We start from the raw sequence: 72,089 nt of genomic DNA, 5'->3' as shown, positions 1-72,089 counted from the left end.
TCACTGGATCTGACATGACAAATACTTAGGGCTCTATTCAACCTGTATCGGTGAAGTGTTACAGATGTGTTTGTTTACAAGCATTGGAGTAAATCAAGCTTATATTTTGGGTTCTGATGGGGTACTACAGTTGAACTGAGCTCATGAGGCATTTAGAAGTTATATTATTCAAGAATCAATGGGTACATGTCATTATTTATAAGTCCAAAAATGGATGTAGCAACTGCAGATAGCCCCTTTAAGTCCAATGCAATGTGGGTCATACTCATGACCTGCAATCAGTATGACAATGCTTCTGGTGAGGACACAGTGCCAGGCATGACATCACCCTATAACCACAGGGCCATCTCTCAAATCAAAATCAAATCAAATTGTATTTGTCACATGCGCCGAAAACAACAGTTGTAGACCTTACAGTGAAATGCTTACTTACAAGCCCCTAACCAACAGTCCTTTAAGAAGTTAAGAAAAAAGTGTTATATATATATAAATAAAAGTAAAAAATAATTAAACAGCAGCAGTAAAATAACAATAGTGAGGCTATATACAGGGGGTACCGGTACAGAGTCAATGTGCGGGGGCACCGTTTAGTCGAGGTAATTGAGGTATTATGTACACCACCAAATTTTTTTTTTAGAACACCTACTCATTCAAGGGTCTTTCTTTCTTTCTTTTTACCACTTTCTACATTGTAGAATAATACCGAAGACGTCAAAACTATGAAATAACACATATGGAATCATGTAGTAACCAAAAAAGTGCTAAACAAATCAAAATATATTTGAGATTCTTTAAATAGACACCATTTGCCTTGATCACAGCTTTGCACACTCTTGGCATTCTCTCAACCAGCTTCATGAGGTAGTCATCTGGAATGCATTTCAATTAACAGGTGTTCCTTGTTAAAAGTTCATTTGTGGAATTTCCTTCTTTCCTTTCCTTCTTAATGCATTTGAGCCAATCAGTTGTGTCATGACAAGGTAGGGGGGTATACAGAAGATAGCCCTATTTGGTAAAAAAACAAGTCCATACTTTTCCAACAGTCTTGAAGGAGTTCCCACATATGCTGAGCACGTGTTGGCTGCTTTTCCTTCACTCTGCGGTCCGACTCATCCCAAACCATCTCAATTTGGTTGAGGTCGGGAGATTGTGGATGCCAGGTCATCTGATGCAGCACTCCATCACTCTCATTCTTGGTCAAATAGCCCGTACACAGCCTGGAGGTGTGTTGGGTCATTGTCCTGTTGAAAAACAAATAATAGTCCCACTAAGCCCAAACCAGATGGGATGGCGTATCACTGCAGAATGCTGTGGTAGCCATGCTGGTGAAGTGTGCCTTGAATTCTAAATAAATCACAGACAGTGTCACCAGAAAAGCACCCCCATACCATAACACCTCCTCCTCCATATTTTACGGTGGGAAATACACGTGGAGATCATCCGTTCACCTACACCGCGTCTCACAAAGACATGGTGGTTGGGACCAAAAATCTCAAATTTGGACTCCAGACCAAAGGACATATTTCTACCGGTCTAATTTCCATTGCCGTGTTTCTTGGCCCAAGCAAGTCTCTTCTTCTTATTGGTGTCCTTTAGTAGTGGTTTCTTTGTAGCAACTCAGCCATGAAGGCCTGATACACACAGTTTCCTCTGAACAGTTGATGTTGAGATGTGTCCTTTACTTGAACTCTGTGAAGCATTTATTTGGGCTGCAATTTCTGAGGCTGGTAACTCTAATGAATGTATCCTCTGCAGCAGAGGTAACTCTGGGTCTTCCATTCCTGTGGCGTTCCTCATGAGAGCCAGTTTCATCATAGCGCTTGATGGTTTTTGCGACTGCACTTAATTTTCCGTATTGACTGACCTTCATGTCTTAAAGTTATGATGAACTGTCGTTTCTCTTTGCTTATTTGAGCTTATTTGAAATTCCACAAAATAACTTTTTACAAGGCACACCTGTTAATTGAAATGCATTCCAGGTGACTACCTCATGAAGCTGGTTGAGAGAATGCCAAGAGTTTGCAAAACTATCATCAATGCAATGGGTGGCTATTTGAAGAATCTCAAATATAACATTTATTTTGATTTGTTTAACACTTTTTTGGTTACTACATGATTCCATTTGTGTTATGTCATAGTTTTGATGTCTTCACTACTATTCTACAATGTAGAAAATAGTAAAAATAAAGAAAAACCCTTGAATAAGTAGGTGTTCTAAAACTTTTGACCGGTAGTGTACGTGAATGTTATTAAAGTGACTATGCATGGATAATAAACAGAGAGTAGCAGCAGCTTAAAAGAGGGGTCTGAGTAGACCTTTGATTAGCTGTTCAGGAGTCTTATGACTTGGGGGTAGAAGCTGTCAAGAAGTCTTTTGGACCTAGACTTGGCGCTCCGGTACCGCTTGCCGTGTGGTAGCAGAGAGAACAGTCCATGACTAGGGTGGCTGGAGTCCTGAACAATGTTTAGGGCCTTCCTCTGACACCGCCTGGTATAGAGGTCCTGGATGGCAGGAAGCTTGGCCTCAGTGATGTACTGGGCCGTACGCACTCCCCTCTGTAGGCCACAGCTCAATCTTTCCCCCAGGTAACGTCCTCTCAGCATACACCGCTTCCTGCTGGTTCAACCTTTCTGCAATCTTCTCTCTGTGGATCTCAGGAAGCCGACCAGCCCCTCTCCCTTTGATGCCTCCTGCACGATCATGCCACCACTCTGCTCGTCGGGTTGTCTTTGAAAACTTTCTGGGAGAGAGAGTGGGAAGAATGGAGAAGGAGAGAGAGAGCGAGGCATAACTAACATGGACCCTGTTATTCTGCGGCAGAGTGGGGGCCATTATCTTGTCTTGACTAGACAGCCTCTGATGTATGATAGTGGGACTGGACCGCAGAGCCCGGGGGAGGGGGTTCCTCCATACATCCATCTGCATCAGGCCCCATCTCCTAACCCCCTGGCCCAGGCATCTCTCCAGCAGACGCCACGGAGCCGCTGCCAGGACACCAAGAGCTGCGCTTAAGTCATGGAAAATATGGAAGGCTTGTAATTGGACAGCCTCACTCTTCTATCTTTTCCATAGGCCCCGGGGTTCAAACACTAACCAGAAGGCTCTGTTTGGGTCTGTAGAGAATGGGCCTCGTGTCTCTCTGTGATTTGTGGTTGTCTGACTCAGGCCCTATTCTGGCCCTCTCTTGTCCCTAACCACAGGGTTGATGTGCAACACTGTTGGTCATGGAGGGTTTGGCCTGAGGGAGGTGATTTGTGTCTCGTCTCGAGTGAATCAGACACTGGGCACCTCCCTCTTGCTCTAGACGTCAAGTAGTTAAAGTGAAACATGGTTTGTGGTGAACACGATCAAGAAGACTCCTCAGCAACAGAGAATGGAATAATTGATAGCTTCATATGTTTATTAAGCATCATGTGATATGTCTGTGTGGTCAGCTATTACTGATAAAGCACTGAAAAAGTGACCAAAATATACATCAGTGTCCTTGTTTAAACAGCACTATTACCAATGCTGTACTATTCAGTGTTTTGCAGTATGTTTACAGATACAGTTGTTCACATCTGATATTTTCAGATTTTATTCCGTTTTCTGTAAGAGCATTGAAGGGCCAAATAAGATGTAATACACATTGGCATTGTAGAATGTTCACACACTTTCACAGTGGGGTACTGTGCTTTTATGTTACGGCCCTATTCATTGTTGTATGGCAGCTAGGCAATTCACAGCTCTCAGGGGCTTCTCTTACAGTAATCTGTACATCAGTGCACGCTTGGCCTGCAGAACACCCAGGTGAGTGAGTATAGCTTGTCGCTGGCCAAGTCATTATGCCAGTTGAGTGTTGAAGCACTATGAAACCCACCAGACCCTGCAGCCCTGGAGGACCAAGCGGGGCCACCCCCACACTCACAACAATGGAGGAGCTGAATAGAAAAGGGAGTCCATCAACTTTATTTCCTTATGGAAGTGCCATGGGATGGCTGCTTTTCAGAAGGAATTGTAATGGCTTGTGCAAGGTAGGCCAGTAAGTGCAGTTGAAAGGTTTTTCAATGCTTAGAGAACAATGGCTGTAGTTGTGGTCATATTGGCCTGTATATTTCTAGTTCTTGCTCTACTGTAATTCTTAACAGTATGAAACCTTGACAGATGACTGATCACTTAAGTTACTTTTTTAATTGATTAATGGTTGTCAAGTTGTCTAGGTGTTATAATTATTTCAGCTCTGCCCAAACTTGAAAACGGCTTGCTCAACACGTGAAGGATGTAAAGGGAAAACTCAATTCCTTTCCAGTGTTTTATTATGAGTTTGATGCCATTTCTTGAATATGTTGAAACAGTTGATTTGTTGAATAGAGTAGTTGAATGACAGAGGAATAAAGAATAGGGAATAGGAATAGGTTGATCACCTTAAACAGAGAATAAACATGCATTATTTTACCCAATAAACAATGCATGACACAGCAACAAAGCATGGCTTTGAATATAGTAAACGTTTAAACAATTTAATCTAGCACTTCAATCAATTACTTCTGCAGTCAGAAAATATCCACAACAAAAGAAGTCACCACTCCTACCAGAGTTAAACATGTAAATTGTGCTAAGCACTGGATGCAACATAACAAATAATTCCAAACATTACATACCAGTTGCATCTTTAGGGTTGAACAATGAGCTGTTTGTATGTTGAGGACCCAAGCAAAGCTAAGCCCAAACATTTTATACCCATGCTTATCTGCCAGGTGCGCATGTAAAAGTAGTCCCTCCAGAAATGCTGGCTCAATTTTTTAGTTCCACCCGTGTTTTTGGGTTATCTGCCCTCTTGAGGCCTGGAGTTCTTTAAAGGAAGAGCTGCCATTGTGCTCATGTTTGAGTGTTCTGTTTTTTGACGCAACAATGGTAGACTACCGTACATTCTATTTAGGTAACCATGACCTGAGCTCCAGTGAAAGCCAGCAGCCACAATAGCTCTCCTCTCCAGAATTACTACTAAGTCCTTGGCTGTCTGATGGCATAGCCAGTCACTTACTTATTCTCACTGGTCATAAACCTGTCACACTGCTGGTCGCCAAATACATATACTTCATGTTGTCCTATAGGGTATCACTGCTATACCCGTCTGTCTGTATAGATCAAAATTAGGACACATGTTGATATCATATCATTCCTGCTGTTACGATCTTAACAACAGACTGCAACACAAAAAATGCAGGAGTACGAACTGCCAAAGAAGTTACGACTTAATTTGAATTACATTGCTTAGAAAGCATTACGTATTTTAGTCTTTGATTTTGAGAAAAATTAAAGTCATACCCAAAACCACACGTTTTGACACATTTATATCCATTGTAAATGTCACAGGTTGTAAAATGGAATGTTTTGTTTCACACTAGAGATGACAGCATTGGTGGTGTGTAGAGTGTCACGTTGCAATCCCACATGTCCCATGTTTCTAGTTTTCCAATGTCAGCAGGCAGTCAAAGCATTTAGGTCATTTTAAGGAAGCAATACAACAATCAGGGCAGATGGAGTGAAAGGCATGAGGTACACTATATATACAAAAGTATGTGGACACTCCTTCAAATTAGTGGATTCGACTATTACAGCCACACCTGTTGCGGACAGGTGTATAAAATTGAGCACACAGCCATGCAATCGCCGTAAACAAACATTGGCAGTAGACTGGCCTTACTGAAGAGCTTAGTGACTTTCAATATGGCACCGTCATAGGATGCCACCTTTCCAACAAGTCAGTTTGTCAAATTTCTGCCCTGCTAGAGCTGCCCCAGTCAACTGTAAGTGCTGTTATTGTGAAGTGGAAATGTCTAGGAGCAACAACGGCTTAGGCGCGAAGTGGTAGGCCACACAAGCTCACAGAATGGGACTGCAAGTGCTGAAGCACATAGCGTGTAAAAATCACCTGTCCTCAATTGCAACACTCACTCCCAATTTCCAGACTGTATCTGGAAGCAACTTCGGCACAATAACTGTTCGTCAGGAGCTTCATGTAATGGGTTTTCATGGACGAGCAGGCACACACAAGCCTAAGATCACCATAGGTAATGCCAAGCGTCATCTAGAGTGGTGTAAATCTCGCCACCATTGGACTAGAAACGCGTTCTCTGGAGTGATGAATCACGCTTTACCATCTGGCAGTCCGACGGACTAATCTGGGTTTGGCGGATGCCAGGAGAACACTACCTGCCCCAATGCATAGTGGCAACTGTAAAGTTTGGTGGAGGAGGTATAATGGTCTGGGGATGTTTTTCATGGTTCAGGCTAGACCCCTTAGTTCCAGTGAAGGGAAATCTTAACGCTACAGCATACATTATAGACAATTCTGTGCTTCCAACTTTGTGGCAACAGTTTGGGGAAGGCCCTTTCCTGTTTCAGCATGACAATTCCCTGTCCACAAAGCAAGGCCCATACAGAAATGGTTTGTCGAGATCAGTGTGCAAGAATTTGACTGGCTTGCAGAGAGCCCTGACCTCAACCCCATCGAACACCGTTGGGATAAATTGGAATGCAGACTGTGAGCCAGGCCTAATCGCCCAGCATCAGTGCCCGACCTCACTAATGCTCTTGTTGCTGAATGGAAGCAAATCCCCGCAGCGTTGTTCCTACATGTAGTGGAAAGCCTTCCCAGAAGAGTGTATGCGGAGTTTGTTGTGATAGACTAATGGCATGGCCAGACCCGTTTAAGCAACAGACCATTTAACACAATAGCTCTAAGGACGTCTGTGAAAACGAATAAAGAGAAAGGTGCTTTTCACCTGACAAAAATGTTTTGACCTCATAATGCTCATGAACAGTTTTTGTTGCTAACACAGGCCTTTCATTGAGGAGATGATGTAACGCTCTAGATCTACAGTATGTACCATATGTTGCCTTGTGTTAGCTTTGAAATGGGGATATTTCCCCATCTGTGCCGTAGTATGGTGGTGAACCGAGTTGGATGGAACCCTGCAGAGTGTGGTCACCAGACCTCTCTCTATCACCCACACACTTATACACTCACGCCAGCATTAAGCTATTTCCTTCTGTGAGCACGTGCTGGAGACCCAGTATGAAAGAACACAGTGGTGTAGAATCAGAAACCCTACAGTCAGTGGTCACCGTCCTCCCCACCACAGACAGCATGGGGCTTTTCCATCCACCAATGGCCTTCCCGAATACTTTCCTAACCAACAATGCAAATATAGCTCCCAGGCCTTATTTTCCGCTTGTTAAAAAGAGCCCCAAACTCCCTCAAAGCAAATCCCCCGTCATCAGATTTCTCCCTAAAATAATATGGCGATGTGTGGACTCAGCACTACCCCTCACAGCAGCCTTCCTGTTCCTCTAGTTGCGTCATTTTATTGACTGTTAGGAGAGAAACTTCAGAGTGTGCATTGCTGAGGTTCTGATTCACACTGCGCCAAGCCAGCATGTTCCTCGCCCAGGAGGAGATGTGTTTCAGGAGGGCAGCAGGGTCACTGGCGGATATCAGTGGGAGTCTGTCTTTCGCTGCCAGATGTATTTCCCACCATTTAGTTTAGCAGGTTTTGATTGCTGTTTAGTAACGGTTTTATGTTTAATGTGAAAATGTGACTGACCAGCTCAAATTTTTACATTGGATAAAAGTAGAGACTCAGAGCTACAGAATGGTAAATCATACACTGCAACTGAGGAACAATGGGAAAGTCATTCTGCTTTTGAAAGTTGATCAGCTTGTAAACTCACTTTTGAGAAAAGGACCTTGAAAGTCTTGGTACTTACTGGAGTGCTCTCCTTTGTCTAAACCCATTCAGCATAGTTCACACCCTCTTAAGCCAGCCCCACCCATCTCTTTAAGGATTCACATGTGAGGTCATGTGCTGAACAGTGAGGAGTGTAGGAAAGATTAAGACTAAGTGGTAAAAGTAGTAGCCTACAATAAGGAACAATTCCAGGTAAACATAGTGTCCAGATAATTTTTTTAATAAATTTGAGACACTTACCCAGACACACTTGTCTAAATTGATGGGTCATGTGAAATAAATGCTATAATCCCCAGCCACATCGAGTGGTGGAAAAAGTACTACATTGTCATTCATTTCAAATTCCTTATATTAAACCAGACGGCACACTTACATTTTTTATTTTTATTGACGATAGCCAGGGTCACACTCCAACACTCAGACATAATTTACAAACGAAGCATTTGTGTTTAGTGAGTCGGCGAGATCAGAGGCAGTAGGGATGACCAGGGATGTTCTCTTGATAAGTGTGTGAATTGGACAATTTTCCTGTCAAAATGTAACAAGTACCTTTATGTGTCAAGGAAAATGTATTGAGTAAAAAGTAAATTTTCTCTACTAATGTAGTGAAGTAAAAGTAGCCAAAAATATAAAATAGTAAAGTAATGTACAGATACCACAAAAACATGACTTAAGTAGTATTTAAGTATTTTTGCTTAAGTACTTTACACCACTGCCCAAATGCCTTCACAACAGTATATTAGCACACTTTATATACTGTTACACATGCACTTATCACTGTCAGGACTTCTGCCGAAGTCGGTCCTCTCCTTGTTCGGGCGGCGCTTGGCGGCGCTCGCCGGTCTTCTAGCCATCATCGATCCACTTTTCATTTTCCTTTTGTTTTGTCTTGTCTTCCCACACACCTTGTCTCAATTCCCTCATTACATGTTGTATATTTAACCCTCTGTTCCCCCCATGTCTTTGTGCGGAAATGTTAATTGTAAGTGCATGTGCACGTTTTCTCTGGTGTGCGACGGGTTTTGTACCCATTCGTTTGTTGTTCTGGTTTCCGGTGGTTTTATGAATAAAACTGCTTCGTTGATTACCCAGTTTTGCTCTCCTGCGCCTGACTTCCCTGCCGCCAGTTACGCACTCCCTTACAATCACATAGTATTCCATACATAAGTTAAGGCCATGCAAACTGAGTTGAAACCTGAGTGAGGTGCACATGTACAGTACATAAACAGCTGCATGCACCATGTATTTGTGTGGTGGACACTTGATACAGTCACATGATATTGTTGTGGTATGTCACAAAATCATGTTACGACCACACATCAATATTCATTTATATCAATATTTTGCTAAGTGGATGGTCTCTACAGAAGGTGTAAACGGTACAGCAAAATGGTTACTTGGATAGTAGCAATATCAGAAAAAGATAGTGTCAATATAAATAACATGTACAGTATGTACAAGAACAATATCAATAACGATATCGGTGATAGACGAGGTAGTTATATGCATACAATCAGGGGTAATGTGGCTGAGCAGCAGGATAAAAAATAAATAGTAGCAGCAACGTGTTAGGAGAGAGTCATGTGACTAGAGGCACTGCAGGTAGTGCTGATGACTGGTCCGTCCAAACCACGCATGAACAAGGGAATCTATATTCGGAGAGCCTGTTTCTGTCCTGCCCTTGACTTTGGTGCAGGGCATGTGATGTCCATAACCTCTTCCTCGCAAAACTTCATCATCTTGTCAAAAAGATAGCTAGACAAACTGTGTCCACTCCAGGTGGTGCTTTTACAGGCAGACCATCTATGGAAGGAAGGAAGCGCAGCAGCTGAAACCTGGTCCCGACAGTCTGAAAGCTCCTTGGCGACAACACCAGGCTCCAGAACATCGAAGCTGTAAACAGGGAATAACAAAAAAATCTGAAGATATTACAACCCTGCACAACATCAATTCACCTCCCAAGTTTAGATAAGAATAACCTCATACAATGAACGTTATTTTTTACATGAAGTGCTGGTACTGCTTGATCTGTGGCAGCGGCCTGAAGTACGAGGTCAGGTGTTGTTGCCAGCCATAGCTTTCCACCAGCACCGTACCATCCTCCAAATCAAAGTTTATTTATCTGCGCCGAATACAACAGGTGTAGACCTTACAGTGAAATGCTTACTTACAGGCTCTAACCAATAGTGCAAAAAAAGGTATTAGGTGAACAATAGGTAAGTAAAGATTTAAAACAACAGTGAAAGACAGGCTTTATACAGTAGCGAGGCTACATACAGACACCGGTTAGTCAGGCTGATTGAGGTAGTATGTACATGTAGATATGGTTAAAGTTGTAGTGGTATTTATTAGAGAGGGGTAAAGATAAAGATTTTGTCGGGCGCCAGGCAGGTATTAACCATGCCGAAAGGAAAAGAGTAGAATAGAGAGAGTACCACTACCAGACCCACACACATCAGCAGAAGAGACTGCCTAGAGTGCAGCCTGTTTACCAGATAGCCAGTGGAGAGAAAAGATAATACACACCCTATAAAACCCACATCAGAGCACAGGGGTAACCCCAACAAGAATACCTCATACAATAATAATAATGGCAGAGCAATTGAACAGCAACTTCATACAAGAAAGAACCCAGTCATCAACAGAGGATTTGCAGTAATATGTATTATCTTCCAGTGGAGGAGTGCAGAGGGTATGAATGTGGGGGGCGTTCATAGACACAACAAAGGCCTTAAAAATGTCCACAATCTTCTCGGCCACAGGTCATTAGTACACCCCACCTCAATACAGTTCAAATAACAATACACAACTTGCAAGCAACCTGACTTTTAACTAAAATGTCCTCCCAAATACTTCTGGCAGGGAAATAATAGTCCAGCTCTAATGAACTTCAATGGGAAGTGGATTTGAAAAATAGAAAGTCTGTTGCAGGGTAAAGCACTGGAACGATAGAGGGAAGAGAAAGAGAGAAAGAGAACAAGAGAGATCTTAGCTGTGGTCTTCAGGCGTGCCGGTGTACTGTATGACCGTCCGATGGTTTGTTGGTTTGTATGTCAAAGCTTCGCAACAATGTTGCTACTAATCCATGCGATCCATAACCGGCGCGGTACCAAACGAAAACAACCACGACCTAGAGCGGTCACACCGATGATTAAATACTGTTAAATACTTTATAATCTACACACGCTGAAAACAAACAAAACTTCTGCAGCATAGGACACACAATCAAACTGTCGCGCCACCCAAGAGCTCCTCCCCAAAGAGCTGAACGAGCTGTCTTTATCTCCTCCTTCCTTACTGCTGATGCGCTCTTAAAGTGGCAGCGCACGGTGAAGGCTCCGTGCAGGATTTCGCCACAAAGTGACTAATCATCATCAGCCCGGTTAGCCAATGTGCGGGAGCACTTGTTGGTCGGCCCAATTGAGGTAGTATGTACCAGTCCAGTCCAACCAGCTGTGGGATGTTGACCACTGTAACAGTGCTGTCCTTCACAACACCAGCAATCTCAGACAAAGTGTTCACTCTGGTCTTTCTGAAGTGCTGCTTGATGAGGCCAGTCAGGGGCAAACTTGGTGTGGCCTGTGATCAGGATTGTGGTGGAGCTTGTGCATGGTCTACCAGGCACAATACCAGAGCACAAACTTGTTCTTGTTTTGGCCACTGCAGTTGTTGCAGCTCGTTCCAGTTGCTAGCTGCAGCGAACTGAAAAGACAAGCGGCCCATAGATGTGTGTGCTTTGGGGACCTTTAACAGAATGTGACTGGCAGAACGGGTGTTGTATGTGGAGGATGAGGGCTGCAGTTGATATCTCTGATAGGGGGGAGTGAGGCCTAAGAGGGTTTTATAAATAAGCATCAACCAATGGGTCTTGCCACGGGTATATAGAGATGACCAGTTTACAGAGAGTATAGGGTGCAGTGATGTGTCCTATAACGAGCATTGGTGGCAAATCTGATGGCCGAATGGTTAAGCACATCTAGCCGCTCGAGAGCACCCTTACCTGCCGATCTATAAATTATGTCTTCATAATCTAGCATGGGTAGGATGGTCATCTGAATCAATGTTGGTTTGGCAGCTGGGGTGAAAGAGGAGCGATTACGATAGAGGAAACCAAGTCTAGATTTAACTTCAGCCTGCAGCTTTGATATGTGCTGAGAGAAGGACAGTGTACCGTCTAGCCATACTCCCAAGTACTTGTATGAGGTCACTACCTCAATCTCTAAACTCTCAGAGGTAGTAATCACACCTGTGGGGAGAGGGTCATTCTTCTTACCAAACCACATGACCTTTGTTTTGGAGGTGTTCAGAACAAGGGTAAGGGTAGAGAAAGCTTGTTGGACACTAAAAAAGCTTTGTTGTAGAGCATTTAACACAAAATCTGGGGAGGGGCCAGCTGAGTATAAGACTGTATCATCTGTATATAAATTATTTGGAGAGCTTCCTACTGCCTGAGCTATGTTGTTGATTTAAATTGAGAAGAGCGTGGGGCCTAGGATCGAGCCTTGGGGTACTCCCATGGTGACAGGCAGTGGCTGAGACAACAGATGTTCTGACTTTATACACTGCACTCTTTGAGAGAGGTAGTTTGCAAACCAGGCCAAAGACCCCTCAGAGACACCAATACTCCTTAGCAGGCCCTCAAGAATGGAATGGTCTACCGTGTCAAAAGCTTTGGCCAAGTCAATAAAAATACCAGCACAACATTGCTTACAAACATAGTCTGTCCCACAGTTGGGTAAAGAAAGTTCATAGTCAACAAAGCATGCAGGAGTCATGAGGCAAGTAGCAACATGCTAAAGAAATAAATAAAATATATACGACTTGGGGCTAGCCAAGTTCAGAGTCATAAGCCCCAACAGTGCGTGTGTGCTGGAGGCGAGCGAAAGCTCAGGAGAGAGGGGGGAGAGTTGTGGGTGTACCTTTAATAGACAGGGGGAGACACGGCAGACGGTGAACAGATCGCCAGGTGGAATCCAAGCAGCAGGCAGTGGGAGTAGGTGTCAAACCCACTTGGGAGAAGCTTTTATTTCTGGAGGCAGATTTCTTGTAGAAAATGCCAGTGGATGGCTTCAAAGACTCCTGCCACTTGTTGGGCCCAAAGGCCTCGACACCTCTCACTCCACACCTCCATGCTAATTTAAATTGTATCTGGTCTGTCCTAGCAAGCTCAGTTCCAGGTTGGATGGTGTCCTCAGGTCTCTGCTGTTTGTTTGCTAGATCACCCTTCGTATAGCTTGGAAAAAGGAAAGCAGTAAACCCTCCAGTTAATTTTGGCCAAAATTAGGTTGTAGGTTTGGAGTTTTGATCTGGAGCAAAAGCCATGCTGTGGAGGGTAGCTGCATATGTCCCTGCCGAAGAATCCAAGTTTATTAAACTCCCAATCTATCCTTTAGTAAAAAAAAACATGTTGAATAATGTGAGAGCACCCATGCAGCTGTGTCTCTCTCTCTGCTCCACCCTATACTCAAAATTAAAGTAGTCAAAAGTGTTGTATTTGGTCCGATATTCCTGATTTATGGATAATCCTGAATGAATTGTGAATAATGTTGAGTGAGAAAGTAAGACACACAAATATCATATTCCCAAGACTTGCTAACCTCTCACCATTACAATAACAGGGGAAGTTAGCATTTTTTTGTGATACTGTTGCGTTGTAATTTGAAATACTTGCTCCACCAGAAGTTAACTTCTACTTGGTACTCATCCCGGATCCGGGAGCACCCTCATCAGTAAAAAAGCTGACAAGCATAGCCTAGCATAGCGCCACAAGTAAATACAAGCATCTAAATATCATGAAATCACAAGTCCAAGACACCAGATGAAAGATACACATCTTGTGAATCCAGCCATCATTTCCGATTTTTAAAATGTTTTACAGGGAAAACACAATATGTATTTCTATTAGCTAACCACGATAGCAAAAGACCCAACCGCATATTTTCACAATTTTTTTACTGCATAGGTAGCTATCACAAATTCGACCAAATAAAGATATAAATAGTCACTAACCAAGAAACAACTTCATCAGATGACAGTCTGATAACATATTTATTGTATAGCATATGTTTTGTTCGAAAAATGTGCATATTTCAGGTATAAATCATAGTTTTACATTGCAGCCACCATCACAAAATCTCACCAAAGCAGCTAGAATAACTACAGAGACCAACGTGAAATACCTAAATACTCATCATAAAACATTTATGAAAAATACATGGTGTACAGCAAATTAAAGACAAATATCTTGTGAATCCAGCCAATATTTCAGATTTTTTAAGTGTTTTACAGCGAAAACACAATATAGCATTATATTAGCTTACTACAATATCCAACCACACAACAGCATTGATTCAAGGCACGTTAGCGATAGCGAATAAACCAGCAAAAGATATTAATTTTTTCACTAACCTTCTCAAACTTCATCAGATGACAGTCCTATAACATCATATTACACAATACATATATGGTTTGTTCGAAAATGTGCATATTTAGCGGTACAATTCGTGGTTGAACAATGTGAATACTAGCCAAACAGCACAAAATAATCCGGATATATTTCTGACACTCACATCATCTAATCAAATAACTAATCATATACTTTACTAAAAAATACAGGTTGGACAGCAAATGAAAGATACACTAGTTCTTAATGCAACCGCTGTGTTAGATTTTTAAAAATAACCTTATTACGACATACAGCTTACGTTATAGCGAGACAGCGCCCGAAATCTGGGCGGAATATAGTCTAAACATTTTCGACAGAAATACGAAATAATATCATAAATGGTTCCTACTATTTGATGAGCTTCCATCAGAATCTTGTACAAGGTGTCCTTTTTCCAGAATAATCGTTGTTCGGTTGTAGAATGTCGTCTTCATCTGTCGATTTAGCTAACAAAGATGGCCATGCGGCACGGAAGTGTCCAACTCACAATAACACATAACAAAGGAAATACCGAAAATCGCAATATACTGATATAAACTGATATAACTCGATTTAAAATAACTACCTTATGATGTTTTTAACCTGTTTGGGCTGCAGGGGCAGTATTGAGTAGCCTGGATAAAAGGTGCCCATTTCAAACGGCCTCGTACTCAATTCTTGCTCGTACAATATGCATATTATTATTACTATTGGATAGAAAACACTCTCTAGTTTCTAAAACCGTTTGAATTATATCTGTAAGTAAAACAGAACTCATTTTGCAGCAAACCTCCTGACAGGAAGTGGAAAATCTGAAATCGATGCTCTGTTCTAGGGCCTGCCTATAAATGTGCTTGATATGTATTAGTATACATGCACTTCATACGCCTTCCACTAGATGTCAACAGGCAGTGAGAGAAGAAATGGAGTGTATAACATGATCTGAGGTTGAATAAAAGCTCTTGGCATGACGTGACACCAATTTCCTGTTTTCTGGAACGCGCGAGAAGGGACCTGGTATTGCCTTCTGAAAAGCTGTCGTTATAGACGGCTTTGATTTTATTTGATAAATGTGACAATATCATCGTAAGGTATGTTTTTTCAATATAGTTTTATTAGATTATTGACAGTTTTTCGGGACGTTAGGCGTGTTGCTTTGTCTGCGTTTGTTCACGAAGGAGAGCTTCGCGCCACTTTGCTAGCTTTCCGTGCTAATTGACTGGAGAAGAGGACATTCTAAAACCAAACAACGATTGTTCCCGACAAAGGACCCCTTGTACAACATTCTGATGGAAGATCATCAAAAGTAGGACCCATTTTATGATGCTATTTCATATATCTGTCGAACATGTGTACTATTAGTTTGCGCCCAGATTTTGGGCACTCTCTCGCTATAACTAAGCTGGATGTCGTAATGAAGTTATTTTTAGAATTCTAACACAGCGATTGCATTAAGAACTAGTGTATCTATCATTTCCTATACAACATGTATTTTTTAGTAACGTTTATGAATAGTTATTTGGTCAGAATAGTTGAGTGTCATAAAAATATCCGGACATTCTGGGAAAAAGATGCTACGTTAGCACAATGTATAACCACTGATTTCAGCTCTAAATATGCAAATTTTCGAACAAAACATAAGTGTATGTATAACCTGATGTTATAGGACTGTCATCTGATGAAGCTTATCAAGGTTAGTCAAAAATTATATATCTTTTGCTAGTTTCTTACGATCGCTAACTTTTGCTGCTGGTAAATGGCTTGTGTTTCTGGCTATTGTGGTAAGCTAATATAATGCTATATTGTGTTTTCGCTGTAAAACACTTAAGAAATCGGAAATATTGGCTGGATTCACAAGATGCTTGTCTTTCATTTGCTGTACACCATGTATTTTTCAGAAATGTTTTATGATGAGTATTTAGGTATTTCACGTTTGTGTCTGTAATTACTCTGGCTGCTTCGGTGCTATTTGTGACGGTAGCTGTGATGGTAGCTGCAATGTAAAACTGATTTATACCTCAAATATGCACATTTTTCGAACAAAACATAGATTTATTGTATAACATGTTATAAGACTGTCATCTAAAGAAGTTGTTTCTTGGTTAGTTTGGTTGGTTCTTGGTTAGTTAGGTTGGTTTTGTGCATGCTACCTGTGCTGTGAAAAATGTCTGTCCTTTTTTGTATTTGGTGGTGAGCTAACATAAATATACGTGGTGTTTTCGCTGTAAAACATTTAAAAAATCGGACATTTTGGCTGGATTCACAAGATGTTTACCTTTCATTTGCTGTATTGGACTTGTTAATGTGTGAAAGTTAAATATTTCTAAAAAATATATTTTGAATTTCGCGCCCTGCACTTGAAGTGGCTGTTGTCATATTGTGCCCGGCTTCGGGCTTGCAGCCCAAAGAAGTTTTTAACACATATATCAAATAAAATCAGAGCCGGATATATCTAACTTCTAAAATGAAAGCTTTTCTGAACGCAATGCAGAGGTCCCTCTTGCGTCAAGCCAAACGGTGAAAAGACCAGACCCTCCGTTCCAAGACGTCTTGTTCGGCCTCAGATCTAGCTAGACACCCCATTCCAACTCTCACTGCCTACTGACATCTAGTGGAAGGCGTATGCAGTGCATGTAGACCCATAGATTCCATGCAAATTAATAAACTGACCCTGGAACAGAGCCCTCGATTTCAGATTTCTCACTTCCTGACAGGAAGTTTGCTGCAAAATGAGTTCTGTTTTACTCACAGATATAATTCAAACGGTTTTAGAAACTAGAGAGTGTTTTCTATCCAATAGTAATAATAATATGCATATTGTACGAGCAAGAATTGAGTACGAGGCAGTTTAATTTGGGAACGATTTTTTACAAAGTGGAAATAGCGCCCCCCCTATTGAGAAAAGTTAATGGTTACATGTATGAGGAATGTATATGGTGGGGTCAATGGAGGTTGGATAAGAGCCAGGGGCTTGGAGAGTTACTAAGTAAGGGAAAAGGCAATCACATGGTTGCGGTCACTGATAAGGGTGGATAGCTATGGATTAGTGAGGAATGGGGGCCGAGGACACATGAAGGGAGGAGGAACAGTTTATTATTCACATCACTTAACTTCCTGCTTAGCACCAAAGATGTAGTGTGTAGAGAAAAGGAGGAGACTCCGACCTAAAGCGGGGTATAAATACTTGTGCTAGTGGAAACATGTTTTTGTCTTCGCAGCTGTTTGACCCAGTGGGTGAAAAAACTTGGTTTGAGCTTTGACTAGTTCTATGTTAGTTTTTACTCTGTTTATTTAGAACCTAACAGTATGATATTTATGCATCTGTAACTTTCTCAGTAATCTTTAATCACGATTCATTCAGGATGATCCGTAATCATGGTAGCATCCACATTAATGTGTTTAGAAACATATTCTATTCTTATTTACAATAAAAGTGACTCCCGAAATGATACAATACATTATTTACCATTCATTTCTATTGGGCACAAAATAATCTGAAATACAACCAAAACAATCCGCAAATGCATCAATAAATTTAGAGTCACAAGCTTGATGTAATCATTGTGTGCTAGGAATATGGGACCGAATATTACATGTTTAACTACTGTAATACACATATAAAGGTCCCCTAAAATGGGGGGAGTATGTACAAAAAGTGCTGTCAATTTCTAAACGGTGAAAATATCCTTAAATTAAAGCTGACAATCTGCACTTTAACCTCATTGTATAATTTCAAAACTAAAATGCTGGAGTACAGAGGTACAGATCCCCCCCCCCCCACCCCCCTAGACCAAGTCCTTCCTAACTCTACCTACCGCCCTTACAAGCCAACAGAATCCAGGAGCAAACCATCTGTTGCCTTTGCTGTGTGTGTGAAATAAATTGGGCAATTGTTAAATCCCCTCATTGCATTCTGACTGATGCCCCATGTTGGCAGCAACATTCCTGAATCTAGCTTACAGTACACACTATAGTCCTTTTCTTCACATCTTTTGTTTCTGGTGCTTGTGATCTTGCTGGACAATACCTGAGAGGGAAGTGTGACAGTAAACTGAGGTGACTGTAGATTAATTTTATGCTGACCACAGAAAACACTGTCAACAGCCACTGGGGCGACAGGTAGCCTAGTCGTTAGAGCGTTGGACTCGTAACCAAAAGGTTGCAAGCTCAAATCCCTGAGCTAACAAGGTAAAAATCTGTCGTTCTGCCCCTGAACAAAGCAGTTTACCCACTTCCTAGGCCATCATTGAAAATGAGAATTTGTTCTTAACAGACTTGCCTAGTAAAATAAATTACACGTGGTAGTTTAACAGTTGGCTCAGGTTGTTGGAGCAATGTTTTATAGTCCAATAAGTTTTTGGAAACAAACTCAGACCTTAACTTCCCCCCCACTATTTAAACATTACAATAAATTCAATACCTGGACATGCATTGATTTTGCAGAGTTAGGGACCGTATACATGTGGTCTCACACACATTGTATTGTGTATAAATACCACTTAATGGATAAACGCAGACTTTCCGTACGTTACCGTGGCAATAATGAACAACGCAGCGGGACGAGGCGTAGCACAGTTGCATTGTGGAGTTAATTTTTCCAAGGTAATGTACAGAACTGAGAACTTTATCCCACTTACACAGGGTGGCAGGTAGCCTAGTGGTTAGTGTTGGGCCAGTAACCGAAAGGTTGCTGGATCGAATCCCTGGGCTGACAAGCTAAAAATCTGTTCTGCCACTGAACAAGGTAGTTAACCCACTGTTCCCCAGTAGGCTGTCATTGTAAATAAGAGTTTTTTCTTAGCTGACTTGCCTGGTTAAATTTAAAAATGTATACAGTTGCCAAAGAAAATATGAAAGCACACATTTACCAGTGTAAATCGTTTTACAAGTGCATTCATAATTACCTTTAGGTTGCTAGAGACACGATCCAGTCTTTTGTTTGATTGGTTCCATATTTATGGACACGACCCAGTCGTTTGTGCTTTGTTCTGTTGCAATGCTCAGTGGCAACGTTCTTATCCCTTGCTTGCAGCTAGCTAGCCAGCTAGCTTTAAGTTTATTCCGTTGCGTTTAAGCTGTTTATCTCGCTTATACCACAGTTGCTAAAGACAATACTAAGCACACATTTACCGGTACAAATACGTTTTCATTTATATAAGCAAATCCATACTTTCTCATATTTTGGTTGCCAGTCGTTCGTTCGATTATTTTGATATTTATGGACATGACCCAGTTTGTTCTTTATGTTCCGTTGCCATGCTCGCTGGCAACATTCTTATCCCTTGCTTGCTAGCTGCGGCTAACACAGTCATGACCTCTGCAGCCAAAATAACAGCAATGTAGCTGTTTTCTGTTATTAATTTGGATACATCCATAACTATGAGCTGATAATGCCTGATTTTGCCTGGCATATCTAGAAAAGTTTGCCTTCTCATTAGGACACTCGTCATCACTGACTGTTAATTACGAGGAGATTGAATTGCATATCAAACACGGGTAGAAGCTAGCTAAATAGTTTGTTGCTAGCAAACCTGCCAAACCTGCTGTCCCCAGTTCACCTGGCCGTGCTGCTGCTCCAGTTTCAACTGTTCTGCCTGCGGCTATGGAACCCTGACCTGTTCACCAGACGTGCTACCTGTCCCAGACCTGCTGTTTTCAACACTCTAGAGACAGCAGGAGCGGTGAAGATACTCTGAATAATTGGCTATGAAAAGCCAATTGACATTTACTCCTGAGGGTCTGACCTGTTTCACCCTCGACAACTACTGTGATTATTATTATTTGACCCTGCTGGTCATCTATGAACATTTGAACATCTTGGCCATGTTATGTTATCTCCACCCAGCACAGCCAGAAGAGGACTGGCCACCCCTCATAGCCTGGTTTCTTCCTAGGATCTGGCCTTTCTAGGGAGTTTTTCATTTACATTACATTTACATTTACATTTAAGTCATTTAGCAGACGCTCTTATCCAGAGCGACTTACAAATTGGTGCATTCACCTTATGATATCCAGTGGAACAACCACTTTACAATAGTGCATCTAACTCATTTAAGGGGGAGGGGGGGGGTTAGGAGGATTACTTTATCCTATCCTAGGTATTCCTTAAAGAGGTGGGGTTTCAGGTGTCTCCGGAAGGTGGTGATTGACTCCGCTGACCTGGCGTCGTGAGGGAGTTTGTTCCACCATTGGGGTGCCAGAGCAGCGAACAGTTTTGACTGGGCTGAGCGGGAACTGTACTTCCTCAGAGGTAGGGAGGCGAGCAGGCCAGAGGTGGATGAACGCAGTGCCCTTGTTTGGGTGTAGGGCCTGATCAGAGCCTGAAGGTACGGAGGTGCCGTTCCCCTCACAGCTCCGTAGGCAAGCACCATGGTCTTGTAGCGGATGCGAGCTTCAACTGGAAGCCAGTGGAGAGAGCGGAGGAGCGGGGTGACGTGAGAGAACTTGGGAAGGTTGAACACCAGACGGGCTGCGGCGTTCTGGATGAGTTGTAGGGGTTTAATGGCACAGGCAGGGAGCCCAGCCAACAGCGAGTTGCAGTAATCCAGACGGGAGATGACAAGTGCCTGGATTAGGACCTGCGCCGCTTCCTGTGTGAGGCAGGGTCGTACTCTGCGAATGTTGTAGAGCATGAATCTACAGGAACGGGTCACCGCCTTGATGTGAGTTGAGAACGACAGGGTGTTGTCCAGGATCACGCCAAGGTTCTTAGCGCTCTGGGAGGAGGACACAATGGAGTTGTCAACCGTGATGGCGAGATCATGGAACGGGCAGTCCTTCCCCGGGAGGAAGAGCAGCTCCGTCTTGCCGAGGTTCAGCTTGAGGTGGTGATCCGTCATCCACACTGATATGTCTGCCAGACATGCAGAGATGCGATTCGCCACCTGGTTATCAGAGGGGGGAAAGGAGAAGATGAATTGTGTGTCGTCTGCATAGCAATGATAGGAGAGGCCATGTGAGGATATGACAGAGCCAAGTGACTTGGTGTATAGCGAGAATAGGAGAGGGCCTAAAACAGAGCCCTGGGGGACACCAGTGGTGAGAGCACGTGGTGCGGAGACAGATTCTCGCCACGCCACCTGGTAGGAGCGACCTGTCAGGTAGGACGCAATCCAAGCGTGGGCCGCGCCGGAGATGCCCAACTCGGAGAGGGTGGAGAGGAGGATCTGATGGTTCACAGTATCAAAGGCAGCCGATAGGTCTAGAAGGATGAGAGCAGAGGAGAGAGAGTTAGCTTTAGCAGTGCGGAGCGCCTCCGTGACACAGAGAAGAGCAGTCTCAGTTGAATGACTAGTCTTGAAACCTGACTGATTTGGATCAAGAAGGTAATTCTGAGAGAGATAGCAGGAGAGCTGGCCAAGGACGGCACGTTCAAGAGTTTTGGAGAGAAAAGAAAGAAGGGATACTGGTCTGTAGTTGTTGACATCGGAGGGATCGAGTGTAGGTTTTTTCAGAAGGGGTGCAACTCTCGGTCTCTTGAAGACGGAAGGGACGTAGCCAGCGGTCAGGGATGAGTTGATGAGCGAGGTGAGGTAAGGGAGAAGGTCTCCGGAAATGGTCTGGAGAAGAGAGGAGGGGATAGGGTCAAGCGGGCAGGTTGTTGGGCGGCCGGCCGTCACAAGACGCGAGATTTCATCTGGAGAGAGAGGGGAGAAAGAGGTCAAAGCACAGGGTAGGGCAGTGTGAGCAGAACCAGCGGTGTCGTTTGACTTAGCAAACGAGGATCGGATGTCGTCGACCTTCTTTTCAAAATGGTTGACGAAGTCATCCGCAGAGAGGGAGGAGGGGGGAGGAGGGGGAGGAGGATTCAGGAGGGAGGAGAAGGTGGCAAAGAGCTTCCTAGGGTTAGAGGCAGATGCTTGGAATTTAGAGTGGTAGAAAGTGGCTTTAGCAGCAGAGACAGAAGAGGAGAAAGTAGAGAGGAGGGAGTGAAAGGATGCCAGGTCCGCAGGGAGGCGAGTTTTCCTCCATTTCCGCTCGGCTGCCCGGAGCCCTGTTCTGTGAGCTCGCAGTGAGTCGTCGAGCCACGGAGCAGGAGGGGAGGACCGAGCCGGCCTGGAGGATAGGGGACATAGAGAGTCAAAGGATGCAGAAAGGGAGGAGAGGAGGGTTGAGGAGGCAGAATCAGGAGATAGGTTGGAGAAGGTTTGAGCCAGAGGGAAGAGATGATAGGATGGAAGAGGAGAGAGTAGCGGGGGAGAGAGAGCGAAGGTTGGGACGGCGCGATACCATCCGAGTAGGGGCAGTGTGGGAAGTGTTAGATGAGAGCGAGAGGGAAAAGGATACAAGGTAGTGGTCGGAGACTTGGAGGGAAGTTGCAGTGAGATTAGTGGAAGAACAGCATCTAGTAAAGATGAGGTCAAGCGTATTGCCTGCCTTGTGAGTAGGGGGGGAAGGTGAGAGGGTGAGGTCAAAAGAGGAGAGGAGTGGAAAGAAGGAGGCAGAGAGGAATGAGTCAAAGGTAGACGTGGGGAGGTTAAAGTCACCCAGAACTGTGAGAGGTGAGCCATCCTCAGGAAAGGAACTTATCAGGGCGTCAAGCTCATTGATGAACTCTCCAAGGGAACCTGGAGGGCGATAAATGATAAGGATGTTAAGCTTGAAAGGGCTGGTAACTGTGACAGCATGGAATTCAAAGGAGGCGATAGACAGATGGGTCAGGGGAGAAAGAGAGAATGTCCACTTGGGAGAGATGAGGATCCCAGTGCCACCGCCCCGCTGACCAGAAGCTCTCGGGGTGTGCGAGAACACGTGGGCAGACGAGGCGAGAGCAGTAGGAGTAGCAGTGTTGTCAGTGGTAATCCATGTTTCCGTCAGTGCCAAGAAGTCGAGGGACTGGAGGGACGCATAGGCTGAGATGAACTCTGCCTTGTTGGCCGCAGATCGGCAGTTCCAGAGGCTGCCGGAGACCTGGAACTCCACGTGGGTCGTGCGCGCTGGAACCACCAGGTTAGAATGGCGGCGGCCACGCGGTGTGAAGCGTTTCTATGGTCTGTGCAGAGAGGAGAGAAGAGGGATAGACAGACACATAGTTGACAGGCTACAGAAGAGGCTACGCTAATGCAAAGGAGATTAGAATGACAAGTGGACTACACGTCTCGAATGTTCAGGAAGTTAAGCTTACGTTGCAAAAATAAAATAAAATCTTATTGACTAAAATCTTATTGACTAAAATGATATAGTACTGCTGGCGGTGAAGTAGGCTGGCTAGCAGTGGCTGCGTTGTTGACTTTGTTTGAACGTGTAGCTGGCTAGGTAACCTCGACAATTACTCAAAAACTACACAATTATCTTGGATACAAAGACAGCAAAGACAACTATGTAGCTAGCTAACACTACGCTAATCAAGTCGTTCCGTTGTAATGTAAGTTGTAGTGTGAGTTTCTACAGTGCTGCTATTCGGTAGAAGTTGGCTAACTAGCAGTGTTAGCTAGCAGTGTTGACTAGGTAGGAGACGGCAGCGCAGCGCGGTGGACGAAAATAGCTGGCTAGTTAACCGAATAATTACTCTAACCAACTCTAAGCTACACAATTATCTTAGATACAAAGATAGCAAAGACAACTATGTAGCCAGCTAACACTACACTAATTTTTCCTAGCCACCGTGCTTCTACAGCTGCATTGCTTGCTGTTTGGGGTTTTAGGCTGGGTTTCTATACAGCACTTTGCGACATCTGCTGATGTAAGAAGGGCTTTATATATACTTTTGATTGACTGATTGATCAAGTTTGCAGACGACAACAGTAGTGGGCTTGATTACCATCAACGGTGTCGTGTCTTTGGCATGATTAAACTGAAGACTGTTAGTTTATCAAATCAATTCTCTGTAATTATTATTACGTGATTAACTAATCAGGTAAATGTAATTAACTAGGAAGTCGGGGCACCAAGGAAAATATTCAGATTACAAAGTTATAATTTTCCTAATATAACTTTCAGATATTTTAATATCTAATCAATTAGTCTTCTAATTAAGGAATTATTCTTTACCTCACGTTAGTCTCATTCCAAACGTCGTAAATTGTTGGTTATCTGTACGAACCCAGTCTTCACTATGAATCATCCATACATCAATTGTCTCAATCATTTATTTATTAAATAACTAAATAATCACAGAAATGCATAAACAAACAACAAAGTAGATATGGTTACAAGGAATGATAGGGGATGTGCCCTAGTGGGCTAAACCGGCATGGCGGCTTGGTAGACAAAGGGACTGAGAAAGGCGCGAAAGACAAAAGACACTACACAGTTGATAATTCTAACAACTGAAATGCTAATCCTTTGCACATGAACGCTCACTCATTCGGGAATAATTGCAATCAATATATATATTTACGCTCAGTGTGTCGTCGTGATCGCTGTTGGAAAGTTTGTTTCTGTTGGAGAATTTGTCCGCCCTCTCTCTGCGTCCCTGGAGTCTTTGGTTAGAATGGCTACTTCAGAGTAACGTTCAGAAATGTTCTTATAGAATAGATGTTTCGGCGGTTGTCGGCCTTCTCATTCACGGGTACATAATTTCTAGCTGCAGACTAGTAATTAGTATCGAAGAGTAGCTCTTATTCTGTCGGATCGATAGTCTCAGAGTTTAACCACGTGGTATGTTTAAAAGATTCAGCAATCTACTCAAACCTTAGCTCCCTCTGTGATGAGGTACTGGTCTCTACTCAAACCTTAGCCCTCTCGTGGTAATCGAGGTAAGCTGGTCTAAAGGGAAATTCTTTAGGGTGGGGTTTTATTCTGAACAGTAGAAATGGGCTGTCCCATGACGCGAGATCAATGTCTGTGCTCATGGGGCGGGCCTATGACTTAGTTAACTTTTTAGGGATAGGGGACAGCATTTTCACTTTGGATGAATAGCGTGCCCAAATTGAACTGCCTCCTACTCTGTCCCTGATGCTAATATATGCATATTATTATTACTATTGGATAGAAAACACTCTGAAGTTTCTAAAACTGTTTGAATTATGTCTGTGAGTATAACAGAACTCATATGGCAGGCAAACTTCCAAACAGGAAGTGGAAATTCTGAGGCTGGTTGTTTTTCAACTCATCACCTATTCAAATCCCAGGAAGATAATAGATGTCAACAGTCGGTAGAACGTTGAATGAAGTTTATACTGTGTTGTGGGGCCGGATGAGAGGGGAATGAGTCAGTGGTCTGGCAGATTGCCAGTTTCTGGTCATGCGCATTCCACATGATGTCGCCTTGTGTTCCATTACTTCTACAGACACGAAGGAATGCTACGGTTGGAACGTTATTGGATATATATGATAACAACATCCTGAAGATTGATTCTCTACTTAGTTTGACAAGTTTATTCGACCTGTGATATATAACTTTTTGAAGTTTTCTTGCACGAGCGTTTGGATATGTGTACTAAACGTGCTAGCAACAGTAGTTACTTGGACATAACTAATTGACATTATGGAACAAAACAACAATTTATTGTCGAACTAGGATTCCTGGGAGTGCATTCTGATGAAGATTATCAAAGGTAAGGGAATATAATGTAATGTAATTTCGTATTTCTGTTGACTCCAACATGGCGGAGAAATTGAGTTTTTATCTGAGCGCCGTCTCAGATTATTGCATGGTGTGCTTTTTCCGTAAAGTGTTTTTGAAATCTGACACAGCGGTTGCATTAAGAACAAGTGTATCTTTAATTCTATGTAAAACATGTATCTTTCATCAAAGTGTATGATGAATATTTCTGTTATTAGATGTGGCTCTCTGCAATTTCTCCGGATATTTTGGAGGCATTTCTGAACATGGCGCCAATGTAAACCGAGATTTGTGGATATAGATATGCACATTATCGAACAAAACATAAATGTATTGTGTAACATGATGTCCTATGAGTATCATCTGATGAAGATCATCAAAGGTTAGTGATTCATTTTATCTCTATTTCTGCTTTTTGTGACTACTATCTTTTGCTGGGAAATGGCTGTGTTTTTCTGTGGCTATGTACTGAGCTAACATAATCGTTTGGTGTGCTTTCGCCGTAAATCCTTTTTGAAATCAGACATGTTGGCTGGATTCACAACATGTGTAGCTTTAATTTTGTGTCTTTCGTGTGTGATTTTGTGAAAGATTGATTTTTATAGTAATATATTTGAATTTGGTGCCCTACATTTGTTCTGGCTTTTGGCCAAGTGGGAAGCTACCGTCCCACATATTCCAGAGAAGTTAATGTGTGAATTTCCCGCGCTGCCTTTTCAGCGGAATGTTGTGGGGGGGTTCCGCTAGCGGAACGTGTGTCCTAGAAAGGTTAAACTCCAAAGGGAATTGGAGTTTCCTTCATTACACAGTTTACAATCACATTACATAATTTCACAAATAGTTCCATCTTTACTCATTCATTTTATACAACAATTAGATGCAAGCCTCAACTGAGACTCTTGTATAAACAGAGTTATGGTAATGTGGCTGTATTGTCTCTCATGAGTTTCACAAACATTAAACGAAATGGACCGGTCGTAGCTGGATTCTCCCTCGAACGTGTACACATTCTCCAAAACATGGACATTGTTCAGTTCTCAAGTTCTGTGATGTGGAAGAGGTTGCTTTGTTCTCCTGTGAAACTCACTCTCTCTATACTCTGGCTATGAGGAGAGAAACCTCTAGGAATTTATGACCTGTCTAACAGAGCCTGGGTGTAGGGGGAAGAGAGAGAGGTGGTGAGAGAGAGGGGGGGATGGTGCAGAGAGAGGGGGATGGTGCTCGCTGTACCCAAAGAGGGCCACGTCATAACAACGGCGAGACAGCCTGCAGGGAGGTGAGGGCACTCGGAGTGTGGTGTCAGGAAAACAACCTCTCACTCAACATCAACAAAACAAAGGAGATGATCGTGGACTTCAGGAAACAGCAGAGGGAGCACCCCCCTATCCACATCGAAGGGACCGCAGTGGAGCAGTGGAGTCACTTTATACAATTCACTCTAAATAATGCCACTTTAATAATGTTGACATATCTTACATTACTCATATCACATGTATATACTGTGTTTTATACCATCTATTGCACCTTGCCTATGCCGCTAGGCCATTGCTGATCCATATACTTGCATGTACATATTCTCATTCACCCCTTTAGATTTGTGTGTATTAGGTAGTTGTTGAGGAATTGTTAGATTACTTGTTAGATATTACTGCACTGTCGGAACTAGAAGCACAAGCATTTCACTACACTCGCATTAACATCTGCTAACCATGTGTATGTGACAAATACATTTTGATTTGATTTGTTTTGAAAAGGTACAAGGTGAAATGTCGCAACTCGGCCAACAACATTTTCTCTGAGTTTGCCACTTCAAATTCCGACTTGAAAGGTTGTTCAAGTGAAACTTCCCAGTCAGAGCTACGAACTTCTGATAACTCCGATAGCATATGAATGCAGCATATGCTGAAGCCAAAAGTTCTGGTTCCTGTTCTGTTTAGGCTCAACTGTGCATTTCTTCTCAAGACAGGAAGTCAATGAACTTAAACAGGCTTTTGGTCAAGCCAGACAGAGGAACTGCTTGGAAGTGTTTTATGGAGGAATTTGTGAGTGCGGCTCACAGATGTTGAGTTTATCCAACAAACAGTAGGAAGAAAGTCAAAGTGGGAACTGGGGACTGATCTGCTGCTGGATTGTATTTGTTAAAATGTGCTATAGGTCCGGGGGTGTTTCAAATATTTTTGCGCAAGAGCTGGCGGTGGTGCAAAGGACTGGGTTTTGATGAGTTAATAAGTTGTATGTGTGTCGAGGCTTGACCCCTCATTTGACCAAAATTCGACTTGGATCCTTTGTTCAAACTTTCTGAGGCAGCTCCATTCATCCCGGGGGCTGCACCAAAATGCCGATGCCGGAGTAAAGGAGAAATGGGGCCCTAGTCAGACTACCGTAGTACTGTTTCATATGATACTGCTGACTTTTTCAGCCCTACCAATCTAAAGAACCTGCTGGCGCCTGTTATAAAATGTTAATAAAGTACATTTTGTTTATAAATTCAGTTGAATTGAAGAAACAGCCACATTTTTTTTTTTTTTTAAGTTTTATTAATTTGGAAACATTTCAAAAACATAATTCCACTTTGACATTATGCGGTATTATGTGTAGGCAAGTGACAAAAAAAATCTCAATTTAATCCTTTTAAGTTCAGGCTGTAACACAACAAAATTTGGAAAAAGTCAAGGTGTGTGACTACCTGCAATACAGTGCCTTCGGAAAGTATTCAGACCCCTTGACTTTTCCCAAATGTTATATTACAGCCTTATTCTAAAATGGATAACATAAAATGGATCTACACACAATACACCATAATGATGAAGCAAAAACAGGTTTTTAGAAATGTTTGCAAATGTATTAAAGATAAAAAAGAGAAATATCTTAAGTATTCAGATCCTTTTCTATGAGACTCGAAATTGAGCTCAGGTGCATCCTGTTTCCATTGATCATCCTTGAGATGTTTCTACAACTTGATTTTCAATAGATGTTCACCTGTGGTAAATTCAATTGATTGGACATGATTTGGAAAGGAACACACCTGTCTATATAAAGGTCCCACAGTTGACAGTGCATGTCACTGCAAAAACCGGGCCATGAGGTCGAAGGAATTGACCGTAGAGCTCCGAGACAAGATTGTGTCGAGGCGCGGATCTGGGGAAGGGTACAAAAAACAAATGCAGCATTGAATGTCCACAAGAACACAGTGCCCTCCATAATTTTTAAATGGAAGAAGTTTGGAGCCACCGAGACTCTTCCTAGAGCTGGCCGCCCGGCCAGACTGAGCAATCGGGGGAGAAGGACCTTGGTCAGGGAGGTGAACAAGAACCTGATGGTCACTCTGAAAGAGCACTAGAGTTCCTCTATGGAGATGGAAGAACCTTCCAGAAGAACAACCATCTCTGCAGCACTCCGCCAATCAAGGCTTTATGGTAGAGTGGCCAGATGGAAGCCACTCCTCAGTAAAAGGCACATGACAGCCCGCTTGGAGTTTGCCAAAAGGCACCTAGAGGATTCGGACCATGAGAAACAAGATTCTCTGATGTTCCATTTTTAAAGAGGCTGCTGCCATATATGCTTAGAGTTGAAATCACTGGCTACTTTAAAAATGGAACACTAGTCACTTTAATAATGTTGACATATTTTGTATTATGTATATACTCTATTCTATCCTATTCTACTGTATCTTAGTCTATGCTGCTTTGACATTGCTCGTCCAAATATTTATATATTCTCAATTCCATTCCTTTACTTTGGATTTGTGTGTATTGTGGGTTTTGTTGTGAATTGTTAGATATTACTTGTTAGATACTGCACTGTTGGAGCTAGAAACACAAGAATTTCGCTACACCCACAATAACATCTGCTAAACACGTGGATGTGACAAATAAAGGTAGGGTAGGTTACAAATCTAAATGGAATCCATTACAGTTACTAGTTATCTGTCCAAAATTGTAATCAGTAACATAACTTTTGGATTACCCAAACTCAGTAACATAATCTTATTACATTCAGTTACTTTTAGATTACTTTCCCCTTAAGACGCATTAGAAGAAGACAAAATGTACGTTACCAATTGAATGACATCTATTGCAAAGGAGATGATTGTGGACTGCAGGAAAAAGAGGACCAAGCATGCCCCCATTCTCATCGACGGGGCTGCAGTGGAGCAGATTGAGAGCTTCAAGTTCCTTGGTGCCCATATCACCAACAACTAGCATGGTCCAAGCACACCAAGACAGTCGTGAAGAGGGCACGACAAAACCTATTCCCCCTCAGGAGACTGAAAAGAGTTGGCATGGGTCCTCAGATCCTCAAAAGGTTCTACAGCTGCACCATCGAGAGCATCCTGACTGGTTGCATCACTGCCTGGTATGGCAACTGCTCGGCCTCTGACCGCAAGGCACTACAGCGGGTAATGCGAAAGACCCAGTACATCACTGGGGCCAAGCTTCCTGCCATCCAGGACCTCTATACCAGGCTGTGTCAGAGGAAGGCCCTAAAAATTGTCAAAGACTCCAGCCACCCTAGTCATAGACTGTTCTCTCTGCTACCGCGGTTCTAAACAGCTTCTACCCCAAAGCCATAAGACTCCTGAACACCTGATCAAATGGCTACCCAGACTATTTGCATTGCCCCCCCCGTCCCCCTCTTTTACACCGCTGCTGCTCTCTGTTGTTATCATCTATGCATAGTCACTTTAATAACTTTACCTACATGCACAAATTACCTCAACTAACCGGTGCCCCCGCACACTGACTCTGTACAGGTACCCCCATATATATAGTCTCGCTATTGTTATTTTACTGCTGCTCTTTAATTACTTGTTACTTTTATTACTTATCTGTATTTTTTTTAACTGCATTGTTGGTTGGGGGCTTGTAAGTAAGCATTTCACTGTAAGGTCTACACCTGTCATATTCGGCGCATGTGACTAATAAAATTTGATTTGATTTAAATCAATGTTAAAGTTTACATAGCTGGCCATATATGGATGTTAAATTGTACTTTATGGGTTGGTTATGTAGGCTTCTTCTGACTCATCGCTTTCTACTACATATAATAATACGATTAAATTATATCTTTGCATTAATATATATCATTTATACATCCAAAAATGTATGTAGCACCTACTGATTGCCCCTTTAAGTCTATCAAAAGTGTGCGAGTTTGAGCATGTGTTCATTAGGCTTATAATATTTTTTATCAACATGAATTAGATTGAGCAATAAAACCCCCACTTTTATTTCATAGGCTGGGATCCACACTATGCAGCTGTTGCAAGAGCGCATTTTTCACTGGCTGTCCACTGGTTTCAAAACCAATGATTGATAGGGAGTTCAATTCAATCATTATTGGGTTATGACACACATTTAGATTTGTGAACAGCTATCTACAACAACCACAATCCGTAAGGCGCAAATAGCTAAATGAGAGAGCAGCCGTGTGATTCACATCAATGCGCTTTGTAGATATAAATAATAAGTGACATCCGTATCGCTGTAGACTACACCACTGCTGTCAATCTTACCTCCAAGCATTTGTTCAAGTTGGATAATCTTTGGATGCTGACAGCAGTCGCACCATTGGAAGACATAGCTTGGACTGTAGCCTACAAAAGCCTATTCCTGCTCTTTTCCTGCGATCCGTCAAACACATTTGGCGTGTCATCACACACAATACCCCATAATATCAAAGTGGAATTATGTTTCCAGAAAATGTTACAAATTAATTAAAAATGAAAAGCTTAAATGTCTTGAGTCAATAAGTATTCACCCCCTTTTTTATGTGAAGCCTAAAGAAGATCAGGAGTAAAAATGTGCTTAACAAGTCACATAGTAAGTTGCATGGACTCAGTCTGTGTGAAATAATAGTGTTTAACATGATTTTGGAATGACTACCTCATCTCTGTACCGCACACATACAATTATCTGTAAGGTCCCTCAGTCGAGCAGTGAATTTCAAGCACAGATTCAACCACAAAGACCAGAGAGGTTTTGCAATGCCTCACAAAGGGCACCTATTGGTAAATGGGTAAAAAAACAAAAGCAGACATTGAATATTATGAAGTTATTATTTGATACACTTTGGATTGTGTATCAATACACCCAGTCGGTACAAAGATACAGGTCTCCTTCCTAACTCAGTTGCCGGAAAGGAAGGAAACCGCTTAGGGATTTCACCATGAGGCCAATGGTGACTTTAAAACAGTTACAGAGATTAATGGCTGTGCTAGGAGAAAACTGAGGATGAATCAACAACATTGAACTTACTCCACAATACTAACCTAATTGACAGAGTTAAAAGAAGTTAGCCTGTACAGAATACAAATATTACAAAACCTGTATCCTGTTTGCAATAAGGCACTAAAGTAAAACTGCAAAAAATCCGGTTTCTGGTTGGGCCACTCAAGGACATTCACAGACTTGTCCCGAAGCCACTCCCGCATTGTTTTGGCTGTGTGCTTTCCTGTTGGAAGGTGAACCTTCACCCAAGTCTGAGATCCTGAGCGTCCAATGGCTCTATCCAACAAGGACAAACATATCTACATGCCCAAAAAGGTATAGGGCGTTCAGTATAATATAGAGCGAAATGCCAGAAAGCAGGACATTTATTGTTAGATCTCCCCCCTCCATCAATACACAGGAAGCCGTCATAGGGTGTATCATTCAGCGCGCAAAGCCCAGACCTGCCTTCCCCCTGGGCAATTATGTGTGAAATACATCTCACTGTTCTAGAAATGCCTCGGATGTGAAGGAAACGAAACATATCCCCATATCCACCAGAGTCTTTCCTGGGTATTTTACAGCTTGTTTCTAGCATAAAGGATCTCGGACTAAAGCACCGTTATAGATCACTTTATATAATCGGATCCGTTATATTGTCTTCAAAATCTTAAGCTAACAAGGGGTAGGCCTGTGCTTTTTGCCATTTTCTTTAAGAAAGGGTAGGCCTATGGCATACCCTCTCAAACCCTTCAAATCGAGTCTTGGTTTTAACTTAACAGCCTTTCACTGACACGTAGGTAAGCTATTTAAAGAGTGCATGGTGGGTGGAGGAATTGACCAACAAATCTATGCATGTAGCAGCTATAGCCTAATTTTGTCTGTCGGCCTACCTCTTGTTTCATAAATAGGAAGAAACAGGCTTCAACATAAAGCCGTATTGTTGTTAGTAAAGTCTAATTAAAATGATAATGGTTTAAAGGAATTATGCCTACTTGAATTTGCCTAGTTTTCAGCACCATGAGCTGTCCATTTCGGATTGATTGTGTCGTGGCTGCTGCTTCAAGTTTCAGCACAACAATGTAAGTTATTTGAATCTCGCTTATTGTGAGGTCAATGACTGTGATAAATACATCATGAGCAAGAATTTTTATCAAATCTATTGTAGTAGTAGCAAGCTATCAAAGTTGACCTCTAGTCCCCCTACTCATCTTCGCACTCTCCTTTTCAAACTGAACAGAACATAGACTATAGGCTAGTCCGCGTGCAAGATAGTGCATTTTTTTGACTAGGCCTAATAAATGAAACAATTCGGGAAAAAGTCTTTGACTCTCCTGAACTACCACCGTAGGCCAACACAGCACTGCCATTGGTTAGGGAGCACACAAAAACGTTTTTGATCAGAGCAGGGCTCAGGGTTGGAATATCCATTGCAATGTTTAATGCAGCCTAGTTGTATTTACACCATCTCAGCAGCTACTGTATCTTAGAAACACAACTTTGCTCTGTGCTTCTCCGAGCATGCACTTTGTAGCCTATAGCCTATAGGCTATGGATCATTTGATTGAGACCACATTAAACAGCCAAAGGGGGCCCAGCGGGGAATCCGAGATGAGGGGCGGCATAGGGCACTCATCGATATATAGCCTAATAAGCAATTCATTCTTAAACACTGAGAAATATCGAAATTTCATCAATTACAAATTACATGACCCTCCCCTGGACTATGTTAAAAAAATACTAAACCCTCCCCTTGACTAAAATGGAAAAAACATGATCCTCCCCCATTTTCCTCCAGGTAGCCATTCTGTAAATTTCGATCCAACCCTTCCATGTACTTGTTAGCATTGCTAACCTTCGGTTTACAAAAGTTCAATGGGGTTTGAAAATAGCGCCCCTTGTGTTCAGTGCCGGTATTACCGAATATCCTGGTATTGCACAAGGTCGGTATGAATGTATGACAAGATGGATACCACCCAAGCTTTGTCTTGGCAAGAGCAGCTTATAAATTATGGGTCATGACTCTGTCCATGTTACACCGTGTTAGTGTTAGTTATATCAGGGCCCATAGAGCCCGGTGAAGAGCTGCTCCAGGGACCTCTGTTTCTAACCACTAGGTGTCACTGTTCCTCTGCCATCTCACCAGTCCCCTCAGCCAGTAAGAGACAGTGATGCTAAGTGCAGCTTCCACACGGCATAACCCCTGATTTAATTTCAAGGCTTCTCTCTCTCGCCACCACTTCCCAGACACAGACCCCCCCCCCCCCTCTGTCTGTCCTTCTGTCTGTGTGTCTGTCTGTCTGGTGAGAGAATCCACACTGCCAAACATTATGCCTGACGCGCAGAGAGAGGACGTTAGTTTTTCCACTACCACACACTTCACCTTGTGGTAACCCCCAGGAAACCAGGGACCTCCAAAGCTAATCTGTCTGAACAAGGGCTCCAACCCTGGCCGAGCCAGTCTGTCTTCTCCATCTGAGGTGTTTGCTTTGGTGAGGACATGCTGGTGTATGGACCACTGAATGGAAAATGATGCTAATGTTGTGCCAGGAGAAACAGCTCCTGTATGACCCACTATAATAGTAACTACACTTCTGTCTGCTATTGTGAAAACAGCATCTGGGATGTCACATCCTCCTATACTATAAAAATAAACTCACTCACTCTGTACATTTCTCTACCATTTCTCTTTTGTTGCCTTTCCTCCAGCTAGGCTGCCTCTTATTGCATTTCTATCACCAGAGCAGTGATTTGGGTAAGTGTTCAACTGCACATCCGTGTTGGCCAGTTCACTCTAATTTTCAAACATGTGAAAGCAATTTCCCATACCCCCCCCCTCCCCCCTCTGCATGTGTTCCATTCATTTTCAGACATATATGTTTTCACTGATCAATATGCTGTACTGTTCATTTCATTTGATAATTTGCATTTGTTCTGAATTTGCCACTTTTGTATTAATTAATTAACATCTCAACATTTGGAAAGCTGCATGCCATACAGTTTCATTTACATTTAGCTTGACTGCACTTTACTGGTCTAACTAATTGTACTTAGGACTCCCCCCACCTACGGTGCACTAATGCCAAACACTTTAAACTCTGAATATCTTCCTCGTAAAAATTGCTATGAAATTCAATGAAATTCCACCTAGAATTAGGTAAGTAAATATACCATGTGGGATGGCAGCTGACAAGCTCTAGGTGTTAATTTGACTGGATTTCAAATGCTGAGATCATTTCAATAAAGTGAATTACATGTAATTGATGCATGCCAGTGCAGACTTCACTGGAAGAAAAGTGTATTGAACAAAACAACAATAAAGTTGAAGATGGTAAATGCAGTAGAAAGTTAGTAAGTAAATAACCTAGAGAATAGGTTGCTGTTGTTGTTGAACCTCGTTTTATCATCAAAGTTGCCTGGTAAGTGAACTTATATTTGTTATTGGAGTATACGGCCTGAGGACTTGGGTTTAGCAAACTGCTGACAAGCAATATTGGATTTATCAGTTAGATTATAATTAGATTATAATTATAGAGTATGGACATTCATTTACATGTTATTAATGTTATGAACACACTTTTTTTTTCACCTGGAGCAAACTAGTTATCTAATATTTGGATGAATGTTTCACTATCCATCCCCCTACGGAACTTAATTGAGAGCATCCTTCATGGATAAATTAGATTTATTTCCCTCCTCGCTGAAAAGAAAGATTAGCTGTTATCTTTATCGCTTTCTCCAAGAGTTCTCCCAGATTGTCCTAACTCATTGTGTTGGAATGAGGTGGGCCTTTGCTTACTGTGAATCTCATATTTCAAGAGGACTTTGAAGAACTTCCATTCTAACCCTCAACCCTCCGGTGTGTAGACTTGTCCTCAGGGCCACTTTGTCTAATCCTTTGGGACAGGGTCATACTCTTTGGGTTGTGTCAATGTGGAGAGAGACAGCAGAGTCCCTCCCTCCCTCCCTCCCAGTCCTTCTCACCACATGCTGCTCTGTGTTCCTGAAACACAGCTGTCTGTCGCTCTGATCTAGACACGACATTGCAGTGCTCCATGCTTCAACCCCCCCACACAAACACACACACAAACAGACATTTAAGTGTGCATGCAGACACTGTTACTCACTTTTACACAGAGATATGCATAAAAGTCACACACACACACACACACACACACACACGCACGCACGCACGCACGCACGCACACGCACACGCACACACACACAGCCAAGCAGGCCTTTGCACAGTCTAATCAATCCCTTTCATTTTCCATATGGAGAGATCTGTAACACATTCCATATCAGAGAGGCAAGTTGGAGGCCAAAGCATGTAGAAGGAAAGGGGATCTCAAGCTGTGTCAGACTATGTTGGGGTGTAAGACTTGGCTGTTAACATGAGACAGATGTCAATGATGTGATAGCTGTTAATATTTGTTTAACTGTTTGATCGTTGTGAGTCATATCATATTTATAGCAATATATGGACTTTAAATTTGGCATATGAAATGGGATGGAGAATGATCTTTTAGGGAAACAAACTAACTTTGATATGTTTGAGGACTTACAAACTTGCCAAGAGAAGTTGCCTCTTCCCAAAGTATTGTCTAACCTTCCCAAGGAATCTCTGACATGCAATTCTCATCCCGACCATTGGCCACATTCCTTGCCAACGGCTAATTGTGATTAGCTGGGATTTGAACACAAAACAGCTGTCTAACAAGTTTAAAGGCCTCTAATGGCCTGCTATCTGCTATCTATGCAGTGGGTGTGTCAAAGGTCTCAACCATAATGTTGTCTATTTACAACGTTGCATGACTGAACAAGACTGACTATTAGAAAGGTGGTCGAAGGTGAAATACCACCATGATGTTGGTTATGTAAGATGTTTGCTTTGTGTTTCTCCCAGATGGTGGTAGAGTTAGCGTTTGGGCTGTGCTTGGTTTGGTTGTGTTCTATTCATTACTGCTTCTGGGTGGTCAAATATAGTAGCTCAATTTAAAGCCACAGTCCAATCAAGCACAATCCATGGCAAACGCATACCAAGGCTGAGATTCAGAAGGGGCCAGAAGGCTAAGTAAATGTGATTAAAATGCTCATAGGCTTTAACAACATTTTCCAATTGGCTTTATTGTTAGCATGGTCAATTAATATATTTGCAGCCTTGAGATTGATAAAGAAGTAAAAGGAAATTAACATTGAGATGTGTTTTTCTTTTACATAAGCAAATCCTAGCTCACTTTCAAGCAAGCTTGAGACAGAGTATAGTAACAGTGAGGTAAGCCCTCAAAGAGCACCACATGGCGTCTTCCCATGATAAGATGGCCAGCAAATAGTTTAACCATACGGAGCAGCAATAGCAATTTCCCTGACGGCCTTTCACTCTTCAGTCATCTGCAACAATTATGCAACCACAATGGCAGTTGATTGATGATGCCATTGCTACCAAATATCAGTGATCACATCATTCTCTTGAACGATCACTGTTTGCTTACTCTCTAATAAAGAACCCCAAAAATACATTCCCCCTCACCCCTAACCCCTCTCCCATCTTTATTGGTGCCTATGTCTGTCAGGCCAGACTCCCCCAGACCAAAAGGATCCATGGCCGATCCAGTTCTCAGATGTGGCGGGGAAACGGATTGGAATGGATCGCTTCCCCAAAGGCAGTGAAAACCCTGAAATTATCACTGCGTGTCCGTCTCATATTCTGCCTGCCAAGCGATTTCTGCTAATTAGGGCAGATGCTTCTAGAAGAGAGAGCCAGATCCCATGGCTGCCTCACTGCGCTGTGCTCAAACACTTGTGGCTGAAATCCCTCCCAGAGTTGTCCCAGCTGAGAGCAGAGAGTATTGAGCAGACTAAAGAGCTCAGGCAATGCAGCATGAGGCTCCCAGCGCTACGTTTTCCATTCTCCTGGACAGTGCCAATCCAGCTGCGTTATGACTGGCCCTGTATGGACCTACCCACATGAAAGCACCTTTTCGCTTTCAGGCATCGTACAATCTACATTTTAAACGATGGCAATTTAACATTTTATTTTCGGATACTATAAAATGTTATTTTGGGGCAAAACCTCAGGCCACCCGATTTAGTACATCACTGTAATTGGAAATAATTGGATGGTGAATACAACAATGTGTGTTGTATGTGCTTTGAATTGGAGTATTTTTTTCTCTCCAAATTACAGTCATCAAGGTCTTATGCATAATTGCCGGCATAATGCAACAATGCTGAGTTATATTTGCACAGCATTTTTTGTCTAGTTGAGGATTTGAAAGCATTTTCTGTAGTGAAGAGCAGTGGAATTGTCACACCTGATCAGTTTCACCTGTCCACGTTATTGTCTCCACCCCCTCCAGGTGTCGCTTGTTTTCCCCAGTCTATTTATCCCTGTGTTTCCTGTCTCTCTGTGCAAGTTCGTCTTGTATGTTTCCAAGTCAACCAGCATTTCCCCGTTAACCAGCGTTTCCCCGTTCTCCTGCTTTTCCCCGTTCTCCTGCTTTTCCCCGTTCTCCTGCTTTTCCCCGTTCTCCTGCTTTTTGCATTCTCCTTTTTCTAGTCCTCCTGGTTTTGACCCTTGCCTGTTTCTGGACTTTGTATCTGCCTGCCTTGACCACGAGCCTGTCTGCCACTCTGTACCTCCTGGACTCTGATCTGGTTTTGACCTTTTTGCCTGTCCACGACCATTCTCTTGCCTACTCCTTTGGATTAATAAACATTGTAAGACTCCAACCATCTGCCTCCTGTGTCTGCATTCGGGTCTCGCTTTGTGCCTTGATAGGAATTGTACTTGGCTTGATACTCTCCTTTAAGACATTGGTATGAAATCCCTTTAATCATTTAAATATCACATACCATTGTAGAAATCAACATATTCATCTCAGGGTAGAATCCATGACATTAGGCCTAGCTTTTGTGGGATGGGCTGCATGGGAGACTGGGCTTGATGTAGTGCATATGTCAACATACAGATGGTGGTGTCAGGAAGCATGAACCCACTAATGATGTCTTTAACGAGCGGTGTATCAACACCGTTAACTCTTCAACCAGATGTTAATCAAACTGGGAGTGTCTGCCTTGCTCTGAGCATCATTCAGGAGCTGCTGGATGTACATTTTTAAGGTGAAAGACTGGGTGATTTGGGGGTTTAATTTCTAACTCTACTGTAGATGGTGGTGGCTACTCCATGTGGAAACCAGTTAAAGAGGTTTACACTTTATTAATCATAGATTTGGTACACCTAATTTCTTATTCTGTGGTCTGTGAGGTTCTGACCTGGGCCTTCCTCACATCTTCTATCTCTCACACCAAGAGAAAGAAAAGCAGTGCAAGTCTCCCCATTGAGATGAGAGAATCTGGCTTGCACAGCCGACATTTGTAAGTGGCCTTGACTTACTGTATTACAGTACTCACAATACAGTGTATTGTTGTTGGTGTTGCAGCTGTAGTAATAAAGAGGGCTCCCATCTTGAAGTATTAGGCCCATTGGAGCTTCTAATTGGCAGACAGAAGAGTCAGGCCATGGCTGGTTTGCCAACACAGATTGCAGAGACATTCATAATGCTCATAATTAGTTACAGGCTAAAGAGTAATCACTCTTGTCTACTGAAAGAAGAAATACACACGCAGACTTTAGACTATCACGCTACAAAGATTCCCTTCTCACGAGGAGAGAACACTGTGAAATCTTTCAAGAGCCACAGTGAGAGAGTCTCAGTGCAGAAATCCTAGCCACGGTAGCGTTAGTACCTTGCTGCAACAGTAATGCCGAATGACATCCTCTCATCAAACCTGACTTGACTTCCATTGTGTGTCTTTGTGAATGAGATCTGACAACACCCTGTGTCACCCAAAGATAGAGTAAGGTACTGTACTTTAGACAGGGCTTTGTTTAAAATAGATCTGTATCCCGCTTGAAATAGATACATTACATAGAAGTGTAGCAGATCCACTATATGGCACCTGGCAAAGTAATTGCCTCTGGCAGCAGACCATGGAGTCAGTGGGTTTTGGTTAGTAGAGATCTTTGATGAGGAATGTGCTCTTTACCGTCTTCAGCCTGATGGGTTATTTTACATGTCTTATGCGACATGACTCAATCTATTTATTTAGGATCCAATGTTTGGAGGTGTAGAGCTACTGTAAGTATTCTCACATGCATAAATATTCCCTGTATGTGACTTGATTGTGAGTATATTGAAGTAGAGCTCATGGCATCACCTGGGTACAAAACAATGGCTGTTTGAGAAATCAATGCTTTTTATATTAGTCTTAAATTACTGTTGTATGTGCACTCTCTGATTAAAAGCCACAATTCAATTAACTTTATTTGCATAGTTAAGGCGTAACAAAGATGTAACAAACTCAGAATGTGCACAGGCCATTTCAAAACATATGTAATGCATTTGTGGAGCATCTATTGTGCAGCACACTTAGCAATGTTGTATCTCCCCAAATAGAAGAGGATGCGATGATTGTCAGATTAAATACCTATGGCAGAGTTTCATTCAGTGATTGAACTGTAGATACAAACCACAGGCCTCTATCAGAGGACCATGCTCACTAGGACGTGTCTTACTATCACGTTTCAGGTAAGACCCAAATGCAGACTGTGTTGAAGTAACAATGTTTATTACAGCAACGGGGGCAGGCAAACGACAGGTCAAGGCAGGCAGGGGTCGATAATCCAGAGTAGTGGCAAAGGCATAGGACGGCAGGTAGGCTCAGGGTCAGGGGCAGGCAGGGTGGTCAGGCAGGCGGGCTCAGAGTCAGGACAGGCAAAGGTCAAAACCAAGAGAGCGAGAAAAAGAGAGACTGGGGAAAAGCAGAAGCTGAGAAAAACCGCTGGTTGACAAACAAGACGAACTGGCAACAGACAAACAGAGAACACAGGTATAAGTACCCAGGGGATAATGGGGAAGATGGGAGACACCTGGAGGAGGGTGGAGACAAGCACAAGGACAGGTGAAACAGATCAGGGCGTGACACCTACTGTTACTTGAGTAGGCTCTAGTTCAGAGAACAACGTAAGGGGGAAGGTAATAGAAGAGACAACATCAATATAATGTGCATTTTTAAAGGGAAATGGCATCAAAAAATGTTGGCGGTGCCAGGTCTGGAAATATATTTCTGTTACTTTCCTGCCCCAACTCATTATAATCACTTTTCTTTGAGAAGTTTTTTCTCAGCTGTGTAGTTGCATGACGCACCACGAGTCTGGCTTCTATTGAATTGGTCCTGCTTAATTTCCATCGCTACTTGACACCTGACACTGAAATGACATTTATCACACTCATATACCCTTTGAGACTGCTACATTTAAAAGCATTGCAGAAAAGCAGTACAGCGATGGGCTCAAAAACTGGACTTAAAATGCTCTGTTAATGCTATGGCTTTAAAGTGTATTCTATAAGGTAGAATAGCATTCCCTCATCTTCATCTTGGAAGGCCTGAGTGTAAGGTATGTTTTTCACTGGATGGGGAGGGCAGGTTGGTCAGGAAGAGTAGGAGCAGCACCATAAACAAAAGAAGGATACAGCAGGAAATCTACTTCTATGTTAGACCTACATAACAGGACATAACAGGTGTGAATTTGACATACTTCTATATTACTTATACAGTTGACAATTCATGGCAAAAAAATACTGTAAGAAACCTACATCCTTTTAACTATCTGTCTGTAGCCTATGCCAAGGCCTTGTCAGTCTGTCTGTTGCCTCCACAGACATCAAACCCACTCTATAATTTCTAAACGTAATTTCATTAGAGGTTACGCAGTATGACGTGAGGACGCACAGTCATGGTGAAAACATGGGCTGACTTGATCAAGGTGGGTGGGCTCTGGGTACCTATCTCCCTGTCACTCATCTGGTGTGATGTGTTTGGATTGGGAGATGGGTCACCCAGAAGGACTGGTAGAGGATGATCTCTGCAGTATCTCTCACTTCACTGCACTTTCAACAAGCCATGCAAACGTAGCCACCTGCTCGATGTTGTTTTAACTGGTTGTATCTCTTTGTGTGCATGAGGACTGTTTGTTTTCTGATAAGAGAGAGAGAGAGAGAGAGTGAGAGAGAGAGAGAGAGAGAGAGAGAGACAAGTACAGTCTCAGAGAAAAGGATTGGGCATATTCCTTGATCTGTTTCTCAAATCCACAATAAGGTAGTATAAGCTACAGTTAGGCAATAAAGCATTTTTTTTTGAGCCAGTCTAGATTTAGAACACATTTGTAACCAAATGAGCTGAATATTATAGGTCTGCATTAGTTTACGAAATATAAAACCAGTTGTTGTTGATCGTTGCAGGGATGGAATACAGGCCTTCTGGAACGCATGAGTGCTTCGCTTGAGCTGGATGGAGTCTTGAAACCATTGTCATTATGCAAATGCTTGAAATTACAAAGTCCTGTGGGTGATGGATGCCAAATCACAGGAAGTCTCATCTGCTGTTATTTACACCAGGGCATAGAGGAGTTTATTTATTTTTTTAAACTTCAGCTGCTTTGAAAAGAAATGGAGAAGAGTATTCCATTTCTCCTCTCCTATTGTTCTCTGAATGGTTACTATCTTGGAACACCATGACAGGACATTCATGGGATGTTGGAGCAGATGGGAAGATGTGCAATCATAAACTGATGACCTGGAGTACATGGTCCTGTGTAACTTCGTCCGCGGGCTCAGTTGCTATTGCATGGAGAGCTGGCTGGTGGACGAGAATAGAGGCTCTATTCAATCTGTACCTGTGAGGCATTATATAGATTGCATGATAGAAATGTAAAGGTCATTTCTGATTGAGCCGACGTATGCAGCCTTTACCGTGAATGTGGCGTACAGTAATTTCGGAAAGTATTCAGACCCCTTGACTTGTGTGTGTGTGTGTGTGTGTGTGTGTGTGTGTGTGTGTGTGTGTGTGTGTGTGTGTGTGTGTGTGTGTGTGTGTGTGTGTGTGTGTGTGTGTGTGTGTGTGTGTGTGTGTGTGTGTGTGTGTGTGTGTGTGTGTGTGTGTGTGTGTGTGTGTGTTGGGGTGTCAATGTAAGTATGTGTGAGTGTGTGGGCAGAGTCCAGTGTGTGTGCATAGAGTCAGTTGAAGAGAGTTTGTTAAAAAAAGGGTTAATGCAGGTAGTATATTTATAGTGTCACAGGTCCAAACACAAAAGGGTCAATCAGTACCAAACATACTAGCTTGTCTGTTCAGTTGCCTAGGGTTACATGTTTACATTATTTTCATTCACCTGGCAATGCAGATATGGTAGTCCAGAGGTCCATCTGGACTGAGAGGTTCTTCATGTAAACGTCCAAGAGAAAAAGAGGTAGGTTCTTTCTATAAAGAGGGGTTTGAACAGATCATGCCTATGTAAACACACACACCAGAACCATAGAGAGCATATGTAATTCAGCACCAGCCATTTAACTGATCTTAATGCAGCATGAACCATTGAGTTGAACGATTGCGCTATGAACTATGAGGTCAAAGATGGTTGATTAATCAGGGACATAGGGACATTTAGCAAGTTCCCTATTTGGCATGTCAGCTACGTGAGTGATTGCTCACACAATGTTGGACATGGTCTGTGCTTTCATTGGACATTTCAATACACTTTTCTCTGGCAATTCTATGAGTAACATGCCTCAACAAATCACAACATGAATCCTGAAGTTCAAATACATCAGGTTCCAACGTCAATACTGGATGGTCATTGGATGAAATTGATAAAAATGATGTGAACCACAATGAAGTACGTAGATGTCTGAAAATGAGTGATAGGTAGGTAACAAACGTTAATAGTAGCATTTTAGCAGGGTCATTTAGAATAATAACAACAATCTTTCTCAGTGATCAATAGTTGCAGTCGGTATTAACAGCAACCAAAATTACATAATGGAAACATCCCTTTAGTGCACAATTAGAAGTGAATTTGAATATAATTATGTCCCTGTAGTAGTGATTGTCCCAGGAAGAGAGCCAAAACAAATATCTCCCTGACCAATATCCCATCTCTCACCGTGCACATCCATTAATGTCCCTAAACCATTGGTGAATATTTAAACAACAATATCATCCTCCTGCTGCAATACAAATGCAATATCTCTCTATCAGCAGCACTCTTTCCCTAGAAAGAGACATTTTGTGTTAATCTAGTGTAAATCTGCAATGCCTGGAGGCCAGATATAGACCATACTATAGGTTGACTTTGGTGGCTGCTTGTCTAAGGTAGATGAGGTATCGGTTAATTCATTTACCACATGTATGCATTCTTCTCCTTAAGGGCTGTGGGGAAGACATTCATCATTCTCTGACTATGTAAAGAATAACAAACACAAACTGGTCCAATGAATGTCCATACCAGACCAGAAGCATTGACTACCGTATGGAGATGTATTTTTCATAGTAAGGAATGGTTGATGCTTTTTAAGGTTTGGCCAAAGATTTACCTACATATCGGTGTGGGTTTCTGTCATGCATTTCCCAGCATAGGATTCCCATGCTAATAGTCTAACAAGCATAGGCAGAGAAGCATGTAGAGATGAATCAAATCAAATCAAATCTAATTTTATTGGCCGTGTGCACAAATTTTGCAGATGTTATTGCAGGTGTAGCGAAATGCTTATGTTCCTCGCACCAACAGTGCAGTAATACCTAACAATACAAAACAATACACGCAAATAAAAAAATATGGAAACTGAACAAAAAGTCTGGAAACTGAACAGTGTAAAGTGTTGGTCTCATGTTTCATGAGCTGAAATAAATGATCCCAGAAATGTTCCATATGCACAAAAAGCTTATTTAAAATGTTGTACACAATTTTGTTTACATCCCTGTTAGTGAGCATTTATCCTTTGCCAAGATAATCATTCAATCAATCAATCAAATGTATTTATAAAGCCCTCTTTACATCAGCAGATGTCACAAAGTGTTATACAGAAACCCAGCCTAAAACCCCAAACAGCAAGCAATGCAGGTGTAGAAGCACGGTAGCTAGGAAAAACTGCCTAGAAAGGCAGGAACCTAGGAAAAACCTAGAGAGGAACCAGGCTCTGAGGGGTGGCCAGTCCTCTTCTGGCTGTGCCTGGTGGAGATTATAACAGTACATGGCCAAGATGTTCAAACGCTCATAAATGACCAGCAGGGTCAAATAATAATAATCGCAGTGGTTGTAGAGGGTGCATCAGGTCAGCACCTCAGGAGTAAATGTCAGTTGGCTTTTCGTAGCCGAGCATTCAGAGTTTGAGACAGCAGGTGCAGTAGAGAGAGAGAGTAGAAAACAGCAGGTCTGGGACAAGGTAGCACGTCCGGTGAACAGGTCAGGGTTCCATAGCCACAGGCAGAACAGTTGAAACTGGAGTAGCAGCATGACCAGGTGGACTGGGGACAGCATCCACCTAACAGGTGTGGCATATCATGAAGCTGATTAAACAGCATCATCATTACACAGGTGCATCTTGTGCTGGGGACAATAAAATGCCACTCTAAAATGGGCAGTTTTTTCACACAACACAATGCCACAGATGTCTCAAGTTTGGAGGGAGAAGAACACAAATGGCATGTGACTGCAGGAATGTCCACCAGAGCTGTTGCCAAAGAATTTTATATTATTTTCTCTACCATAGGCCGCCTCCAACGTTGTTTTAGAGAATTTGGCAGTACGTCCAACCGGCCGCACAACAGCAGACCACGTGTAACCATGCCAGCCCAGGACCTCCACATATGGCTTCTTCACCGGCGTGATCGTCTGAGACCAGCCACCCGGACAGCTGATGAAACTGAGGAGTATTTCTGTCTGTAATAAAGCACTTTTGTAGGGAAAAACTCTGATTGACTGGCCCTAGCTCCCCAGTGGGTGGGCTTGTGCCCTCCCAGGCCCACCCATGGCTGTGCCAGTCATGTGAAATCCATAGATTAGGGCCTAATGGATTTATTTCAATTGACTAATTTCCTTATATTAACTGTAACCCAGATATATCGAAGAAATTGTTGCATGTTGGGTTTATATTTTTGTTCAGTATATACATATGTGATGTTGTGTATATACATTATGGGCAGTATATGAATAGAAAAGGTGTGTACAGGAAAGGGATATAATGCGTTTTGTGAAGTCAAAGTATTCAGTAAGAGAAACTACGTTATATTTTGTTTATAAATTGGCTTTCAAAAATAAAATCCTGTTTACTTAAGTCAGTACTCACACATTTGGTGTTTATTAAAATGTAATGACGTAGTAACTTGGACTGTTTCAAGACCACAATATAAGATGTGACTAAAAAATGTAATCTCAGATGACAAAAAGACAACCACAATGCATTTTACAATGACACAAACCACTGTTATACCCAGTTCAGCTAAGATGTAGTTTCTAACCATTTCTGACAACAGAAATCTCATATCAGCACAGTGAATGGAAGTGTTGATTTCACCTCAAATGAGCCATCTGCAAATAGTGTTACATTTATTCAGAGATTAAGCATATTAGCTGCCATTCCCTCATACTCACATTCACTCCACTGGAGATGAAGTTGGCTCACAGAAATCATACAGAATACCCTGTTGAAAGTTTTATGCGGTCAGAAACGTAGCATGGGCTGGGTTGCCCACATCATTGCATAACAAGTTCAGTCCAGAAGCTATTAGTTACCTAATGGTATCTCTTTTGGTTATTTTGGATTGGCCAAACATGGTGTGTGAAAGTCTTTCTGATGGTAATAGGGCTGTCATTCAGTAAAATATCATTTTCAGTCCTGAGAAGAAATGTGGGTGTGCGTGGCTGGTGAATGTGGCAGGAAAGGAGACAACTCATTTAAAATGGATCTGGAGGATAGATCATAACACATGGCACATTTTAGATCAACTTCTTTGTTTATAACCATCATTTTTGTGAAATTAGAGTATATATGAGCTTAAAAACACCTGCTCTTTCTCCATTTTGAGTTATGACGGTGTCCAGAACGTTCAGCCCTTGGCTATTCGAGCAGCTAACACCAGAACATCCAACACACGGAAGACATCTTGTGCTCTGGCTCCACATTACCAAGGGTGTGCCTGGAATGATCCATCTAGTCAGAAGCAGAAGGGGTGACCTTTACATTCGACAGAGCTAAAGAGGTGGCCCTGATGTGCCAAAAGACACTTGAGACACCTTTAGGCCATGCAAATGTTTTTTTGGTTATAATAGCAACACTACGGTAATTATAATAATAGGTAATAACATGGTAATAAGATGGCAGCTCTGTGCCTTGATGATTCCAACTTGCCCCAAAGAGAGACAAATGTGCAAACATTCTTACAAAAAATATTCTTTCTGGGCATGTTCATCAACAACATCAATCAAACGAATTCTGTAGGTGGTTTCATTCAATTGAAGCAATAACATTTCACAGAAAAGCCACATAAGAGTGCCAGATCTGAAGCACAACGGCACTGTCAGTCAAATACATCTGCAAACTCCCTGTGCTTTCATTCTGCTGATGGATTTTAACTAGGGCTGACCCCATTTAGTTGACTGGTCGATTGTTTGGTCAATAGGCTGTTTGATAACGATAGATGATACAATGGTTTAAGTTCCTTGCAGACAGGCTACCAATGTGATTTGTTACTATCAAGATATTTTCTACCTGCAGTCTGCAATGTTTTTATTAGTTGGCTTTATGTAGGCTAGCTTTACATTGTTGGCAATGGCAATAAAAGTTACTTTTAGATTTGTATCATTTTAATCTAGATTTAGATAGAATTTGTATTAATCACATGACAATGATTTTGAGATACAAAGACTTAATACAAATAATAAATTAATCTGTTCCACGAAAATGGGCATATGAAAATCATAACTGGCACGCGGATTGGTAGAAATGGCACTCCAAATGGAAAAGGTTGCCGCCCCTGGTGTAGCCTATTACCGGCAACTTCGGGAGCGTAATGATAAAATCTTCAAAGGCCAGCAGCAGTGGGAGGAGACGGCTCGGGAACAGGTTTCTTTCTTCTGGTTAGGCTATCTTGATCTCTGGCTCCCTCTTAAGCCATTTGTGTGTTTTAATTATTGAATCACAGTGTGCTTAAAGCATCAGACAAACTCGGAAGCCTACATATAGTTGATTTTATTAAAACACAGGGTGTATCTATATATGGAAAAAAACACAATTAAAAATGTTGACCAGTCGATTGGTCGAAAGAACAGACGACTCTTAGTCAACCAATATTTTTGTTGTTGTTGGGGACAGCCCTTGTTTAAACACTCAAACATGCATGGGCATTTGGTGAAAGCCTTTTACATTGCAAAAAAACATTTCTCTCAACATCATATCAGTCTAATAATTTTCCAGGTTGACTTTCAGCCAATCTTGACCCTGATCTCTCTTTTGACGAACATATCAAGACTGTTTCAAGGACAGCTTTTTTTCAGAAATTTTCTGTCCAAAAATGATGCAGAAAAATTAATCCATGCATTTGTTACTTCTAGGTTAGACTACTGCAATGCTCTACTTTCCGGCTACCCGGATAAAGCACTAAATAAACTTCAGTTAGTGCTAAATACGGCTGCTAGAATCCTGACTAGAACCAAGAAATTTGATCATATTACCCCAGTGCTAGCCTCCCTACACTGGCTTCCTGTTAAGGCAAGGGCTGATTTCAAGGTTTTACTGTTAACCTATAAAGCGTTACATGGGCTTGCTCCTACCTATCTTTCCGAGTTGGTCCTGCCGTACATACCTACACGTACGCTACGGTCACAAGACGCAGGCCTCCTAATTGTCCCTAGAATTTCTAAGCAAACAGCGGGAGGCAGGGCTTTCTCCTATAGATCTCCATTTTTATGGAATAGTCTGCCTACCCATGTGAGAGACGCAGACTCGGTCTCAACCTTTAAGTCTTTACTGAAGACTTATCTCTTCAGTAGGTCATATGATTGAGTGTAGTCTGGCCCAGGAGTGTGAAGGTGAACGGAAAGGCTCTGGAGCAACGAACCGCCCTTGCTGTCTCTGCCTGGCCGGTTCCCCTCTCTCCACTGGGATTCTCTGCCCCTAACCCTATTACAGGGGCTGAGTCACTGGCTTACTGGTGCTCTTTCATGCCGTCCCTAGGAGGGGTGCGTCACTTGAGTGGGTTGAGTTACTGACGTGATCTTCCTGTCTGGGTTGGCGCCCCCCCTTGGTTTGTGCTGTGGTGGAGATCTTTGTGGGCTATACTCGGCCTTGTCTCAGGATTGTAAGTTGGTGGTTGAAGATATCCCTCTAGTGGTGTGGGGGCTGTGCTTTGGCAGAGTGGGTGGGGTTATATCCTTCCTGTTTGGCCCTGTCCGGGGGTATCATCGGATGGGGCCACAGTGTCTCCTGACCCCTCCTGTCTCAGCCTCCAGTATTTATGCTGCAGTAGTTTGTGTCGGGGGGCTAGGGTCAGTTGGTTATACCTGGAGTACTTCTCCTATCTTATCCAGTGTCCTGTGTGAATTTAAGTATGCTCTCTCTAATTCTCTCGTTCTCTCTTTCTTTCTCTCTCTCGGAGAACCTGAGCCCTAGGACCATACGTCACGGCAAACCGGGCATGATGACTCCTTGCTGTCCCCAGTCCACCTGGCCTTGCTGCTGTTCCAGTTTCAACTGTTCTGCCTGCTGTTATGGAACCCCTACCTGTTCAACTCTTAATGATCGGCTATGAAAAGCCAACTGACTTTTATTCCTGATTATTATTTGACCATGCTTGTCATTTATGAACATTTTGAAAATCTTGGCTCTCTCTAATTCTCTCCTTCTCTCTTTCTTTCTCTCTCTCGGAGGACCGGAGCCCTAGGACCATACGTCAGGACTACCGGGCATGATGACTCCTTGCTGTCCCCAGTCCGCCTGGCCCTGCTGCTATTCCAGTTTCAACTGTTCTGCGTGCAGTTATGGAACCCCTACCTGTCCCAGACCTGCTGTTTTCAATTCTTAATGATCGGCTATGAAAAGCCAACTGACATTTATTCCTGATTATTATTTGACCATGCTTGTCATTTATGAACATTTTGAAAATCTTGGCTCTCTCTAATTCTCTCCTTCTCTCTCTCTTTCTCTCTCTCGGAGGACCTGAGCCCTGGGACCGTGCGTCGGGGCTGCCGGGCGTGATGGCTCCTTGCTGTCCCCAGTCCACCTGGCCTTGCTGCTATTCCAGTTTCAGCTGTTCTGCCTGCGGTTATGGAACCGCCACCTGTCCCGGACCTGCTATTTTCAACTCTTGATGATCGGTTATGAAAAGCCAACTGAAAATTATTCATGATTATTATTTGACCATGCTTGTCACTTATTGTCACGTTCCTGACCTGTTTTCTGTTGTTTTGTATGTGTTTAGTTGGTCAGGACGTGAGCTGGGTGGGAATTCTATGTTGTGTGTCTAGTTTGTCTGTTTCTATGTCCAGCCTAATATGGTTCTCAATCAGAGGCAGATGGTAATCGTTGTCCCTGATTGAGAATCATATATAGGAGGCTTGTTTTGTGTTGGGATTTTGTGGGTGTTTGTTTCCTGTCTCTGTGATTGTCTGCACCAGATAGGTCTGTCTCGGTTTTTGCACATTTTGTTATTTTGTATGTTGTTTGTAGTGTTTTCACTTGTTCTTTATTAAACATGTTGAACACTAGCCGCGCTGCACTTTGGTCCAATCCTTGCTACTCCTCTTCGGATGAAGAGATGGAGGAAAGCCGTTACAGAAACACCCACCAAACCCGGACCAAGCAGCGTGGAAATGGGCAGCAGCAACAGAAGCAGCGGTACCAGGAGGAATGGTCTTGGGAGCAAATATTCAACGGAGAAGGACCCTGGGCTAAGGTTGGAGAGAATCGCCGCTCTCGGGAGGAGAAGGAGACAGCCACAGCCCAGGAGCGGTGGATTGAGGAGGCAGCACGTAAGAGAGGCTGGAAGCCCGAGAGGCTCACCCAAAAATTTCTTGGGGGGGGGCTAAAGGGGAGTGTGGCGAAGCCGGGTTGGATACCTGAGCCAACTCCCCGGGCTTACCGTGGAGTGAGAGGGCGTCGTACTGGTCAGACACCGTGTTATGCGGTGGAGCGCACGGTGTCCCCAGTACGCGTGCTTAGCCCAGTGCGAGCTATTCCACCTTGCCGCACTGGTAGGGCAAGGTTGGGCATCGAGCCGGGTGCCATGAAGCGGGCCCAACATATCTGGCCTCCAGTACGTCTCCTCGGGCCGGCGTACATGGCACCAGCCTTACAGGTGGTGTCCCCGGTTCGCCTGCATAGCCCAGTGCGGGCTATTCCACCTCGCCGCACTGGCAGGGCTACGGGGACCATTCAACCTGGTAAGGTTGGAGAGGCTCGGTGCTCAAGAGCGCGTGTCCTCCTTCACGGTCCGGTATATCCGGCGCCACCTTCCCGCCCCAGCCCAGTACCACCAGTGCCTACACCACGCACCAGGCTTCCAGTGCATCTCCAGAGCCCTGTTCCTCCTCCCCGCAATCACCCTGAGGTGCGTGCCCTCAGCCCGGTACCTCCAGTTCCGGCACCACGCATCAGGCCTATAGTGCGTCTCAGCCGGCCAGAGTCTGCCGTCTGCCCAGCGGTGCCTGAACTGCCCGTCTGCCCAGCGGCGCCTGAACTGCCCGTCTGCCCAACGCCGTCTGAACTGTCCGTCTGCTCAACGCCGTCTGAACTGTCCGTCTGCTCAACGCCGTCTGAACTGTCCGTCTGCTCAACGCCGTCAGAGCTGGCCGTCTCCCAGCGCCATCTGAGCCATCCGTCTCCCTAGCGCCATCTGAGCCATCCGTCTCCCCAGCGCCATCTGAGCCATCCGTCTCCCCAGCGCCATCTGAGCCATCCGTCTCCCCAGCGCCATCTGAGCCATCCGTCTCCCCAGCGCCGTCTGAGCCATCCGTCTGTCCCGAGCCGTTAGAGCCGCCCGTCTGTCCCGAGCCGTCAGAGCCGTTCGTCAGTCAGGAGCCGCTAGAGCCATTCGTCAGTCAGGATCTGCCAGGGCCGCCAACCAGACAGGATCTGCCAGAGCCGCCAACCAGACAGGATCTGCCAGAGCCACCAACCAGACAGGATCTGCCAGAGCCGCCAACCAGACAGGATCTGCCGGAGTCGTCAGTGAGCCATGAGCGTCCAGAGCCGTCAGCCAGTCATGAGCTGCCCTACAGTCATGAGCTGCCCTACAGTCATGAGCTGCCCTACAGTCATGAGCTGCCCTACAGTCATGAGCTGCCCTACAGTCATGAGCTGCCCTCCAGTCATGAGCTGCCCTCCAGTCCGGAGCTGCCACCCAGTCCGGAGCTGCCACCCAGTCCGGAGCTGCCACCCAGTCCGGAGCTGCCACCCAGTCCGGAGCTGCCACCCAGTCCGGAGCTGCCACCCAGTCCGGAGCTGCCACTCAGTCCGGAGCTGCCACTCAGTCCTGAGCTACCCCTCTGTCCTGAGCTACCCCTCTGTCCTGAGCTACCCCTCTGTCCTGAGCTACCCCTCTGTCCTGAGCTACCTCTCTGTCCTGAGCTACCTCCTAAATCATGTGGGGGCCTTGGGGAGGATTCTTAGGCCAAGGTCGTGGGCGAGGGTCGCCACTCAAAGGACGCTAAGGAGGGGGACAAAGACAGTGGTGGAGTGGTGTCCTCGTCCTGCGCCGGAGCCGCCACCGCGGACAGATGCCCACCCAGACCCTCCCCTTGAGTTTTAGGGGTGCGCCCGGAGTTCGCACCTTGAGGGGGGGGTTCTGTCACGTTCCTGACCTGTTTTCTGTTGTTTTGTATGTGTTTAGTTGGTCAGGACGTGAGCTGGGTGGGAATTCTATGTTGTGTGTCTAGTTTGTCTGTTTCTAGGTTCTCAATCAGAGGCAGATGGTAATTGTTGTCCCTGATTGAGAATCATATATAGGAGGCTTGTTTTGTGTTGGGATTTTGTGGGTGTTTGTTTCCTGTCTCTGTGATTGTCTGCACCAGATAGGTCTGTCTCGGTTTTTGCACATTTTGTTATTTTGTATGTTGTTTGTAGTGTTTTCACTTGTTCTTTATTAAACATGTTGAACACTAGCCGCGCTGCACTTTGGTCCAATCCTTGCTACTCCTCTTCGGATGAAGAGATGGAGGAAAGCCGTTACACTTATGAACATTTTGAACATCTTGGCATAGTTCTGTTATAATCTCCACCCAGCACAGCCAGAAGAGGACTGGCCACCCCTCATAGCCTGGTTCCTCTCTAGGTTTCTTCCTAGGTTTTGGCCTTTCTAGGGAGTTTTTCCTAGCCACCGTGCTTCTACACCTGCATTGCTTGCTGTTTGGGGTTTTAGGCTGGGTGTCTGTACAGAACTTCGAGATATTAGCTGATGTACGAAGGGCTATATAAAATAAACTTGATTTGAATTTACTGTGTGGAATTCTGTTGATGTTTTTCCAATGCAGAGTCACGGGGAGGATGAGGGGTCTTTGGTGTGGGGGTTCCGTATGTTCAGAACATACATCCACAGACTGACAGACAGCATCAGAGAGAGCGGGAGGGAAGTCTGTTTCCGTAACGGATAGAAAAATAGGGGTACAAGACCAGATGAGCAAGAAAAAATACATGAATACGTTGATGAGAACTGAAAATGTCTGAAAATGGAAACATTTGAAAAGAAAGTGATACCAAAAAAACATGATCTGAAATTGATTTCAAAGATATAGACTAGATTTGAGCTGCAAACATCCACCATTTTGATCAATAGAACAGATACATCCTCCTACCCTATGCTGCTCATAAAGACCAAGCTCCATTATATTTGTTTCCTAGTCATCGGCTTTCACCTATGAGGCACTTCCTCACTGCAGAATGTCAACTCTGTGTAACATGCTTACCTGGCCCTCAGCTTTGATCATGCTAGATCAAGGATGAGCAACGGGTGGCCCGCGGTTTTGTAGGACTGCCGATCAATTTCCCTCCCCCCCAAAATAAATATATACTTTTTAGGAACTCAGTCGGGATCTCAACTTACTGTTGAGAGTTAAAATAGCAGAATATACAAGGTGCAAGTTCGAAATGTGGTTGTGCATCAGCAGTTTTTCTCTTGTTATGTCTGTCACTGACAGTCACTCAATTAGCTCGTCAGCTAACTTTTTTCTATTGGTAAGTTGTCTAGCGGCCAGCTATCTAATCTTGTAGTAATCATGGGGCCCCATTGATTTTGTTTGTCACTCTCACTCAGACTCCGATACTGTTTTTCTCCTCCCCCTGGCAAAATGAGTTGAATTGCATGAAATGAGTTATAAAATTGCCAAATCTTTTCTCCGCCCCTTGGCAAAATGTTCCGAGTTACAGCAACCTTGCTTTAAAACTGCAAAATGTTCTCTATGCCCCATGGCAAAATGTGTAGAATTGCAGGAAAATAACTGTAGTGTAGTGTTTTATCCTGAAATTATGGTGGATATAAGAATATAGTATATCAGTCATTTTTGCTGAAAATGTATTTTACAGTAAAATGTCATTCGTCTCTCGCTTTCTTACTCTTCCACATCCTGCACTTCTCTCTATATTTATATGCCATAGCTGTCTCTCTCACTCCCCCTCTCTTTCCCTCACACACTCTCTCTCAGTCTTGTTCTTGCATGCACTAAGAATAAATCTGATACAAGTCAGCTGTCATATACAGTATGTTCCCTGTCAACTGAGATTGAACAAACATAATTACTGGGATATCTAGATCTTTGTATGGAATCTTTAGGGGTCATAACTTAAATAGATTTATGGCAGTTAGAAATATACGTGTGCTTTTTGGAGTCTTTGAGGCTGCAAAAAAACATGGCACTTTCTCATTTCTTGATCTGTAGGCCTACACTTTCTTTTAAGTTTTCAGTCATGATACATTTAGACATAAAAGTAGGGATGTTGTAAATGTTTTATTTAGAAAATGTTTCAAGCTGTTTTGGGTAAGTGAATTCTGTTTTTGTTGTCTCTCTTTAACATGCTAACCAACTCTTTTTCAGAAAATCAAAGTTGACTTTTTGTAAATTACTTATACACTGCATTGAGTTTGTTATCCTTGATTCCGTTATAAGCAGCCAATGAAAACCCAGTTTCCAGATGGAGGGTGGACCTTGTCCAACTATATGAAAGAGGGACATGGACATAGACAAATAGATGTTATTTCAATAAGACTAATCTCGATACATTAATGGCAGAACAACAGATGTAGGCAAGATAAGGCTGTAAAATACTAATAAGTGAATTTGATGTAGTTGAAGGAGGAAGTGAGAAATATCCACTGAGAGAGGTGTATGTGAGTGAAGATGACCAGACCATCTGACCTGATGGGTTTTGTCACCATCTTCTCACTGTCATCCATCTATAGCTGCAGCCTGGGACACAATCATCCAGGGACACACTCAGTGGAGAGACATTTGGCTCATATGTGAATCATTTACTCCCCACTATCTCCTTGTGGGAATCTTTCAAAAACATAACAACTGTATTCTTATTGCTTTAAATGAGACCCAATAGGCAATAAGGATATTTAGAACAGTGTAAGTATGTGTATCATACTTATCATCATTGGTGAAGTAGAGGACTAAGCCAATATACCACTGCTGGAGAGCAGAGAGCAAGCCAAGGGAGTGATTAGGCAGATATACACTGCACAAAAATAGAACATGAACATGTAAACTGTAAACTGTTGGTCTCATGTTTCATGAGCTGAAATAAAAGATCCCAGAAATGTTCCATACACACAAAAAGCTTATTTCTCTCAAATGTTGTGCACAAATTTGTTTACGTCCCTGTTAGTGAGCATTTCTCCTTTGCCAAGATAATCCTTCCACCTGACAGGTGTGGCATATCAAGAAGCTGATTAAACAGCATGATCATTACATAGGTGCACCTTGTGGTGGGGACAATAAAAGGCCTCTCTAAAATGTGCAGTTTTGTCACACAACACACTACCACAGATGTATCAAGTTTTAAGAGAGCTTTCAATTGACATGCTGACTGCATGAATGTCCACTAGATCTGTTGCCAGATAATTTAATGTTAATTTCTCTACCATAAACCGCCTCCAACATCGTTTTAGAGAATTTGGCAGTACCTCCAAATGGCCTCACAACCGCAGACCACATGTCTGGCGTCGTGTGGGCGAGCAGTTTTCTGAAGTCAACGTTGTGAACAGAGTGCCTCATGGTGGCGGTGCTTTATGGTATGGGCAGGCATACGCTAAAGACAATGAACACAATTGCATTGTATCGATGGTAATTTGAATGCACAGAAATACCGCAACTAGATCCTGAGGCCCATTGTGAGGCCCATTTTTTTAAGGTATCTGTGACCAACATATGCATATCTGTATTCCGGTCATGTGAAATCCATATATTAGGGCCCAATGAATATATTTAAATTGAATGATTCCCTTATATGAACTGTAACTCAATAAAATCTTAGACATTTTTGCATTTATATTTTTGTTCAGTATAGGTTTCAAGGCTGGTTTGTACTTTGTCTATTGACATGTCTGTTGACAATTTGATTATTTATTTATTTTAACTCCCTTTTCTCCCCAATTGGTAGTTACAGTCTTGTCCGATCGAACCCGGGTCTGTAGTGATTCCTCAAGCAATGTGATGCAGTGCCTTAGACCGCTGCGCCACTCGGGAGGCCTAGACAATTAGAATTTATACTCGGGTGGAATGTCTGTAGACTGTCGGTTTCCTTGTCGCAGACAGATTTTAAAAAATCAACTTTGACCCTGTCGCTGCATCCGTTGTCATGGTTATCTGACTGAGCCAGCAATGAGACAGTGTTCAAGTTGTAAAATTCTTCGTGAGAATACCCTGCTTTTATTTCATTACACTCACAACCGTAAGCTATTTTCTGTAATTAGCTCGCCATTAACTTGTAAATAATGATCTTGTTGTGAGTTTAATTTCCTGTAATAATGAATACAAATTTGCTGAAGTTAAGACGTTGTCAGCTATGATATGGTGATTATTTGAACTGGCTAGACAGCTAACGTTAGCTAGCTAACAAGCTAGAAACTAACCAAAACATTGTTTAGAAAATTGCTTTTAGTTGCCTGGTTTGCAAGATTGACATATACTAAATACATTTTTAAACGGATGGGTTTATTGGTGTAAAATACATCAGTTATAGCATTTTGGACCAACAGGCAAGTTGGTCCAACGACAAGTTTGATGTCGGATGAGAATAGAATGTTAATGATCTCACTGCAACAACTATCTACAGACATGTCGATAGACGAAGTATAAACCAGCCTTTAGGGAATTATATGAGACTGAATACTACTTTCAACACCATCCATCAGTACACTCTTAGAAAAAAGGGTTCCAAAGGGGTTCTTTGGCTGTCCCCATAGGAGAACCCTTTTTGGTTCCCGGTAGAACCCTTTTTGGTTCCAAGTAGAACTCTTTTGGGTTCTATGTAGAACCCTCTGTGGAATGGGTTCTACATGGAACCCAAAAGGGTTCTACTTGGAACCAAAAATGGTTCTTGAAAGTGTTCTCCTATGGGGACAGCTGAAGAACCCTTTTAGGTTCTAGATAGCACCTTTTGTAGATGTAGATTGGCAGTACCAGACCAAAGCACCAGGGTGTAGGCATTCTCCACAGGCAGACAGATGATCTCACCCTACATAACAATGTGTGAACACAGTGAGGAGACACAGATTGGACTTGGCTCTTACATCCTCCTCTGGTAAGTCTTTTGTTTTTCTCCCCTCCATGTGTAAAGGTGTGTTGAGTGTGAAAATATGGGATCACGCTGTTGTAAATGACATGTAGGCCCCAGGCAAGATATCTAATACATATCTCAGACAGCTGCAGAAACCATAAAAAGAACCACAGAGAGTAGCTAAACGTTGGAACCCCGTGGACATGCAGGGTGCCATAGCCGTGGAGACAGACGTGAAGATGCTCAACGTTTGTGGGTTTCTTATGATATCATATTGCTGTGTAACCACTTAAGCACAGGGGGTCGAGGAAATGAGCGCACATCTCGATCTTTCATGCAAATCTCATTTTGACATCAGCACGTGATTTATGGGAAAGCTAGAGTAATGCCTGGTCCAGAAAAGACAAAGTCGTTTCTAGGTAACCCTTTTAACTCTGGAGAATCATGAATGGATCTGTCAAATTGAATTGTCAGGCTTATAGAACCACTGTGCATCAAAGGTGGAGTTTAGAGGCCGTATATAATCTCATGATATGCCATAGACCTGAAAGTAAGCACTTTATGCTTACTGGAAAAGGCAACATAGATGAATAATGCAGTTTAAAGAGCGCACATATATATATATATATACATAAATATATATTTTAAAGTTGCATATGATAAAGGCGTTGTTAAAATGAATTACTCAAGACTGTATAGTAGGTGCAATGTCTAAGCGCGGAAAGTCTAGTCCTAAATCACAAAATATTTTCCTCAATGCACTGTTAAAAATGTAGACGCAGCCATTAGTTTGAATTAAGTGTATGCTCTTATAACCCAGAAAATAACTGGGAAAATAGGATGATGCCAAATTGAAAAAGTGGACAGAGCACAAAGCATAATAAAGAATACAGACGTGGTGCCTCCAGCATTTGAAACGTGCCTTACTCTGGCAGTTTGGAGACGACTCTCCACAGCATACATAAAATGCTAGTGTTGTTACGGTAAATTATGTTTTCGTCATTTGCTGAAAACATAAAATATCACAGATGTAGGATCTTAATTGGATCACCCTGTTGCAGGATAACTGTTTTACTGGTAGTGCATTTGAGGTTTAAAAAGGCTTCAGAAGTTTGTAATTTCCACTTAGAAATTTCAGACCTGAATTTCACTTGTGAAAAATGTATTAGCCCCTACCAAAATAATTTCCCTGCTGTAGCAAACTGGCTTTAATTCAGATCCTACATCTGTAACTGTCAATGACGAAAACCATTCAATCTTCTTGGTACAGCTCACGTCTTACTTAATGTTTTTAGTTTTTGTGGTAAACTATACATACAAAGTATGTGGACACTCCTTCAAAATAGTGGATTCGGATATTTCAGCCACACCCGTTGCTGACAGGTGTATAAAATCGAGCACAGCCATGCAATCTCCATAGACAAACATTGGCAGTAGAATGGCCTTACTGCAGAGCTCAGTGACTTTCAACGTGGCACTGTCATAGGATGCCACCTTTCCAACAAGTCAGTTCGTCAAATTTATGCCCTTCTAGAGCTACACCGGTTAACTGTAAGTGCTGTTATTATGAAGTGGAAAGTCTAGGAGCAACAACGGCTCAGCCACAAAGTGGTAGGCCACACAAGCTCACAGAACGGGAATGCCTAGTGCTGAAGTGCGTAACGCGTAAAAATCGTCTGTCCTCGGTTACAACACTCACTACCAAGTTCCAAACTGCCTCTGGAAGCAATGTTAGCACAATAACTGTTTGTTGGGAGCTTCATGAAAAGGGTTTCCATGGCCGAGCAGCCACACACAGACCTAAGATCACCATGCGCAATGCCAAGCGTTGGCTGGAGTGGTGTAAAGCTCGCCGCCATTGGACTCTGGAGCAGTGGAAACTTGTTCTCTGGAGTGATGAATCACGCTTCACCATCTGGCAGTCCGACGGACTAATCTGTGTTTGGCGGATGCCAGGAGACCGCTACCTGCCCAAATGAAAAGTTGCAACTGTAAACTTTGGTGGAGGAGGAATAATGGTCTGGGGCTGTTTTCCATGGTTCGGGCTAGGCTCCTTACTTCCAGTGAAGGGAAATCTTAACGCTACAGCATACAATGACATTCTAGACAATTCTAAAGCGAGGTCCATTGAGATCGATGTGGAAGAACTTGACCGGCCTGCACAGAGCCCTGACCTCAAGCCCATCAAACACCTTTGGGATGAATTGGAACCCCGACTGCGAGCCAGGCCTAATCGCCCAACATCAGTGCCTGACCTCACTAATGTATTTTAGATTTGAGATTATTCACTAGGTTATTGCATTTCAATGAACAGGTGTGTCCTCTTAAAAGTTATTTTGTGTAATTTATTTCCTTCTTAATGCATTTGAGCCAATCAGTTGTGTTGTGACAAGGTGGGGGGTATACAGAAGATAGCCCTATTTGACCTCAACCAAATTGAGATAGTTTGGGATGAGTCGGACCGCAGAGTGAAGGAAAAGCAGCCAACAAGTGTTCAGCATATGTGGGATCTCCTTCAAGACTGTTGGGAAAGCATTCCAGGTGAAGCTGGTTGAGAGAATGCCAAGAGTGTGCAACGCTGTCACCAAGGCAATGGGTGGTTATTTTGATTTGTTTAAAATAATGTTGGTTACTACATGATTCCATATGTGTTATTTCCTAGTTTTGATGTCTTTACTGTTATTCTACAATGTAGAAAATAGTAAAAAATAAAGAAAAACCCTTGAATGAGTAGGTGTTCTAAAACGTTTGACCGGTAATGTATATCATAAGGCCTTGATTTCAAGGCCTAGCTGAACTCTAACATAACGGTCGCATACTCCTGATTTACAGGCCACGTCAGGCCTGGAAGTCAAATTATGCTTGCCTGAAAAGTGATACCTAATCCCTATTAGAAACCAGCCAGAGTGAGGATATCCAACAATTGGACCTTTTAATCAACCGCAACCTTTATTTAGAATGACTACCAAGGTAGGGAAAATGAATTACTGAGATTACCCAAATCATCTAAACTGAAACAGTAACAGGTACAATAAGTCAAACTACTTACAGATTGGATTAGTTTAGACAAATGTATGATATTTATCTTTGTGGCATGAGATTAATTCACCAATCAATGTGCATGCAAGAAAACAGATATTGAAACAAACAATTCTGAAAATCTATCTGCAACAGTGGCGTGTATTTATGGATGCCAAGGGAAGCCAGGCTTCCCCCAAACAATGAAGGTTGTAATATGGCTTTTTGGGAGGTGCTTGGCTTTCCTGGTGATTTTACCCATGCACCACTGCTGATCTGCAATAGAGCATGCTGGGTAATATGATAATGATGGGCATGGCTTTGAGTGTTTTACTCCACACAGAGTAAAATGACACAATCACACTCAACTCTGCTTACTAACACCAACACTGATATTATTTTACACCACTGAGTGTTGATTTAACTCCATACACAGTTAATTCAACTCCTGAATCAACACTATAAATGTTACATAATAAAATCAACACTTAGGTAACACATGCCAATTTGCTCTGTACCATACACTGCTGGTTCACTCAGACTCCTTTCTATTCTCCTACTCTGCTCAAAAAAATCACAGAAAATATACATTTGAAAGAGAGAAATCATGGCAAAGATAATGTCAGTACTGTATATGTTACATGATTAAAGGAAGAACCAGATACATGTGCAAATATTCCCATATAGGTGCAGTTTAAAACATTCTCACAACTAGTGTTAAAGTTTAAACACTGAGGTAAACACTAATGCTCAGGCTCTATTTAAAAGAAAGGGAAAAAAAGAAAAAAGCTGATTCAGAAGGGTTCTATGTAAAAACCCTTCTTGCCTTCCAAAGAATCATCAAAGAACCCTTTCTTCCAAAAATGGTGCTTAGGATGAAGAAGGTTCTAGATAGAACTCTTTGCCTTCAGACGAATACGGTTCTTGGTAGAACCCTTACCAACCACAAAGAAACCTTTTGGAAGGAGAGTGTAGGGCTTGCCGCTGCAAAAAAAAGATGAAATTATATCATATTCCTAATAATTTATTTCCAATGGGGTTGGAGATGAAGTAAAACAACAACATTAAATCGGTGGTGAAAGTTAACAATAATAAAACCAAAGCCAGCAATAACACAGCTACAGTGATTGTAGTGATTGCATTACCAGACTGGCAGACGTGAAAAGTCCTGTCTGGTATGTGATGAAAACTCTGGGGAAGTTGTGGGCATATCAAATACCAATACCAACTTGTAGAGATGGTTACATAGAGATTTCCACAGTGCTGTTCAGAGCTGTATTGTTGTCTTAAGGAATAAAGGTGAGCGGAGAATGAAGGGACCTCTAATTTTAGTTTCTATTGGAAAATCCCCCCAATTTTTTTGTTGTTGCCTAAATCTTGTTTCATAAGCCGGTACAACAGAGTTATAGTTGTGTTTTCATGAATTACTATTTGTCTCATAATAATCAGCACTCTGTGTTTCCACTGGCTTTGAAACAGCACTTCTTGTCTTCCACAATCCCCTGACTTCAGCCGGCAGCTCTTTTTGCTGAATCTGTGCATTCATTCACAAGTCTCTCCAGCTTAATATCAAATCCAGTTGAGGTGTTTCCAGTGTTTGTTCAAAACCGCCAACAAATCTCCTGGAAACACAATCCTCCTTTCCCATGAACCGCAGCAGCAGCAACACAAAACAGAGGAGAGTCTTTCAGCAGATGGCCATGAGTGGGAGAGAAGATGAGAGGAGCCTGTAGTCAGACGGATGGTAGCCCTTTGGAAAACAGTGCCAGACACCACTAAACAACAAAATGTACATACATGCAAGATGGACAAAGTGACCATCCCGATTTTCCCCCACAAAATAAATACATGAAATGCCTGTTTAACATTGTTGAAAACCCATTGGAAATCTGTATGCATATAGATTTTTTTTTATGGAAATGTTGGAAATGTATACGACTTACATATGATGTTACAGTATCACGAGTTTGAGGGTCTTAAAGGGTCTTAAATTGGCAACTCTGATGATTTTCCTGGACCATTTTAGGTCAGGAAGACATCCTCCCCGGTGATGTAGAATGGAAAGTCAGATTTCTTTGTTATATGAGACACTGCTTGTACACTGGACAGATGCAGAGTGAATCACGCTATAGAAAGATGGCAACATTTTCCATCTGATCTGACCGTTCCCCTAATTGACTACGTAATCCGCACAGTTACTACACCCCGTCATATAAGGTCATTCTATTAGACTCTATTATCAACGTTAATATCCATTCAGAACATGAAGTGTAATGTAAATCCCAGATGTGTGTTTGAGGGGGAGAAAGTGAGCAGGGATTCTGGTCATCTCTGCAGCCCCCTGTGTGTGTGTGTGTGTGTGTGTGTGTGTGTGTGTGTGTGTGTGTGTGTGTGTGTGTGTGTGTGTGTGTGTGTGTGTGTGTGTGTGTGTGTGTGTGTGTGTGTGTGTGTGTGTGTGTGTGTGTGTGTGTGTGTGTGTGTGTGTGTGTGTGTGTGTGTGTGTGTGTGTGTGTGTGTGTGTGTCTGGGCAACACAGGAACATGCGCTCCTGCTGAGATTGCACATTCACCAGACAGGAGACTTTGAGATTTTCCATGCTCTCACACCTGGTTCAGCACTTTTAACATCATCTCACACACTGTCATTAATCTAAGCCTTTGAAACATGTCTGTTCTCTGCTAGGGGGAAGAGTAGATTATTGGCTTTGGTCACATGGTGGTTATGGAATCAGGTTGTTCACTATCCTTGTTCAAACAGTAGGGAAATAGTTCCCTGACAACTCTCAGTGGCTCTTTCAAATGTGATTGATTTAATGCCTCAGTACTGGAGCAGCTATGGGGAAACCTCACAATCTAGAGCTTTGACTTCTGGTGGTGGAATTTAAACGTCTGGTTGGGATAATCATGCACTTTTAAATCAAATCAAATCAAAGTTTATTTGTCACATGCGCCGAATACAACCTTACAGTGAAATGCTTACTTACAGGTTATACCCAATAGTGCAAAAAAAGGTATTAGGTGAACAATAGGTAAGTAAGGAAATAAAAACAATAGTAAAAAGACAGTGAAAAAACAGTAGCGAGGCTATATACAGTAGTGAGACTATAAAAGTAGCGAGGCTACATACAGACACCGGTTAGTCAGGCTGATTGAGGTAGTATGTACAGGTAGTATGGTTAAAGTGACTATGCATATATGATGAACAGAGAGTAGCAGTAGCGTAAAAGAGGGGTTGGTGGGTGACGGGACACAATGCAGATGGCCCGGTTAGCCAATGTGTGGGAGCAATGGTTGGTCGGGCCAATTGAGGTAGTATGTACATGAAAGTGACTATGCATATATGATAAACAGAGAGTAGCAGCAGCGTAAAAGAGGGGTTGGGGGGAGCACACAATACAAATAGTCCGGGTAGCCATATGATTACCTGTTCAGGAGACTTATGGCTTGGGGGTAAAAACTGTTGAGAAGCCTTTTTTCCTAGACTTGGCACTCCAGTACCGCTTGCCATGCAGTAGTAGAGAGAACAGTCTATGACTGGCGTGGCTGGGGTCTTTGACAATTTTTAGGGCCTTCCTCTGACACCACCTGTTGTAGAGGTCCTGGATGGCAGGCAGCTTAGCCCCAGTGATGTACTGGCCCGTACGCACTACCCTCTGTAGTGCCTTGCGGTCGGAGGCCGAGCAATTGCCGTACCAGGCAGTGATGCAACCAGTCAGGATGCTCTCGATGTTGCAGCTGTAGAACCTTTTGAGGATCTCAGGACCCATGCCAAATCTTTTTAGTTTCCTGAGGGGGAATAGGCTTTGTCGTGCCCTCTTCACGACCGTCTTGGTGTGTTTGGACCATTCTAGTTTGTTTATGATGTGGACACCAAGGAACTTGAAGCGCTCAACCTGCTCCACTACAGCCCCGTCGATGAGAATGGTCACTGACCAACCAAGATTGGAGCTTTCCTTACCAAATAACCTCTGTCAATGTAATTAGGCTATGATTACTGATTGTAAACCTATCCCACGCTACCACTTCATTCCACATCACATCTTTCATGGGAAAGTTGTCAAATCAATCACAGGTTGTAAACGCCTGCTATTTTAGGTCTATCTTGTGAATCTTTTGATGTTTGTTGTCTTTTGAAACATAACTAAGAACACTGCCAACAAAATGTTGCCTGACACTCCTCACAATATCCTGTTCTATTAGTGACAAGTGTACTTTCCAGGTACTGTAGTATAACATTGGAGTGCTTCAGCTTTCATCCCACACAATAAAAATATTTTATTGTGGAAAAGCGATTGAATCCAAATCTTGTTAAAGTACCTGTACTTAACAACACTTCCTCATAAGACCATCGTCTGTCTAGAAAAACTAACAAGCCTTGCCAAAGCTGTGGTTCATTTCCGTTGAAAGCTTCTCAGCATGCGGTTTTATTCTTTATTTCTTCCTTACATCTACTGTGTTTCCAATCTGTTGCTTGTACACGTTTCACCTCACATGGCCTCACTGGCACAAACAACAACCAAACACCCAGCAGCCAGTACGCTGTGATTTGATGCCATTGCATCCCACATACTCTACAAAACTGAACTAACAGCTAATGCACTGACTTCCCTGAACTGGTGTTTTTGTGCAGACCCAGACACGTAATAGGAAATATATCTACCATTGGTATTACTGGAAGGTACTTAAAGACGAAGTAAATGACCATGTTATAAAGAGTTTGGCGGTCAGCGGAAGGTGAGATCAGTAACTCAGTACTGGCTGCGCGTGTCTGGCGCAACGTTGAGGGATTGTCTGTGAATGAATCTCCTTAGCACTCTTCATGGTTATAAAAAAGGTCAGGGAAAATCAGAGAAGGAAATGGAATCTCCTGATATGGTAATGGTATGCCCACCCATTACCCAATGCTCCAAACGCAGTGGGAGACTCCATTCCCAAGGATGCATGTCATAATGCCAAGGCCATTCCCAGAGTGATGCTAAATCCTCTCAATGTAAACCTACTACTATTAAGCTTAGAATGGTTAATGACTGATTTTTTGTTTTGTATAATCAATATAGATAACAAAAAATCATGCCTGGATAAGGCACTGTAAGTGGATTTACTATATTGTCTACCTTTTAAAAATATATAAAATAAAATATACGGTACCAGTCAAAAGTTTGGACACAACTACTCATTCAAGGGTTTTCTTTATTTTTACTATTTTCTACATTGTAGAATAATAGTGAAGATATCAAAACTATTAAATAACATGTATGGAATCATGCAGTTATGAAAAAAGTGTTAAACAAATTCAAATATATTTTATATTTTGCATTCTTCAAAGTAGCCACCCTTTGCCTTGATGACAGCTTTGTTTCGAGTCCTGTTTAGTGCACAATTAGATACCTTCTCTTTTGGTGTCAGTTCCTCTCTCTAGGCATACAGCTTAAGTTACAAAGCATTAACAAGCATTACAAGGCATTATTCTAAGCAAGGTAAGAGAGAATGAGACAAAGAAACCATGGCACACTTAACCAGCATGGCTAACACAGCATTCTGCAGCGATACGCCATCCCATCTGGTTTGCACTTAGTGGAACTACTGTCATTTGTTTTTCAACAGGACAATGACCCAACACACCTCCGGGAGTCCCATAGGGCAGCGCACAATTGGCCCAGCGTCGTCCGGGTAAGGGGAGGGTTTGGCCGGGTGGGCTTTACTTGGCTCATCACACTCTAGCGACTCCTTGTGGCGGGCCGGGCAACTGCAGATTGACTTCAGTCATCAGTTAAATGGTGTTTCCTCTGACACGTTGGTGCTGCTGGCTTCCGGGTTAAGCGTTCGGGTGTTAAGAAACACGGTTAGGCGGGTCATGTTTCCCGAGCACGTTGGGGAGTTGCAGCGATGAGACAAGATCGCAATTGGATATCACGAAATTGGGGAGAAAAAAAGGGGTCAAATATTAAAGATATTCTCCATAATCCATTATCATCAATATTTAGGCTATAAACCAGTTGCATTTATAAATCATTGATTGTATGATAAACCGTTTTTATGTTTTGATGCTGCCTTTTACATGCACTGAAACCCCCAAAATAGTTTTCACAACACTCTCTTAAAAACACCAATATTCAGGTTGAAGAACCACTTTGGGTGTTTCAGAGTAATTCATTTCTGTTTTAATACACATTCTGGGCCTCCTGAGTGGCGCAGAAGTGACTCTTGTGGTGGGTGGACACGCTGACACGGTCGCCTGGTGTACTGACTGTAACTACCAATTGGATACCACAAAATTGGGGAGAAAAAGGGGTAAAAAATAAATAAAAATAACATTCTATGTATTAAAACACTTACATTGGGTTTACATTCAAACACCAGATCTCAGCTTAGGTGCCCTACTTTTTATGGTATCATCATAATACTTTATATTTTTACAGTGTAGCGGTTAGAGCATTGGGCCACTAAACGAAAGGTCGCTTGTTCGAATACCTCAGCCGACATGGTGAAAAATCTCTTCAAATCAAATGTATTTATAAAGCCCTTCTTACATCAGCTGATGTTACAAAGTGCTGTACAGAACCCCAGCCTAAAACCCCAAACAGCAAGCAATGCAGGTGTAGAAGCACGGTGGCTAGGAAAAACTCCCTAGAAATGCCAGAACCTAGGAAGAAACCTAGAGAGGAAGCAGGCTATGAGGGGTGGCCAGGCCTCTTCTGGCTGTGCCGGGTGGAGATTATAACAGAACATGGCCAAGATGTTCAAATGTTCATAGATGACCAGCAGGGTCAAATAATAATAATCACAGTGGTTGTTGGGGCTGTTTCACAATCTCGGCAATGCTACTTATTGTTTTCAGTGTAGTTTCTAAAGGACATTTAGGCCTAAACTGCATTTCTCCCCAAAAATCTCTTGATTTGCCCTTCAGCAAGGTACTTAAACCCTGTTTTCGTTTACAGCTCCTCAGCATGCGGTTTATTCTTTATTTCTTCCTTACATCTACTGTGTTTTCAATCTGTTGCTTGTACACATTTTTCATCTCACATGGCCTCTCTGGCACAAACAACTGAACACCCAGCAGTACCAAGCACCCATCCAGCATTGATTTTATGATTTTGCATCCCACATACTCTACAAAGCTGAGCTAATGCACTGACTTCCCTGAACTGGGGTTGTTGTGCAGATCCAAATACATAATAAGAAATATATCTACCACTGTTATTACTGGAAGATACCTAAAGACAATGTAAATGACCATGTTATAAGGAGTTTGGCAGTCAGTTGAACGTGAGATCAGTAACTCAGTACTGGCCGCGCGTGTCTGGCAAAACGTTGAGGGATTGTCTGTGAATGAGTCTCCTTAGCACTCCTTATGGTTATAAAAAAGGGCAGGGAAAATCAGAGAAGGAAATGGAAATCACTGATAAGGTAATAAGATGTCCACCCATTATCCAATGCTCGAAACGCAGTGGGAGACTCCATTCCCAAGGATGCATGTCATAATGCCAAGACCATTCCCAGAGTGATGCTAAATCCTCTCAATGTAAACCTACTACTACTACAACTTACTTTCAGCAATGTGTATAGCTGGAAAGCATATAAAGTGCTCCGAATGGTTTCTGACAGATAGAAAAAATAAATCAACATAGATAACACAAAATCATGTCTGTATCAGACACTGTAAGTGAAAAGTTATGTTGTCGACCTTAAAAATAAATACAAATAAATTGTCAACCTTTTTGTTTGCTATTATTATCATTTTTCCAGTCACTTTGTTCCAGTTACAGTGTATTTATGGACAATTAAACATAAGGTTTGTAACCTGCCTAATATTCTCAGACCAGGATTAGGTGGATCTTCTGTACAAGAGCAGGTATCATTGCATACCGTTGTTCCTGTCACGGACCCAAGGGAAGATACTGTGGAGGAAGAAATCATGTTAACTAAAGTATGTGGAAAATGTACATGCTGCACAGTAATGCAGAACATGCCAAGACCTGAGATATGCTTTGTTGTCCAGGGATGATACATTCCGGGATGGACTTGGTCCAGTATTCACATTCAGTATCAAGTGAATTGCATACATTCCAAATCGGAGATGAGATACAGTCGTGGCCAAAAATATTGGCACCATTGCACATTTTTCAAGTAACTCACAATTTTCCCCCAAAATAAGTTGAAATTGAGCAAAGTATTTGGTCTCCACAATTCTTTATTTCACTGTTATATATATATATATATATATATATATATATATATATATATATATGACGGTAATATATCCATTTAAATCAGAAAATTAATAGAAATGTAATTGACAAAATTATTGACACCCTAGACTTAATATTTGGTAGCACAGCCTTTGGTCAAAATAACTGCAATCATGCTCTTCCTACAGCTATCGATGAGCTTCCTGCACCTCTCTACTGGCAGTTTGGCACACTCCTCTTGTGCAAACTGTGCTCCAAAATGCCTTGCTATTCTGATTTCATGATGCCATGCACACGTTCAAGGCAGCAAAGCAACCCCAAAACATCACTGAACCTCCATGTTTGACTGTAGGGAAGGGGTTCTTTTCTTTAAAGGCTTCATTTTGTTTTCTGTAAACATAGAGATGTTTGCAGCTTATCTGTCCACAGGACATTCTCCCAGAAGGATTTTGGCATGTTCAGGTGTGTTTTGGCAAATTGCAGTAAGGCTTTCTCAGCAGTGGGGTCCTCCTGGGTCTCCTACTATATAACCCCCATTCATTGAGTTGGCAACGCATGGTGTGAGTTGAAACTGTCGTACCCTGTGTCTGAAGGTCAGATTGAATCTGTGTGGCAGTTGATTGAGGTGCTTTCTCCACCATTCAAACAATTCTTTGCTGCAATCTTCCATCAAGTTTCCTCTTGCGGCCACGTCCAGGGAGGTTGGCTATAGTGGCATGGGCCTTAAACTTCTTGATAATATTAGGTACGGTGGAAGCAGGAACCTCAAGGTCTCTGGAGATGGACTTGTAGCCTTGAGATTGTCCATGCTTGGCTACAATCTTGTGTCTGACCATTTTCTTTATTTGCATGCTCATTGCGATACACACAGTGACACAAAACGGGAGAATGAGTCCCTTTCTCTATTCAAACTGGTTGAATTAGTGATTTTTATATCGCAGACACCTGCAACTCACCACAGGTGAGTTCAATTCCAAAGTAAAGGAGAATCACCTGCTTGAAATCTAATTATTTCTAACTACTTCTAGAAGGTGCCAATAAGATTGTCTGGGCCATTTTAGAATGTCCCTGTGGAATAAGCGAACATTTTTAAATGATTCAGATTGTTTTGTTTTGTTCAACTGCAAAAAAAGACATACATACCGTATGTGGATACCAAACTCTTTTTTAATTTGAACAGTTTTTTGGAAGAAAAGGTGCATTATTTGAAAATATAGTGCTGTTCCTGGTGGGTTGACAGACAACAAAGCTGTTTTCTCACCGATTTGATAATATGGATTGTGAGGAATTACAAATGCCTACATGACTCATTATGTGGTACACCTCAAAGGTCAAATAGGGGTGCTTATATGTGTCCTGTTTCAAACATCCATAATGGCGGCAGAAGAAATGGCAGCAGTTTTACGGGCGCCTAACCAATTGTGCTATTTTGTGTTTTTTTTTTGCGTTATTTGTAACTTATTTTGTACATAATGTTTCTGCCACCGTATCTTATGGCAAAAAAGAGCTTCTGGATATCAGGACAGCGATCACTCAACTCGGATTAGACAAAGATTTTTCCTTCAACAAGCAGGACGCACAGGATGTACTTCGAACACCCGACAAGGCCAACATCCCCGTCATTGGCAAGAGAAGGAGACACAGGTACAGAGGACACTTAACGGGGTGCCTCGTAAGGCTCCGCAGAAGGCGAGTGGGAAAGCTGCCGTCACCGTCAATATTACTTGCCAACGTGCAATCATTGGACAATAAATTAGACGAGGTACGATCACCAACGGGACATCAGAAACTGTAACATTTTATGTTTCACGGAATCGTGGCTGAATGATGATGTGGATATTCAGCTAGCGGGATATACGCTGCACCGGCAAGATAAAACAGCACACTCCGGTAAGACAAGGGGGGGGGGGGGGGGTCTGTGCATATTTGTAAACAACAGCAGGTGCATGAAATCTAAGGACGTTTCTAGATTTTGCTTGCCTGAAGTAGAGTATCTCATGATTAACTGTAGACCACACTATTTGCCAAGAGAGTTATCACCCATACTTTCGTGGCTGTTTATTTACCACCACAGGCGGATGCTGGCACAAAGACTGCACTCAGTCAGCTGTAAAAGGAAATAAGCAAACAGGAAACCGCTCACCCAGAGGCGGTGCTCCTAGTGGCCGGGGATTTTAATGCAGGGAAACTTAAAATAGTTTTACCTAATTTCTATCAACATGTTAAATGCGCAACCAGAGGGGAAATAAAACTCCACACACAGAGACGATTACAAAGCTCTCCCTCGCCCTCCATTTGGTAAATCTGACCACAATTCTATCCTCCTGATTCCTACTTACAAGCTTAAATTTATGCAGGAATTACCAGTGACTCGGTCTATAAAAAAGTGGTCAGATGAAGCAGATGCTAAACTACAGGACTGTTTGGCTAGCACAGACTGGAACATGTTCCAGGGTTCTTCCGATGGCATTGAGGAATACACCACATCTGTCACTGGCTTTATCAATAAGTGCATCGAGGATCATCCCTACAGTGACTGTACGTACATACCCCAACCAGAAGCCATGGAAATACAGGCAACATTTGCACTGAGCTAAAGGGTAGAGCTTCCGCATTCAAGGTGCAGGTCTCTAACCCGTACGTTTATAAGAAATCCTGCTATGCCCTCCGACGAACCATCAAACAGGCAAAGCGCCAATACAGGGCTAAGATTGAATCGTACTACACTTGCTCCGACGCTCGTCTTATATGGCAGGGCTTGCAAACTATTACAGACTACAAAGGGTAGCACAGCCACGAGCTGCCCAGTGACACAAGCCTACCAGATGAGCTAAATCACTTCTATGCTCGCTTCGAGTCAAGCAACACTGAGGCATGCATGAGAACATCAGCTGTTCCGGACAACTGTGTGATCACGCTTTCCGTAGCCAACGTGAGTAAGATCTTTAAACAGGTCAACATTCACAAGGGCCAGACGGATTACCAGGACGTGTGCTCTGGGCATGTGCTGACCAACTGGCAGGTGTCTTCACTGACATTTTCAACATGGCCCTGATTGAGTCTGTAATACCAACATGTTTCAAACAGACCACCATAGTCCCTGTGCCCAAGAACACAAAGATAACCTGCCTAAATGACTACAGACCCATAGCACTCACATCCGTAGCCATGAAGTGCTTTGAAAATCTGGTAATGGCTCACATTAACACCGTTATCCCAGATTACCCTAGACCCACTTCAATTTGCATACCGCCCAAACAGATCCACAGATGACGCAATCTCTATTGCACTACAAGCTGCCCTTTCCCACCTGGACAAAAGGAACACCTACATGAGAATGCTATTCATTGACTACAGCTCAGCGTTCAACACCATAGTACCCTCAAAGCTCATCACTAAGCTA

This window comes from Salvelinus alpinus, chromosome 9 (assembly GCF_045679555.1).
Source record: "Salvelinus alpinus chromosome 9, SLU_Salpinus.1, whole genome shotgun sequence".
NCBI classification, from domain to species: domain Eukaryota; kingdom Metazoa; phylum Chordata; class Actinopteri; order Salmoniformes; family Salmonidae; genus Salvelinus; species Salvelinus alpinus.
The sequence above is the reverse complement of the archived record's forward strand: the minus strand, read 5'-3'. Positions refer to the sequence as shown.